The following is a 72,089-nucleotide window of genomic DNA, read 5'->3' as shown; positions in this document are numbered from 1 at the left end:
TCATTCCTTGCCATTCTGCTTAGTTTTCTGTCATCTAGCAGTGAGTTTATTATTCTTCATTTGTTGTCTGGTATATAAATCCTTTCTTTTGACAGTCCAGTTATTATGTAATTCTTCTTTACTCAAGTCCTGGAAGTACCTGAGAACATTGATTAGGACTTGGGAAAAACAACTCCTATAGATGAAGTCAAGTTCTGCAGTCTTACAAACAACTGACTTTGCTACACAGAGTCTGTCACAAAAAAAGATACCACTGCATTTACTCAGCCAGCCTAAAGAAGAAGGCAAACCTCAGGCTTCTATCAACCAGCCCAACCAGCGTTCTTGACAATCTATGATGTTTCTGCCCTTGCAAGCCAAAAGATTGTAGGTTTTTCTGAACAGCTGATGATCACAAGAAACAACTAGAAAACGTACAATTTCTGTGGAAATTGTGTGAAGTGGGCGGAGTAAGTGGGTGGAGTGGCTTGAGTAACTGTTGTGTGGTTGGAGTGGCCGGAGTAACCGTGGAAAGGTTGGACTGGGCAGAGTAACTTTATGGAGTGGGAAGAGTAACTGTGTGGGGTGTTTGGAGTGAGTAAAGATAGTAAACATTAGGGTCCATTCACACGTCTGTTGTTTCTTTCCTGATCTGTTCCGTTTTTTGCGGAACAGATCAGGACCAGATCTGGACCCATTCATTTCCAATGGGTCCTGAAAAAAAATCGGACAACACAATGTGTGCTGTCTGTTTCCGTTGTTCCGTTCCGCATGTTCGATTAAATATAAAACTTATCCTATTCATTTCCGCAAAAATCGGATCCTGGTACAATACAAAGTCAATGGTTCCACAAAAAACGGATGACATTCGTATGTCATTATGTATGTCATCCGCTTTATGCGGAATCCGTTCCTGGAAATTAAATCCTGCTCACAGAAATCACTTATTCACATTTTTTTTTAAAAGAAATCCAAACAACTTTATTTGCTTTGTAAAATTGATACATGTTTCTGTTTTTTGCGGATCCGCAAAAAACGGATGACATATGGATGACATACGGAAACATTTTCAGGAACAACGGATCCGCAAAAAACGGACCGAAATTCGGGATATAGAAAATATAGAAAAATACTGACGTGTAACACTAACCAATTGATTGATCACATTTTAAAAGTGCACATGGCAAGCTTAATAGAGTGAGAAATGCATTTCAACTTTTATTTATTTATATAGCACATTTAATTGCAATGTTGTTGCCCAAAATGCTTCACAGTTACATTAAAACACACATTTATAAAAGCATTAGCAGCCGATTTGTGTAGGTGGGCTTGAAAATGAGGGAGTGGTGGCAGTTTAGAAATCATGTCCTGATTTTTCAGCTCACACTCTAGCTTTTGTCACTCTGCTGGCTGCTCACACAAATGGGTTCCAATGGCAACTCACTCTACAGCAAGGGCAGAGAATCGTTAATTTCTAACGATAATTTGTTTTCCCTTAGTCCTAACAGCAGCACAGATGGGGTTAACTGCCCCTGTGGACTGGTAGGACCGGCGGAATTTTAATGAGCCCAAGAACCAATAAACGATCTTCAGCTCCCTGAAAGGGAGGAGATCACCCCCCAGCCCACCGTGTCTTTAACAAGTATGATGTAAGTTAGGGAGGGATATTTGTGTGCTGCTGTTAGGACTAAGGGAAAACAAATTATCGTTAGAAATTAACGATTCCCTTACGTCCTACCAGCAGCACAGATGGGGAGATAGCAAGATAAAACCCCTAGGGAGGGTCCTCATGCCTGGCAGAAGTAAGAACTGTCTGCCCGAAAGCCGAAAACTCTGCCATCCTAGCATCTATCCTATAATGGGAGATGAAGGTTGACTCAGAGCTCCAGGAGGCCGCCTTACAGATCAACTCTAAGGGGAGAAGGCTTCTTTCCGCAACCGAGGTGGAGACCGCCCTAGTAGAATGGGCTCTCACAAACTCGGGAGGATCTAAGGTTTGGGAGACCGAACAGGGGGTGGGTCTTTCGGGTGGTGCGACTGAAGCGGCCACATCCATGGGAGTCTGAGAGGGTCCTGGTAACCTCTCATTCAATAAGCGCACCACTCCCTTAATGGAATAATCCACATATGTCTTCGTCCACTGAAACATCTCCTGCATCGTGGGATCCGTGGACGCCGTGCGACAACTCTCACACCTAGAATAGGGACAGCCGTCGTCTAAGGGCGTGTTACAATCAAAGCACGCCAAATGCTTCCTCTTGGTCCCGGATTTTCGCTGATCCGGATCCTTGGGGGAAGCCATAGTCTGTAGTTGGAAACAAAAAAGACAGGTCATAACACCAACAAAAAAATTGGAGGTGGAGAAACGAGACCTTAAGGGGGCCCTCCAGCACTAGAGAAATATAGAGCCGCAGAAGGAACACACAAACCCACGGTCAAGTAATATATAAGGATATTACAAGGCACAGGGAACTCTGGAGCTAGCTTGTCAAAGCAATGCAACCAGAGCACTGAATGACAGGCTCTGGGCGCTTAAAAAGAAGAAGCCCCGCCCCCTGGGCGGGTCCCAAATCGTAAATATCCTAAGATATAAGAGGGCTAACAAAACCAGCTCAGCATGCTCTGGATAGCTGCCCCAGGTCATCCTGGATCACAGGATATCTATCGGTAAATAATTCTTAAAAAAAGGGTGAGGATAGGACCTCAGCCGCGCTGCGGAAAAAACCGGAAGTGACGTAGCGCAGCTAGTGCGCGTCACTTCCGGAAGATGGCGGCGCCCATAGCGCCACGCGTGTGTGGCGATGGGGGAACGGGAGACCAGGAGAAAACTGAAAAGAAGAGGGGAGGGGGACACCCCGCTCCCCGAGGTCCCCAGGTATAGCAAATCGCCGCGATCCGCCTGAAAATAAAGGCAAAAGAGAGAGCCATGTAAAAAACCGGGGCGATCCTTTACATTAGAAAGAAAAAAAGGATCCCCTAACTCTCAGCTCCAAAGGGGAGCGATACGCCAGTCCAACCTGTCCAAAGGACAGAAAAAAACACGGTGGGCTGGGGGGTGATCTCCTCCCTTTCAGGGAGCTGAAGATCGTTTATTGGTTCTTGGGCTCATTAAAATTCCGCCGGTCCTACCAGTCCACAGGGGCAGTTAACCCCATCTGTGCTGCTGGTAGGACGTAAGGGAAGAGCGGTTATAAACAAACTGCTCCAACTTGCTCACTTCACTGGCGGTTGCCATGTTCAAACGGTTGTAGTTTAAAAATTATAAATCCTACAGCGAAGAGCTTTATATTGTGAGAATCACAAGACCTAGACCTACATTTTTATGCATAGTCACAGTTTAGAAATTGCCCTTCAAATTTGAGGTGGCTAGAGTGGAGTTTCAATGAATGTCAATAGGCGGCGTGAGTTGCAAACAAATGGTCATATTGTGAAAACTATCAGGACTATGGCTTAGCCGTGGACATTTTTTGTGGCAGCAGGGATATATGAACGTGTTGATATAAGAGTTGTGTAGGTGGGCTTGAAAATGAGGGAGTGGTGGCAGTTTAGAAATCATGTCCTGATTTTTCAGCCCCCACTCTAGTTTTGAACATTCCACCATTGATTCCTATGGGACCAATTTCACCACAAAAACGCCGATATTTCGTGAACCATTCAGCAAAACGTTCCACAAAGTAATAGCACACCAATCGGAAACAGTCCGCACGTTTCGGTATATTACTGTCTATGTAGTGTAAAAACTGTGGGAGGAGTTAGGGTGGTAAATTTGGCTATAATAATAAGAATATATATATGAGATAACAGTAAGTGGTCTTGCTATGCAAGAACACTTAACTATTGGGATGGCATGCTGAGATCTTCCTTCTATTGTACTTTGAAAGCTGGTGCAGAACTCAGGTCTCAGTGCCCTATTATAGTACTAGTTAAAATACCCCCAACCAAAGTAAGCTCCATAATCATGTGTGTTTCATAATACAAGGCCGACATGACTGTGTGTCACTGGTCACAAAATTGTAATGGAGAAAGGTAATAAACCCTTCTGTGTGTGTTGGACCATGTGGCCAGACCTGAAGGATTTTGTATTTTGGTCAGTGCAATGTGTGAGACAGTGACAGGTCTCACACAGGGTAGAGGCAAGGAAGGGGTGGATAGTGCGGTCAACACCCCTATTCCACCACAGGTGAGACCAGCTAGAAGTAATCAGGCTAGCATAAAGCACCTCCTAGGGTGTCAGCAAGGGGGGGGGGGGGAGTGTATTGCCTGTGGACAGAGGCCTGGAGGCTCTGTGTGGTTTTAGCCAGGAGGGCTGAGAGACCACTATTCCCCAAGAGACACTGGACTGGAGACAGTGGGCGTACTGTGCTCTGTACAGTCAGGAGGCCTTGGGACATTGGCTGAGAAAGTCGCATGTGTTCTCAGGGTGTGAACAGGGACTTAGGTGAGTCAGGAATATTATGTTTAGTTAGAGCCTGGACGGGCGAGTGTTTATTATTTTTTATCATTTTGCTTGTGCTGGTGTATCACAATAAATGAACTGTTTTGACCTGAAACCTGGTGTCCTGAAGCCATACCTGTGAGGATGATCCCATGAAAGAAAGCTACCCCTCACAAATGTGATAGATTTGACACCTAAAAGAGATTTCCAAGATTTTTATACTGATGATGATAACCTATCCTCAGGATAGGTTATCAGTATCTGATCAGCTGTTTGAGAAGGCATCAGCGATCATTGGTCATGTGGCCTAAGCGCCGGCCTTCTCCCTGATCACCAAGCACAGCACCGTAAATTGTACAGTGGCTGTGCTTGGTATCGCAGCTCAACCCCATTCACTTCTGTGGGGCTAGGAAAACCTGCTAGAAGGCTGCAGTGCTCACAGGAGTGCCACTGCCTTCTTAAATAGCTGATGGCCTATGCTGAGGATAGGTCATCAATAAGCTTGAGCTAATCGAGCGTTGGATTATGTATCCAAAGTAGATTCGTTAGAAAATGTTGTTACTAATGCTGTTTCCGTACAGCATTAAAATGAATGGTCTCCATGTAGCCAAACTTCGTCTCGGCCCAAGTTGTACGAGACTTTTGTGAATGACTACGGTATTCCTATCTGCGTATTTAAAGTCATTTTAAAATAGGAATCTGAAGTGAGTTTTGGTACTGGCTGGTACCTCGGCCAAATATATGAATTTACCAAAGTTTTTTAAATCTATGATCCGAAGCTCGATTCGCTTAAGCCTAATCATCAGAATAAAGATCTCAGAAAACGCCTTTAAGCTTTGTTGTTTGTACAAGTGGGCAAATGTACCTCTGTTTATCCCAACCAAACATCTCTAATCCCATAAAGGGCTATAAATTAAGGAACATGTTCTAATTCATGGTACGTGCCCCCTTATTAATCTACTGTCCTGTTACATATCAAGGATTTGGATAATGAACCAGAAGGGTGGCTCTGAAACCCAAGCCAAGGGCTCACAGTATAAAACTAAAAAAAAAATAAAATTTGAGGGCAATCAACACTGCCACTGCTTCTCCTACCCTCAGAGACACAGAAGGGATTCAGCTTGCATTAGGTCTTCTGTGAGTTTCTACCTTTTTTTTTATAACTGTTTTGCTGTTCATATATCATTTTATCTTGTCTCTTTTTATACCATATTTTGTAACCACTGTGCAGTTTTGTATTAAAGCTTTAGACTTGATTTATTAGTGCTGTACCCTTTATGCTCTAATAATTCATAGCCTTTCTGAAAGTGTGTGTTAGTGTATACTGTACTTGTCTGCTAATGGATAGGCATCTCATCAGCTGTAAAGGCAAGAGTTGGCACCGTGTATTTGGGGTGGACGGACTGTGAGATGTAATTTATGCAACATTTGCAGAATAACTGGAAGGTGAGGGCAGGATTGAGTGAGTGGAGATAGTTTAACCCCTTGCAGTCATGCCAACATCACGTGCTAGGACGGGGCATACAAGACAATCCTAGTTTATAAAGGCTTCCTAGGATGTGAACTTTGGGAACAAAGTAAAACCACCTTGTATTATTTAGCAGTGTATGGTGTGTGTTAATGTGAACAGTGCTGGAAGGTGTGTTGTCCCACTTCAGGTACCTCAGATGGGTGAGACAGATAAAATCCAGAGAGTGGCAGTAGTCTCAGCAAAGCATAGTTTGCGGAGACATTTTTGTATACATTTTCTAGGCTGAATTTTACTTGGACTGGTGGCTAGGCTTGGTAGAGGGAGTTGCCAGTCCACACCCTTCCAGTATGGGTTTTCCTTTCTACCTGAGGTGATCGCAGGTGAGGCCTGCTGTAATCAGGCTGGCAAAAAGCGCCTGAGAGTAGGTCAGTCTGAGGAGGGAGAAGTGTCTGTGATACTGGAGCAGAGGCTCTGTGTGTGGTCTCAGTCAGGAGGACTGAGGGGCCACAAGGCTATGCGAAGCCTGATCTCTCCCCTGTGTGGACTGATATTTAATGAGCGGAACCTGCTAAGGCTTGGCACCTAAAACCCTGACACTAAGCGGTACTTAGAGGTGAGTCAGGGAAATCTATGTGTTTAGGTAGAGCCCAGACGGGCAGGAGTTTATTTTGTACAACTGTTTATGTTTATGCGGATGTGCCGCAATAAAACACAGTTTTGGCCCTTAAATCCTGGTGTCTGTGAAGATGTCTGTGTGTGTGACCCCCCTGAAAGAGAGACGATCCCTTACAGGTGGTATTCGTTAGGAATTGAAATGCAATAATATGTGGCAACTGTATGTCAGTTTTAGGTAGTCTCTTTAAGGGAGTGTTATTATTAAAGGTGCATGTTATTTAGGCACTATATGGTGCAATTATATAGGTTGTATATGGCTGTATTGTCGTGGCACTATATAGGAGAACGACGGTAGCATTTGAGCTAAAATTCTTAGAACAATTGTCTTGAAATGGTACACCTAGGGCCCTACGCTCCTTGCTACCTATCATTTTCTATCAAACTGCCACTGGTCCAATACCCGAAGGGCCAGCCTGCCCCTGATTATCAGTAAGCAATGCTTTATCTGCCTCTGCGCTCTGGGTGGGCTTTCTAAAACTGTCATTTTCAACTTTCTGCAGTTATGCTGAAATTTGACTTGCAAGTATCAATACAGTTTTCCGATTTTTTATTTTTTTCCAAAGGCTCTATTTGCATTGAGCCAGTGTGGGTTCTGCTTCACTGTCGAACATGCCAGGATGACTCCGTTGTAAAAAGCCCATAATGCATTTACCTTTCGGTGTGGTAGTCAGAGCTTACTAATGCATATTGGGGAAAAATTACCTTCATTCCTTTTTAAGCAGAAGAGGTAAATTTTGAGAAAGTAATTTTTGCTAAAAGATGCTGTGTCAGAGTACTGCCTTCTGTGCACAGTTTGCCATCCTCCCTCTTTTTCTTTGTGACAGCAGGGTCCCATCCTCATCACAGCACAAGTAACGGATACTGGAGGGAGGGAGTGCTTGGTCAGATAACAGGCAGCAGTATTTCACAACACTTTTTCTGCTATAGCAGCATGGAACACAGCAGTGTGCAGAAAACTGAACCAGCCTGATGTAGCGGCCAGTTATTTTATATAGGCAAAGTAATAAGCACAGAACACTATAAAACACAGTAACATCTGTTGCATTATTTATATTGTTTTTTATGTCATGAAGAACTAGTGCTACAACGTAAGTATAAAATCAAGCTTACTAACAGTCATTGTATTACTAATAATAGGAATAATAGGAAGTATTATGAAGGAATGAAGATTCAGAACGTGATTTCAGGGCTAGTTCTGTTTGCTACTCCTGAACTTCCGGACAGGGGGACATTGACTAAAAGCTTGATGGATGGCTTGTGTGTTCCCGAGGCTGCCAGTGATGCATTTGCACTAGCAGCTTTGGCGCTGAGAGCCTGCCAGTGACGTGCATGCCCTGAAGTTATGCTAGGTGGCCTGGATGAAAGCTGCTGAGCATGCTATCTATCTATCTATGTCTGTCTATCTGTCTTTCTGTCCATCCTAGTGATTGGCTGAATGGGCCTTTCTTGACATTTCTCTGGCATGTCAAGCCAGAACAGGAACTGAACAGCAGTGAGGGGATCAGTGGGGTGGGTAATGCACCTTTGTCATTTTTAACCCTTTATAACCAGTTTTTTTTAAATGATCTCCCAGGTAAGCACATTTAACCTATGTATCTCACAACTTTCTTTCTCTCTTTCTTTCTATCTGTCTATCTAATCTATCCAATCTATCCTTCCCTTCTAAACTGTACACTTAGCAGACATCAGATAGTGTTTCCAGGTATCCATATCAGCTTGCTGCTTGGACATGCAGAGAAGTGAAGCAGAAACTGTCTTGTGTTACAAGTTTGTGCCTGAATGAGAAGTAATGAGAAATAATGGGCAACAATCTCTCAGGGCACTCTAATATGATGAGGATCAATAGACAATGATGTGCAGTAATAGGCAGTGATCTCTGAGGGTCTTTTTTTATTTATAACCGCTTCTTGACGACTTTTCTACTATAGAAAATCAATGCTAGGTGGAATATGCTCTTTTAAGGTAGACCAATGGATACAATCATGTACAATGCATTATTAAGTGCCAATATTCAGGAATATTAGCTAGAAATATTATTTTCCTTCTATAATTTATATAAAATTGATTTCCTTGGTTTCAATTAAAATTTGAGATGTGAAAAATGCTTCCAGCTATATTATCTGATAGTCCTCACACATCTATCAGTTTCTGGTAATGAGGAATCAAAAGCCCCTTTGAGAGGTGTAAACTATTAATACAGGGACCTGGAAAAGGGGAGACAATTTGTAGCTAATTTCAGGGCAAATATCAAATAATTTTCATTGTACAGTCTAATAAATCATCTTGACTTGACTAGTAAGAACCCAAGTGCCTGGTCATATAGATTTCAAAGGGTTTTGTCTCAATAGCATTCTACTAAAATGACAATTGATGGAAGTAATAGGCACTATGATGATGCAAAACCTCTGTTTTAGACGGAATCTGCGATGGAAGCTCTGAGTGGAGCCTCTGATGTAGACGTGAACAAGCCTGAATTTAGACAATATACAAAGTAATTACAGGACAGAACCCTGCAAAGAGTCTTTTGGTGCCTCATGGTCAGATATCATTGGTTTCAAAGTAAATATTTGTATTGACTCTTGGGCAGAGAACTGACCTACATGCTTTGAGGGGTGAATAAAGGTGTTTTCTCACCTTAGACATTTATGGCATGTCTACAGCAAGCTTAATCTGTTTCTGTAAACTCTCTAAAATTGTCCATATTTTTTTGATGAGTACAGACCGAGCCTGCCCATTTCAGAGTGGCCGACTGACCATGTATCGTCTATGGCAGTGTAAAGACTCTCCTCCAATGTCGGGGGAAAGAAGGGATGGCAATGCTAGACTTTAACAGGTTGATAGTTTTGTTCTCAAGGGAGATAAGCCACCACCAGAAGTGTCTGACAGGAGCTTATTCCTCTCTCTCTCTATTGAGAACACATGCATGCTCAGTCAATCTAAATGTACATGTGCATGTGCGAGTTGGGAGGTATAGCTGGCCGTCAAACAATTGTTTGGCCCCAGCTTTTGCAGGTGTGTGACCACCATAATATTTTAATCTAGAGAGTCCATTACATGCATTCACTTTCCATTCAGTCTCTGCCTGGATGCAGCTGCCAGAATAGGGTTCTAGAGGCCCCTTTTTCTCATGATATGTGGGGGTTCCAGGGATAGGGAGATGCCGGACATACCATAAATATCTAAAGTTGGAAGTGGAAACCCATTTAACCTGGTGCATATTTAGGGGCAGGTGTTCATTCAATACATAATATATATTTTGTGTGTCAATTCTTCAAAGTTTTCAGGTTCTCGCTTGAAGTCTGTGAACAGGAATCTTCATGTGCTAAAAACAGAAGTGCTTGGTTACTTTTAGTACAGATAGCAGAGCTGTGTCTGGTAAAGAGCTATGCCCCTATGTGTCCATTACATGATCAGGATTGTTTTGCAGCTGCGATCTTAGCCACGACACTCATCACGAGATCAAAGATTGCTGTGTACCAATGCAGCCATTAAAGTGAATGGGGTTGCAGATTGACTGGTAAGTTACTACTTTAGAATTGCAAAAAATCCAGCAGTGTTGGATCTTTTGTGATTCTTGGGTTTCCCATTCAGTTCAATGGCTGCACTGCTACACAGTGATCTTCAGTCCCGCAATGGGTGTCACTGCCAAGACCGCTGTGTAGCCCCAGCCTAACCCAGTTTAGACTTTACTTCTTAGGCTAGGCTTGCATATATCAGGCATGTTTAGACAGTTAATTTATGGCTGAAATGGGCACAAGTAATTACAAAGATGTGCACTTGTCCTCCAATTTAACATTCATAGCTAGACAGATAAAGGTAGCATGCACCATTTTTCTGTCCAGCTGAGGGAGAAGTCCAGGATCACAACTGATGCCATGGGTTCATTTTTGTCACCAGCTTACTTCTGGGGTTTTTGTTTTAGGGAGGAGGGAATCATAACGAGAGGGTCAGACATCGGTGAAGGCAGCCTTTACATAATTCTAATATTAGGGAATACTATAGTCAACGTCCGGATTACCACCAGTGAACCCCAAAACTGCTACCAGCCTTCCAAGACCACTCAAGGTAGTATTAAACTAAATCTGCCTCTAGGTTCTTCACCAAGGCCTGCTGCGAGGAAGGTAGGACTTGGCAGCTAAGGACTTAGGATTAGTGATGAGCAGCATAGGCAATATTCATTTTTGCAATATTTCGCACATTTTTGGCCTAATATTTGCCATAAATTCGCAAATTCTAGAATTTCTGATCTCAAGTTATTATTTTCTTGCTTGCGAAAATTGCCAATGTAATATGCGCTTATTGCGCTCGCAATACAGGCATGGCTCATTTTTGCTACATTTTTCAAGCTGCTAGAAGTTTCCTGACTGGAGGAAATGGTTGGCAGCAACTTTCGTGACTGTAAGGAAGAACTCCTGATCACTGTAAGTAATTTTACATAACAGCACTGTTTTTTATTACATTTCGCATGCATGGCAGAACAATAGCTTTATATGCAGATAGAATGCTCCAATATATTCGCGATTGCGTAAATCGGCACTAATGATGCACATATTTTTTGGCGCAATACATGCAACTTCACATTTTATCAGGTCTGAGTAGATATTACTGATTGGTGCACTATGTCCCACACTAATCCCTATCACAGCACAGTAATCCCTATCACAGCACAGAAAAACAGACAGCAAATGGCTTTTTTTTTTCAAAGACGAAAGACAAAGACTCTAATCCCTATCACAGCATAGTAATTCCTATCACTATCTAACCTACACTGACTACCTCCCACTAACTATCTGTATTATATATATGAGCTAACTATCTAATGTAATTGAATAAGGATCCAGATGACTCAGCAAAGCACAGAGCACAGCAATGACACTGCTCTCTCTCTCTCTCTCTCTCTCTCTCTCTCTCTCAGAACTGCAAAAAACTGCAGAAAATGGCTTCTGGGGCATTTCCTATATAGTAAGGTGTAGGCAACAGGAGGATCAACACAATGAATGCCGTATATAAAATGTTAAATGCCAGAGTATATTAATAGGGGAGTAGATAGAAGCAGATACAGCAGCCACAAGGATAGTCCAGACCCCGCGCCATCTGCTGGAACTGTTTTAACCTAGCAGCATATAAATGTTACATATTGCCTTTAAATGACCATAGAATTCTTCTACATCAAGGGTGAAGATAAGCTTAGGGTCCATTCACACGTTCGAAAAATGGATCCGGATCCATTTATTTTTAATGGGGCCGGAAAGGATGCGTTCCGCAAAAAATAGAACGTGTCCTATTCTTGTCCACAGACATGGACAAGAAAAGGCATTTCTATTAAAGTGCCAGCCATGTGCGGTCCGCAAAATACTTGCAGACGTGTGAATGGACCCCTAATGTGAGATATGTCTCATCTAGATAGAAAAAAAGTTCTTGAGTTAATATTTTCCCATGAGTTGTTAATCTATGTGGGAGGTTAGTGACTGATCTTGTAACCTATTCTGACACTTCTCTGTGCGTGCATCTGGAGGCACATATCAGTCAATTCACAGCTTGTGATGCAATGCAGGAGTGAAAATCGCTTAAAATTGTAGATTTGATAAGCTGCAGCATTAAAGCCAATTTATCATCAAGCTGAAAATAGAATAGCAAAGGGCTGGGTTCAGATTTGTTGACTGTAATACCGCAGCTTCAGTCTAAATTAAGCTAGCTAGAGACCTTACCTTATGGACCTGTTTTAACTTTTTTTTTATGGACAGCTGATGACAGTGACAGCCCTGTTTCCTGTCTAACTTGCAGGCAACTGGTCAGTTTAAAAATGCTTTAAGTTACTATATCTACTCCTGGTCATTGCATTGTGAGCCAGGTGTGGGGTCTATTTATTATCGTCTTTTATATATAACACTTATAGTCGTGGCCAAAAGTTTTGAGAATTACATAAATATTGGAAATTGGAAAAGTTGCTGCTTAAGTTTTTATAATAGCAATTTGCATATACTCCTAGAATGTTATGAAGAGTGATCAGATGAATTGCATAGTCCTTCTTTGCCATGAAAATTAACTTAAAGGGAACCTGTCACCGGGATTTTGGGTATAGAGCTAAGGACATGGGTTGCTAGATCGTCGCTAGCACATCCGCAATACCCAGTCCCCATATCTCTGTGTGCTTTTATTGTTTATAAAAAACGATTTTATACATATGCAAATTAACCTGAGATGAGTCAGAGCTTGAAAATATGACTCTTCTCAGGTCACACAAGTAAGATATGACTCTTTTATGTTAATTTGCATATGTATCAATTTTTTTTTTTTTTCAACAAAAAAAGCACACAGAGCTATGGGGACTGGGTATTGCGGATGTGCTAGCGGCCATCTAGCAACCCATGTCCTCAGCTTTATACACAAAATACCGGTGACAGGTTCCCTTTAATCCCCCAAAAAACTTTCCACTGCATTTCATTGCTGTCATTAAAGGACCTGCTGAGATCATTTCAGTAATCGTCTTGTTAACTCAGGTGAGAATGTTGACGAGCACAAGGCTGGAGATCATTATGTCAGGCTGATTGGGTTAAAATGGCAGACTTGACCTGTTAAAAGGAGGGTGATGCTTGAAATAATTGTTCTTCCATTGTTAACCATGGTGACCTGCAAAGAAACACATGCAGCCATCATTGCGTTGCATAAAAATGGCTTCACAGGCAAGGATATTGTGGCTACTAAGATTGCACCTCAATCAACAATTTATAGGATCATCAAGAACTTCAAGGAAAGAGGTTCAATTCTTGTTAAGAAGGCTTCAGGGCGTCCAAGAAAGTACAGCAAGCGCCAGGATCATCTCCTAAAGAAGATTCAGCTGCGGGATCGGAGTGCCACCAGTGCATATCTTGCTCAGGAATGGCAGCAGGCAGGTGTGAGCGCATCTGCACGCACAGTGAGGCGAAGACTTTTGGAAGATGGCCTGGTGTCAAGAAGGGCAGCAAAGAAGCCACTTCTCTCCAAAAAAAACATCAGGGACAGATTGATCTTCTGCAGACAATATGGTGAATGGACTGCTGAGGACTGGGGCAAAGTCATATTCTCTGATGAAGCCTATTTCCGATTGTTTGGGGCATCAGGAAAAAGGCTTGTCCGGAGAAGAAAATGTGAGCGCTACCATCAGTCCTGTGTCATGCCAACAGTAAAGCATCCTCAGACCATTTATGTGTGGGGTTGCTTCTCATCCAAGGGAGTGGGCTCACTCACAATTTTGCCCAAAAACACAGCCATGAATAAAGAATGGTACCAAAACACCCTCCAACAGCAACTTCTTCCAACAATCCAACAACAGTTTGGTGAAGAACAATGCATTTTCCAGCACGATGGAGCACCACGCCATAAGGCAAAAGTGATAACTAAGTGGCTCGGGGACCAAAACGTTGACATTTTGGGTCCATGGCCTGGAAACTCCCCAGATCTTAATCCCATTGAGAACTTGTGGTCAATCCTCAAGGGTGGACAAACAAAAACGCACTAATTCTGACAAACTCCAAGAAGTGATTATGAAAGAATGGGTTGCTATCAGTCAGGAATTGGCCCAGAAGTTGATTGAGAGCATGCCCAGTCGAATTGCAGAGGTCCTGAAAAAGAAGGGCCAACACTGCAAATACTGACTCTTTGCATAAATGTCATGTAATTGTCGAAACGTATGAAGTGCGTGTAATTATATTTCACTACACCCCAGAAACAACTGAAACAAAGATCTAAAAGCAGTTTAGCAGCAAACTTTGTGAAAACTAATATTTGTGTCATTCTCAAAACTTTTGGCCACGACTGTACAATCTAAGACACATATTATGGCCAATTTCATAAGAAGCCAGTTAACCTGTCAGTATGTTTTTGAGGCACAGGAGAAAATCTGAATAACCATAGTAAAACCAATGGAAACAAACTCTATGCAGATATTTTCCTTGTTCTGATTTGAATCCAGGATTCCAGTTCTCTAACACAAGAGTACTAACCACAGAGCACACTTGTAGTTCAGTGGTGTACATGGAACGGGGAGGTAGTTCTGTACTGCGTTTAACTGTATAAGTGGTGGTAGCCAAAAAGTAACTTTTATAAAATTATTTAAAAAAGAACGGGTGGAAGTTTTCAATACATACACAAGACAAATACATTCACCTGGGTGGCACCCACTACACTGGGACATACGTAGCTGGCCTAACCCAGGACTCAATAAATTATCATCAGATAGGGCAGACTTGTGACCAGAACCCTAGGGAGGATGGACTTATTGTGGTATGTAAACCTCCATCCACCCCTAATGATCAAAAGTCTGGTCATCAGGTACCTTTAATTGTAGTGGTTGCGTGGCGTGTAAGGCCATTAAGAAAGGAAAGGAGGTGGTGAGTACGACCACGGGCAAGAGATCCGGTCCTTCATTAACTGCAGAACCTGTGATGTGGTGTATGTAGCAACATGTATTTGCAAGTTACAATATGTAGGGAAGACGAAGTGCAAATTTAGGTGCCGCATTGGTGAACATTTATGTGACATCGCTAATAAAGCTGATTCACCAATTGCTCAACACGTCTTGACGCAACACCCTGACACCACTGACTGCATTAAATTTCAAGGCATTGAGCATGTTAGAGCATCTGCACGAGGGGGAGATGTGGATAATCTCCTCCTTCGGAAGGAGGCTCAATGGACCTTTATGCTACAAACGGTTAAACCACATGGACTGAATGAGTTTATCTCATATACCAGCTTCATTTAATGACATGGAGTGGCTAGCCCAGAGTAGTCAGCGGTGCCGTTTAGGACAGAATATGGCCCATGTTTGCTAGATTACATATTTTTCTGTCATGGCACTGATCCATCTATATTTTAGACCGCTGTGTCTGTGACTTTGGTCAGGTGGATATTAACATTAAGCTGCTGGTTTGTATGCCCAAGCGTTATGCTTGGTAGTCATTCATACATGTCAGCTTGAGCGGTTTTTATATATTGGTCATCATTCATACCTGTCATTCTGAGCGGTTTCTATTGATCTATATATACATCCCTGAAGAGTGTGCCTAGCCAAATGTCTTTAGTGAGCATCAGGATACCTGGAAGCTTTTATAACCGCCTATTAATCACTTCACTAATACTATTTACCTTCCATGCCTCCGAGAACAGTGTACAGAGGCGGGACAGGGGCGCGTCTGCAGTCAGCGGCACCCCGATGCCATTGGTTCCCGCGAGATGATGTCCGGCATAGGGGGCGTGGTGTTCTCTTCTTCAGCGGCAGTGGAGGGCGGCCGCGCTACGGCTGTCCCAGTGCCACAGGCTACGTGCTGAGACGAAGAGCAGTGTAATGAACAGAAAGTGGGACTCGCATGGAGCGCCAGCGCCTCCTCTTCAAACAGCTGATCATCGGCGGTGCCGGGTGTCGGAACCCTGCAAATCAGATATTGATGACATATCCTGATTATAGGTCATCAATATTAACGGCTGGACAACCCCTTTAAACTATTCCATAATGAAAGCGCTCATTAGTATTCTCTTTATAAAACCCAATGCCATTCCCCTCCCCCCCACACACACTTTTTGGGGAAGAAAAGTGCGTGTTATGGAGCAGAAAATACGGTATATCAGTTCATAAAAAGTAAGATAATTATATCTCAGTTTTGTTTAGCAGTTTTTTATGGTTTTTAGTTTTGCTAATATTTTGGATACTCCTGTTGTCCTAATATGTTGATCTGAAAAAAGGAACGGGACACAGCAGCCAACGGATACAGAGCCATCTGTTACTAAAATGAAATGAATATAAAAGATGTTTACATGTTAAACAATTTAAGGGCATTTATATGCTATAATAATGGAATAGTCATCAGAAGAATTCACTGCGGATTTAGATTAGATCAGCCATATGTAAAAACAGAGAATATTTGGAAGTTTATTCTTGTTGCACCTTTATAATTCTATTAAATAGTCGATAAATATAAATTAAACCACATATTGAGAAAGAACATATTTCTGACTGTAGTTTCCTATGTCTCCCCCTGTACTTAGAAGTGAATTATTTAAAAAGAGGTTAGAAATGGTACACATATTAAGAATGGTCTGCCTGAAGATGATTGGCAATTTATGAACAGAATAGACAGTTACAATTGTTACATAGGGAAATAAGGGGATCCCTTTCTGTACCAAGGTCTATGAGACTAAACATTTAGGGGCACATTTATTAAGACCAGCATTTTAGACGCCGGTCTTAATAAAACCCCATAGCTGGCGGTGGATCCGCCAAAGTTATGAAGAGGCGCAGGCCTCTCCATAACTTCTGCGCATCCAGTGCCAGTTCTAAATGTAAGCCAGCTTCTGAGCATTTTCTATGCCTAAACCAGGAGTAGAAAATTATGAATAAGATGGGCCTGCCGGCCTGTCCCCTTCCCGCCCACAATTTTAGACCTGGTGTGAGCTGGGCGAAGTCACAGTTAGCGGTGCAACTAACCACCATCTGCGCCTGAAATGCTCCTGAAATAATTTAGGCATATTTCAGGATAGAAAATGACCCCCTTATTTCTCATTAAGAAAAAGGGGGGCAAAGAAATGATAGTAAGCGAATGACCTTTATGTGGCTATCAAATTTATCTCCCAAATGTAACTTTTTCAGTATATTAAATGCAAGTACAAAATAAGCCATTTAAAGGGAGTCTGTCACCTCCATATGGCCATATACAGCACTTACATTGCCCTATAGCACACCTATACATGAATGTTATGGTACCTTTGTCTTTGGACGTGCAGAAGCTGGAAAAAACGAACTTTGATTGATATGCAAATGAGCACTCGCAAGTGCCCAGGGGCGGCGTTCACTGTGCTGGTGCCCAGGCTGCCCTGCCTTTTTTCATTGTTCCCCCGCCCCAGCCTCTGCATATGTCCTCCCTCCTATTCCCTTGCGCCATCCTAAGGTCTGGCCGAGCTCCCGCGACTGTGCACTGCCTCGCGGGGCCGGAGCATGCGCACTGCGATGCCCACATTGTTGGCACGACATCGCTTTAACTACTGCGCATGCTCTGGCATATGGCGCAAAACCATTGGCAATGTGGCATTATACATTACCCAAATAGTCTTATACAACTTCCTAGCCAGTTGGCACCTACGTATTCACTTATTATACCAATCAGGGGTGGACTGGGAATAAGTGCTGCCAAACCTGTAAAACGGCTAGAACAGTTGTTTGCAGGCCCATCAGAGCTAGTAACATCACTGAACACACTGCTGGGCAGAAGCATCTGCCTAGCAGTGTGTTATAGTAAATAAAAAAGCCCTTGCCCTGCACGATCCAGCGGAAGGCAAAGAAGCGCATCGGAGCGTGAATGATGCTAACATCAGGGGGGCTGCCTGGGTGAAATTCTCATACCTCCCATCCGTCCCGGATCCGGCGGAAGAGTCCCGGTTTGCAGTGGCTGTCCTGCTGTCCTTCCCCTGTTGTCTCTCCACACCTCTTGTCTGTGCGGGGGGCAGGGCCGGTCATCAGTCAGCCTCAGCTCTGCCTCCTCCACAGACCAGAGCTGCTGCTGCTAGGAACAAGGTAAGTATGTGGTGTTTATTTTTTTTTTACTTTCTGTGAGGGGCACATAACTGGACATACTACTGGGCCACAGCTGGGCATATTTCTGGGGGCACATAACTGGACATACTACTGGGCCACAGCTGGGCATATTTCTGGGGGCACATAACTGGGCATATTACTGGGGGCACATAACTGGGCATATTACTGGGGGAAATAACTGGGCATATTAATGGGGGCACATAACAGGGCATATTACTGTGGGAACAGCTGGGTGTAATTCAGTGAGGGGGCACATAACTGGGCATATTACTGGGGGAACAGCTCGGCATAATTCTCATTATCATTTAATGTCAGCCATGTTCCCACCACAGCCATCTGCTGTCAGATAGCAGAGGTAGTGAACTCCACAGGAGAAACCTGCTTCAAAGTCCAGCCATATGGCAGAGAACCTCTAGCAGGCCACCGTTGTTTACAATTTCTCACCTCCATTCAGCCAGCCAGGAACCCAGCTAATGGAACAGGATAAAACTCTCTGCAGGGGTCCAGGCCATTCCCCAGTTCAATCAAAATTATCAGACTTTCTGGAACCGGCGATTCCTAAGGAATTATGAATCGCCCGTCCATCACAGGCATAAACCAGATGCATATTTGTGTCCCTGTGGCCACGATGACCAGGCCAGTGGTCATAGTTAGGTGGTGGGATGTCAGGGAGGGGAGACATACATATCTCCCCACAGAAACCACATAATGGTACCATGCTTGGACACTATTGGTAGCTGGACACAGGCGGACCCATTGGTCCCAAAACCACCTCCCTGTGACATTCTGGTCTGGAGCCATGAGCCCTAATTGTTTTTGTGGCTCATATGCTGCCAATCCAGAAGAGGGGGAGTGGACCCCTCCCAGAAGCCGGGAGGGGAGGGGCCGGATACAGGTTAAAAGGCTTGTGCCAGCAAGCGGGCGTGTCTGTCTCTGAAGGGAGGTCACATTGTGCAATGTGTTTAGAGGGACCTGCAACCAGCTGACATCACTGCTTCCCATGTGACTACAGCTAAGAACTCATCACAACCCAAAGAACTCCTATACCTGTTAAACTGACTTTTGTTCTGCTTAACTGTGTTTGTACCATGCCATCTGTATTTGTAACCTCAGACAGCTGTATATATTCTTTGTGTGTATATTGTTAATTCTAGTATATAGCTCTTAAGGCGTTTAAATATATAATTTAATCTTGTGCTGTCTTGTATCTCGATCACGAATCCCGACATCCATGTATCGGCCTAGTAACACGCTACTGTGGGTTGGATTCTTACCCTATATAATCCCGTTAGCGGACTAGGCTTATAACAAACAAGAAACTGGTGGTAGTATACCCGGGCTGAGAACGCGCTGTTTCACTGGGGAAGTGAAAAGGCTCTCTCAGCTTGTTGCCTCTTTATGCCCGTGTGGACAGGAGGAGTCTGGGAACACTGTACCAAGCTGACCCTACCTGCTCCTCAGGGACGGTGTAACGTCACGCCTTGGTAATCAGTGACCATACCGTATCTCGCTGGCTCTACGTAGTTGACGTCAGACAGGGTACGGTATTCGTCACAGGCACAATGTGGGCATAAATACTGTTCGTGGCATGAAGGGGGAATGATTACTATGTGGGGGCATTGCGTGCTGCACAATATGTCTCCCTTTGTTCACTTATAAAGTTGGGAGGTATGAATTCTGGGTATGTCCGGGTTCAGCTCTGAACCCGGACAACCCCTTTAAAGTGGCCCTATGTTGTAGACAGGTCCAAATTGACAAAAGGCAGGGCCAATGTAAGTAGGCAGGGCCAGCAATATTGTAGTGCAGGACTAAATACTGCCCCCGGCAGAACCATATAGACAGTGTAGCACAAAATACTGCCTCAGCATTGAACTCTATCACCGTCATGATGACAGCAATACAGTTGAATGCAGGAGGGCACTTTCTTCTGCCAGACTGGTGCATAAGTACCAGATGCTCCTAGCATTAAAGGGGTTTTCTGGTTGGTTAAAGTTATCCCCTATCCACAGGATAGGTGAAATATATTAGATTGGTGGGGGTCCTACCACTGGGACCCCCACCGATCACAAGAATGGGGACCCAGTACCCCTGCAGCCCCATGAAAAGAATGGAGTGGCTGGTCACACATGCGCGTGCCAGCTCCATTTATTTCTATGGGAGTTCCAGAGATCTCGGTGTTGAAGAATATAATAGGCCATGCAATGTTGTATATAATTTATATTTATTTGTAGTCGGGGCTACCTGTGAACGAATCGGGGAAGCATGCCTAATCCCGGACACTACACTGGCTGACTTGTGCCTGGAGCCATGTACGAGGGTAGGCCTAAAAGGGGGCATACACTGATGAGGTCAACAGAGAAAAGGGGTGGGAGGGTGGGGAACGAGAGAGACGCGTGCTAGGGTGAGGGAGTCGGTGAATAAATAGGGCAGACTCCACGCCCACAAATGCAGGCTGAACCTCAGCCTTCCTAATTTGCTGTATTTTTTATTTGTCTGATGTCTTTGGCCATCAATTTATTCTCCTGTAATGCTGTTTCTATATAGCATTGGTTATTATTTGTTTAAAGGTGCCCAAACACATGAGATAAAAGTCAGTCGAAATCTCAGAATTTGGCCGACTATTGTATAAAATTCAGTGCAACCATTCAAAATGGACAGTGGCAGACTTACATCTGCCATCAAACGTGATCTATCTGGTTTGACAATTACGCTTGAGGTTGGCCAAAAATACAAGTGTATGGCTTGATTATCCAATCATTTGCAATTTGCGCAAGCCCAGCATTTTTTCCCCTAAATTGGCGCCTGATCAGCCAGTCTACTCTATTATGCTCTGGGTGGGATCACGAATGCGAATGTTCCCATGGATGACCAACTCTACACTGACCCCCTGCCCTTCACTTCAGTGATGCTGCCTTGTTTTTTTTGAGACGTGATGCAATATGCTAATAAAGGGAATACATTCTGACTTCTCGTGGGCTTGTCTTATTCTATATACAGGTGTATTGGTTGTTGAGAGTTGCCAAATTATATCTACAGAATATGGTCTGTGCCTGTCACATGACCAGGACAGATTATTCTTTTTTTTTTAATCAGGTAATTTTTATTATTATTTATATCATCAAATGACTTTCAGATCAAATATCCAAGCATCAAAAAGACATCAGTTACAAAGGATAAACGTATAAAATATCACTCATGCATAGTGTACACAATGCATATCTTATGACTGTAAGACATCACAAGCGACAGTTTTCAAGAGTAACTAGGAATTGTACAATAGACCTAGTCCCATACCCTTCCTTTTTTTTATCAATAAACATCCCTATAAACTCCCTCCCCCCCCCCTTCCCTCCCAAACCTTCCAAGAGCAGGACATCGTTTCAATAGGAGCATTACTACCTCATAATTATTTTTCTCCTCTTCATATTGGCACCGTTCCAATGATTTTAATACATATTACAAGCAATGAATTCAAAGTAACCATACTTCTATACAGTTATGGCACTCAGCCCACGGTCTCATATCACCAGCTGTCACCAGCAAACATATACCATATATTCCACCAGCCAAAATCTGTTTCTCCCCACGATCACATTCATGAACGCACTGCTGAATTACACAGTTATTCTCACTGATCAGCTTTACCGGCTACTCAGTATACTCCTCGTTAATGCTAACCAAGGACTACAGCATCCCGAACTATCTATCCAGCTGCCCCAAATAGCCTCAAATTTGGTCAGGCATTTCCTTTTCTGATACACGCCCCTCTCAAGGCGAACTACCATATTCAATCTAGCAACATACTCCGAGACCTCTGGGGGTATCTCCTGTATCCATTTTGCTGCAATAGTCTTCCTCGCCTGATACAACATCCTTTCTATTCCAGTAACTACTGTAGATTACAAATTATCCTCTGGTAGTATTCCTAAAACACTAATTTTCGGATCCATCTTAAATTTAGTATTATATACCTTATTAACAAGATGTAGTATTGCTTTCCAGTAGGAGGTCAATGAAGGGCATGACCACAACATATGTAGGAGATCAGCTTCAGCGCTACCACATTTCGGGCAATCGGGACTGTCCCTGCATCCCACTTTATGTAGGAATACCTGAGTCCTATATACTCTATGCACTAGGTACAACTGAGAGAGACGTGCAGCCTCGCTAAGAGATAAAGTGGGAGTAAGCGCTACTACCTCTGACCATTGTTCATCTGTAAGCTCACCCAAATCTCTTTCCCATTGCTGCCTGCTTTTTAGCGGATGTCCTTTGAGAAAATCTTCCAGTAAGGCCTGATACATCACGGAGATTGCCCCTTTCACCGATCCAGCAGCCACCACTGTGTTCAGTGCATGATTAGATGTAAACACTATTGGAGCCACTTTAGCTTGAGCATCCAATGCATGTCTGGGCTGTAGGTATCTATACAACTGCGAGGAAGGAAGCCCAAACTCTGAGCATAGCTGTTGATATTGTTTTAATACCCCACCCGAGAAGATATGGCTCAAATTCCATATTCCCTTATCATTCCATCTAGAAAATCCAGTCAGACCTTCCAACTCTTGTAGTGCTGGGTTCCTCCAAATAGGCAAGATATTAACATATCCCTCTAGTCCTAAGATATGCCTGGCTTTACTCCAAACTTTCCTCATGAGCACTAATATTGGGATACGCCCTACATCTTCCTTTACCCTACCTTCAATGGCCGTCAACGGGGGGAGACCTATTTGACGCCCATTCCATCAATTGTCCACTCTTCACGCCTGGGCTACCCAACACTCCCCACCCTTTGAAATGCTGCAATTGGGCCGATAAAAAATAGAGCAGAGGGTTGGGCAGAGCAAGTCCCCCTGCATCTTTGTTCCTCTGTAGTGTTTCATATTTTATCCTCCCCCTATTACTTTTCCACAGAAAAAAGCGAAACAATCGTAGGATTTTGTGAAAATAGTGCACGGGAATCCAGATAGGAGAATTGTGCAGGACATAGAGCAATTGCGGCATAAGGATCATTTTTAACAAATTTCCCCTTCCTAACACTGACAAAGGCAATTTATGCCATATTGTGATCTTATTTTTAAATTTCTCCAACAAGGGTAAGAGGTTATTAGTAATATATTCTGCAGGGTTCATTGACACTGTTACCCCAAAATACTTAAAGGATTGCACCACCTTGAGTTCGGAGAAAGCAGCAGTGCGTGACGGTATCTGAGAGGATACTGGGAGAATCACTGACTTATCCCAGTTTACAAGTAATCCAGACTGGTCGCCAAACTGAGATACCACAGATATTATAGAATCCATATACTTCTCCAGATCATTCACATATATCAACGTATCATCCGCATATAACGATACTCGCTCCTCAGTAGAGCCCCTCAATAACCCTCCCACCGAAGAAGTAGAACGCAGGAGACAAGCTAAGGGTTCGATGGCTATCGCAAATAATAACAGAGACAGCGGACAGCCCTGTCTTGTCCCCCTCTCTAAAGCAATGGTTGACGATAAATGTCCATTGACTGTTATTCTAGCTCTAGGTTCACAGTATAAAAGTTTAACCCACTTCATAAAGTCGCTTCCAAAGCCCATCTTAGTCATGACCACCCACAAGTAATCCCATTCAACGCTATCAAAAGCCTTGGCAGCATCAAGAGAGACCACCGCAGCCCTGTTATCCAATGTGTCCCTACCCTCTAACTGGAGATTCAGGAATAGCCTCCTAAGATTTAAAGCTGTGGATTTACCAGGCATGAAGCCGGATTGGTCGTCATGAATAATGGTGTGAATAACTCGGTTTAGCCGATTAGCTAGAATTTTTGCCACAGATTATTCTTTAATTAATTTATGTAGTGCCAACATATACAGCAGTGCTGCACAGATACCCTATTTACTCACATTGGTCCCTGGCGCCATTGTGGTTCTCAATCTAAATTCCAAATTAAACGATCAGTATGTTTTTGGAATATGAAAGGAAAACAGAGTTCCTGGAGGCCACAGAGCCACCATGCTGCCCATCAGCAGATGTTTATCCACTGGGAATTAACAAGCTGCTACTGAATGACATGAAGCAAAGATCTTGAAAACTGCAAGAATATATCATGGAAAACAGTTTCACTCATTATTCAAAGAATAACCTTTACCATTACTGTCATGGCTCAAAGGGGTTGGCCACCTTTGTTTTTTTAGCAAACCAACCAAAGGAGCCAGTTGCTGGGTCCAGGCTCATTCACTCTACGGCTTTGGCTGCCTTGCTCCGATTCCCCGCTGTCAACATCTGTTTGACCCCACTGCAGCCAGTCGCTGGTCACAGTGATGACCTGTTCTCTTTGTGTCACATGAGCAATTGACATGACACAATGAGAGCAGGTCACCGCTGCAGCCACTTATGTCAAAGCAGGGGGCAGGAGCGACACAGGCAAGGCCGGCCAAAGGAGGCCAACCTTTTTAATGGTGGCATGACCACTAGGACATCCCATTGATATATACTGTAATTGGGTTCATCAGGTTTCTGGAAGGGTTACAATATTTTGACCACAAGAAGTGATTTTTTTATTTATAATTTTCACATTTAGGGTAAAGAATTTTGTAATATATTAATGATTACTGATGATACAGTATGTTTGTATGTCAGGCATGCATTGGACCCAATGTGGTTCAGGCTTTGTAAATATGCTTCAAAAATGTACAGTAATACTTGGATAGTGCCTTAATAATCAGTAGATTCCACTCTTACTGGAGGAGAGGAGAAAAGAGCTTCAATAGTGGATCCAACATGTGCAACATAAAAAAAAATATAAAAAAAATATGTTTTCACTGCTCACATCTATCACTATTTTTATCTAGACCGTATGGTTTACTTTCCTATACCGTTATCTGAGCAAACATGCACCTGAAACTGAAAGGTAATGACACGGAACTCATTTAGCACATTTGTCATATGACCAGAAGGCCTATAAAGGTACTGACATATCTGAAGGCACATAGGGCTAAGGTCACTTCCTGGCAAAGACGTATCAGTTGTCGACACATTCCAGACGAGTTATTAAAACCCCCCAGATGGTGTCTTCAGGCAGTAAAGAGTCCACAAGCCTAGTGGAAGCCATACAAGATGTAAGGTAATTCTTTTTTACTGAGTTTTCACTCTTATGAAGCATATAATGTATTCTTTGAGTGCCTATGTGCTGGTCAGTCAGGAGATCCTACATGGCTCGATGATTAGACGTTGTGAGCGGCATCAGGATTAATGTATTATATCATAAAGTGTCCACACAAAGGTGGCTACAAGGCTCTGTCTTTCTTTTTAATGGCCATCTAGGTCGATGACAAGCGGTACTTAATGAATCTGCAAGACATTGAGGGTTCAGGAGTAAAACACTGGAGGGTCCACATAGCCTTGGTGCCTGGCTGTAAAACGGATCAGAAAAGGCACAGTTAGAAGTTATAAGACTTCTTAAGTGAAATAATCAAATGATTCTTGTTGTTTCTTCTCCCAGCACACGGGCGGCTTTGTGCAGCAATTTAATCACAGTTTATGGCAGCTTGCAAACAAAATCCTAAAGGATTTCAGCTGCTTTAAACTTTTCTCATTATTTCCGTCTTTTAGGCTGAATTTTTTCAATATTTTCTACAACCCGCAAAAAAATTTATTTTCTGTTTGTTCTGTTGCCGTTTTAATACAAATTATTAGTATTTTTAATTCTAGCATTTAATCTGCCAATCCAAGTAAATACAGGAACCTGTTCAGAAGTATGTGGGTGTAGGGCTACACTGCAACATGTGTCGCGCGACACTGATGTCACACCGATGTCGCGCGCCAATTTTATAATGATAGTCTATGCGACATGATGCGACTGCAAGAGTCGCAGAAAAATCCATCTTGGATGGATTTTTTTGCTACTGTCGTGTCGCAGTCACAGCATGTCGCAGTGCGACACCATAGACTATCATTCTAAAAATTGTTGCGCGACGTTGCTGCGTCATATGTCATCGTGTAGTCCTAGCCTTAAGCTACCTGCAGATTACTCTCGTTTCAGCACAGAAAAGCCCCAGCGTAATACAGTGGAGTCTTGTGAGTATACTGCATTCACCCGGTGCGATAGGTGTTCAGAGCATACTACACCATAGTGCGTCTTGTTACTACATTTCGGGTTTCCATGCCATTGTTGAGAGTTACCGATTGTATGTGGTCCTTTTAACTGAAGATTTTTACGAATATAATAGAAAGAAAAGGAACAGAAAAGAATCTTCTCCTGCAGCGCAATCCCTCTTCTTATCACAGTGAAATACAAGCTTGAAATACTGCAATTATATTCTGGGTTTAAAAATAAACACCTATTTTTTGCAATACCCTACATCTGGGGCCTTTGCTGCATTTGTCACAGTAAAATACAAGCTTGAAATACTGCAATTATTTTCTGGGTTTAAAAAAACACAAATTTTTTGCAATACCCTACATCTTGGGCCTTTGCTTGAAATACTGCAATTATATTCTGGGTTTAAAAAAAACACCCATTTTTTGCAAGACCCTACATCTGAGGCCTTTGCTGCATTTGTCACAGTCAAATACAAGTGTTAGATACTGCTGTTATATTCTGGTTTTAAAAAAAACACCCATTTTGGGTAAGACCCTACATATGGGGCCTTTGCTGCATTTGCCACAGTCAACTACAACCAGTCAATACTGCAGTTACATTGTTGGTTGACAAATTAAAAAAAATTGTGACCGTGAAGTAATTGTATAAAATTCGCCTGGCACAATGTTTTCTCTTTATGACACCGGGACTGCCTTACTCTCAGTGAACTTAATTGTTGACTATTGGCGGTTACGTTGTCGTCTGATATAAACCATCTGTTTGTTTGGTGGGTGAACGCAAAGAATGAGGAGAGCGTCAAATAAGGGACGTGGCCCCGGTCGTGGTGCTGCTGGTGGAGCTCCTGTTGCAGGTAGAGGACGGAGTCGATCTGTGCCAGCTACACGTACAAGTGAAACACCTTCCTAAGGTGCGAGTAGGTGACAGGACCTTCAGCGTTATTTGGTAGGGCCGAATGCGGCTCTACGAATGATGAGGGCTGAACAAGTACAGGCGATAGTAGATTGGGTGGCTGACAGTGCCTCCAGTTCCTTCACATTGTCTACCACTCAGTCTCCTGTTGAAGGATCAGAGTTGGAATCTGCAGCCGATGTCCATCAGCCCTTCACCTCACCCCCTTGCAAATCAGACAAGCAGTCTGAGTCCCAAGTCATGCAGCAGTCTGTTATGCTTTTTGATGACTCTGCTGGCAGGGTTTCCGTGGACCATCCACATAGCCTTGCATCAGAAGTGGAAGAGATGCCCAACCACTTATGTTTCAGGATGAGGACATTGGAAGACCACCGCAGCACGTCTCTGATGACAAAACACAGGTGCCAACTGCTCTGGCTTTCTGCAGTATGCAGACCGACAAGGAGGGCAGGGGTAAAGAGTGGGTGGAAGATGATGAGATACTAGACCCCACATGGAATCAAGGTCATGCGAGTGACCTGTCTAGTTCGGAGGAAGAGCCGGTGGTCGCACAGAGGCACCAGCACAGCAAAAGAGGGAGCAGGGTGCAAAAGCATCTGTTACATTCTTGGGTGACATTTTACCATTTTTGCCGTGAATAAACCCTGCTCTGCATAGGTGACAGGGACGTAAATTTAAAAAAATCGTCTGTTACATTGTCAAGTGACGTTTTACCAATTTTGCCGTATACAAACCCCTGCTCTGCATAGGTGACAGGGACCTATTTTTTTTTTAATCGTCTGTTCAATTGGTGGGTGACATGAACCCAGTTTTGCCGTGAATAAACCCCTGCTCTGCATAGTTGACAAGGCCCGAAATTTTTAAAAATCATCTGTTCCATTGGTGGGTGATATTAACCAATTTTTGCAAATGAAAAACCCCTGCTCTGCATAGGTGACAGGGACTTAAATTTCTAAAATTTGTCTTTAATTGATGCCCGCTACCTCCTTTTATTCGATCCTTCCGCTTTAACAATTTGTCCGACATTTCAGCTCGATCACATTGCAGCCATTGACCTCCCTTGGATGTGGTGTCCCTTTCTCATGCTCCCTCTCCGGTGTGGAACCCTGATTCGCCGCTAACCGTGATCACCAGAAAAGAACATCGAAAGTTGATAGAGAAGATATCCAATTGAATCGTGGACGTCACGGGGACGTGCGTTCAGGCAGAAGTTATCTAGAGTGAACAAAGCAGCAGCATTGCCTCTCCTGTCTAACGTTTTCTAACCCAAAACACAGCAGTGACATTCCCTGTAATTTTTTATTAATCATTCCAATAACAGGGGTTCTTAAGAGTCCTGTATTGTTATTTATCGTCACTACCTCCCCGAGTCGGGAGTGGGTAATTGCCGCGCGCCCCCTCCTTTACTTGGAAGCTTCGGCTTCAATAATTTGGCCCACATTTCCGCTCAATCACATTTAATTTCATTCATTGACCTTAATTGGATGTGGTATCCCTTTCTCACGCTCCCTCTCCGGCGTGGAACCCTGATTCGCCGCTAACCGTGATCAACATGGTAGGCGCAGAAAATTGGGCACATGGCCTGAGCTTGCCCTTTACGCCTTGGAGGTGCTGCCCTGCCCTGCAGCCAGTGTATTGTCTGAACGTTTGTTTAGCACGACTGGAGGGGGTTATCAGGGGTTATATTTTCCAATGTTTTGGGGTGTACCCTAATTTGAAAAAAAAAACAAAACTGTGTTGGCTACCTCCTCCTCCACCTACACCGCCTCCTCAACCTCCTACTCATATGGATCTCCTCCTCCTAGATTAAGATTGTTATTTTTTTTAAGTATTTTATGTCATTTTAAGTAATTTCCTTATCCACATTTGTTTGCAGAGCACTTGCCATGCTCTTAACCACATTTTGATGCCATTTGCAGCCCTCTAGCCCTTTCCATGACTTTTTTAGAGCCATTTTAGTACTCCAAAGCTCGGGTCCCCATTGACTTCGATGGGGTTCGGGGTCAAGTTCGGGTGCCGAACTCGAACTTTTTTGTGAAATTTGGCCAAACCTGTCGAACCTGAACATCCAGGTGTCCGCTCAACTAAAAAAAAAAAAGAACTGGTCTGTTGCTCTGTGGTCCAAAGTCCGCTTTTCTGATGAAAGCAACTTTTACATCTCATTTGGAAACCAAGGACCCAGGGTCTGGAGGAAGAATGGAGAGGCACACAATACAAGATGCTTGAAGTCCAGTGTGAAGTTTCCACAGTCTGTGTTGATTTGGGCAGCCATGTCATCTCCTGGTGTTGGTCCACTGTGCTTCATTAAGTCCAGAGTCAATGCAGCCATCTACCAGGAGATTTTGGAGCACTTCATGCTTCCTTCCGCAGACGAGTTTTATGGAGATGGTGACTTCCTTTTCCAGCAGGACTTGGCACCTGTCCACACTGCCAAAAGTACCAAAACCTGGTTCAATGACCATGGGATTACTGTGCTTGATTGGCCAGAAAACTCATCTGACCTGAACCCCATAGAGAATCTATAGGGCATTGCCCAGAGAAAGATGAGAGACATGAGACCGAAAAAATGCAGAAGAGCTGAAGGCTGCTATTGAAGCATCCTGGTCTTCCATAACACCTCAGCAGTGCCATAGGCTGATAGCATCCATGCCATGCAGCATTGAGGTAGTAATTGATACAAAAGGGGCCCAAACCGAGTACTGAGTACATATGCATGATTATACTTTTCTGATGTCCTACATTTTTCTATTTAACATCCTTTTTTATTGATTTCATGTAATATTCAAATTTTCTGAGATTGTGAATTTGGGGTTTCATAAACTATAAGCCATAATCATCCAAATTATAACAAATAAAGGCTTGAAATATCTCGCTTTGCATATAATGAGTCTATCTCATATATTAGTTTCATTTTTTAAGTTGCATTACTGAAATAAATGAACTTTTGCACGATATTCTAATTTTTCGAGTTTCACCTGTAGATGCACACTCAGGCTATGCACACCTTCGGAGGCAATTTTTTTATGATTGCATTTCACTCATTTTTGGCCTAAAATCATATTTTCAATTGGCCTTTATTAAAAATATTGAGCCGTTCTGTCACAAATGTTTAAAGGGCTTCTGTCACCCCACTAAACTCATTTTTTTTTTGTGTACTTATAATCCCTATCCTGCGATATTGCCATACATTATGTTAGTAATAATTTTCGTTCAGTAGATTTAGCAAAAAATGTACTTTTAAGATATGCTAATTACCTGTCTACCAGCAAGTAGGGCGTCTACTTGCTGGTAGCAGCCGCAGAAAACCGCCCCCTCCTTCTGTTGATTGACAGGGCCAGCCGCGATCTCCTCCTCCAGCTGGCCCTATCAGCATTTCAAAAATCACGCGCCTGTGTGGATTCGGCGCAGGTGCTCTGAGATAAGGAGGCTCGCCTCCTCAGCACTCCCTCAGTGCGCCTGCGCCGATGACATCACCGAAAGAGAAGTCCAGTTTATTTTGTATGCAAATGAGACAGTAAGGTGCCCAGAGGGGCGTCACTCTTGCAGGAAAGAGCACAGACACGCCTCCTGCCACAATGTGTCCACCCTGAAAAGACGAACTTAAAACCCCGCCCCTAGGTCCTGCTAAGCCACTCCCCTGATCTGGTTAGGCCACGCCTCCTCCCACTCCTCAGCCGACAGAGATTGAAAAAAATGAAGTTAAAAATCAACTTCTGTCAGCTGCAGGAAGGGGGGAGGGAGGGTGACTTTCTCCCTGCAGCTCACACTCAGACAGCACAGTGCTGCTGTCTTAGAGTGAACTTTTCAAAAGCACACTCCCCTGATCCGGTTAGACCACGCCCCCTCACAGTCCTCAGCCGACAAGAATTGAAAAAATGAAGTTAAAAATCGACTTCTAGGTCCCACTAAGCCAGGCCCCGATCTGGTTGGGCCACGCCCCTACCACTTAGCCGACAAGGATTGAAAAAATGAAGTTAAAAATCAAAACTGGACCTCTAAAACTGGACCTCTGGCATCCTAGGGGCAGGCTGCTGTGGAGGTCACAGTTAAGGGGATGGTCCGCTATGGAGGTCACTGTTAAGGGGGTGGGCGACTGTAAAGGTCACTGTTATAGTGGATTGAATTGATATGTTTTAATGACACACACAACCATTAAAGGGATTCTGTCATGACATTTTAGGCCTATAACCTAAACATATGGCCAGGTCCGTCCAAATAGCATGAATCCGAAACTGTACTTATTAAATGTGCCTGTGGCTATATTAGCACATAAAAAAGGTTTTTATAACCTGTCATTCACCTACCTAAGGTGCCCAAGGGGACGTTGCTTCATACAGGGTGCCCAGCGCCGCCTTCCCACTAGAAATCGCCACCCTCCCTGTCTATAGTGCAGCCTTCCTCACCTCAGCCCCGCCTCCGCAATCGTCCGGTCCCTCAGGTTATGCCTAGTGCGCACACGCGGGATCTGGCACTGGGACCGGACTATTGAGGAGGCGGGGCTGAGGAGGAAGTGGCTGAGGTGAGGAAGGTGGCGCTGGGCACCAGACGGAGATGGCTGCAGCCGGGCACCCTGTATGAAGCGACGTCCCCTTGGGCACCTTAGGTAGGTGAATGACAGGTTATAAAACCTGTTTATGAGCTAATAGAGCCACAGGCACATTTAATAAGTACAGTTTCGGATTCAGGTTATTAGTACGGACCTGGCCATATGTTTAGGTTATAGGCCTAAAATGTCATGACAGAATCCCTTTAAATGAAATAGATTAAATATACCCGAGCGAAGCCGGGTCCTTCAGTTAGTTTTTAATAAAGACCAAAAATGATGTGAATGAGGCATTAAATAAGAGTTCATAAGTGGTCAGGAGTTCAGAGATAAGGGCCACGGATGGGGCGATGGGTTCAGTGTGATGCCGAGAGCAATAGTCTGTAGGTGCACTAAAACTAAAAGTGGTAGAAAAAAAAACTTTCTAATGAAGGCCAATTGTAAAAAAATATAGTTTTTAGCCAAAAACAAGTAAAATTCAATAATAAAAAAAATGTTCTCAAAGCTGTCCACAGCCTGTCACTTGCGCATCTCAATGGAGGAAATCCAGAGCGTAACCGAAGGGTTCGGAGCCACACCGCATGTTGTGTTCCACAGTTATTAAAACCTCATCCAGTTTTGGCGCAGATTTTCCGTACGCAGTCTTGTTATTGGTATTTGCCACATTTCCATGTGTGGCTGAATTCACACACAACAGATCTGTTGCTGAAATAACTGCAACCACTGATTTGAATAGGGCTAGAGCTTACTGCAGAAACAACCCCATTCTCACAGTAACTGCAGTAGGTGATGAGGGGAGACCCCCACATGTATCGCATGCCATGCCCCCCACACTCTGCTAATAACTTATACTGTGCCTCCTGAATCCCTTCCCGCCCAGTGATGGATTGCGACATCCCCCTCAGTTCCCAGACACGTCTGCTCTGTCCGCCTCTGCTCCCGTTTCAATAAAGTTGCGACTGTTTGACAGCTTTTCCCTCTTGCCGCGGGGGTTGCTGGGAGTTGTAGTCTTTGTCTCCCAGTCCTGCTCCTCCTCTCATGGCCGGTTCTGTGGGGTCGAACAGAGCAGCGGATAGGGTCGGTGACAGCGGCTGGAGAAGGCCGTCTACCAAGCGGCGGTGCGGCTCGGTGTGAGGTGAGGAGGGAGCCGGCTGCCCGGCGGAGGGGTAGGCCTGGCAGGGAGGGGGCGCTCAGGGAGAGGCCGCTGAGAAGGCTTTGTGATGCTCAGGAGGCCTGGGGAGAGAGTGGAGGAAGTAGTGAGAGTGCGGCCGGGGCTGCAGCAGTGTACACAGGCCTGGCACTGTGGCCCCTGGCCTCTCCCTCAGGCCACTTGTTGCTCTTCCACCTCCTGTGGCACACTTTTGCCCTCTGCCATGAAGTGGGCACACCAACTAAAGTGGCAGGGTTCTTGTAGACCTAAAGGGGTATTCTGGCCTCGGCGGCTGACACTTACTGTTTGTATAGAGAAAAGTTACGCCGCGTCCTAATACGCTTCCTGGGTGACTTTCTTATGGTCTTAAGATCACTGCTTGCAGTATTTGACTGGAATCCTGTAAAAAATTTTTACTAAAGGGTTTTTCTGGGAGTTTTATGCTATCTGATCGCGTTCGACCCCTGGGATCCCCACCGATCAGCTGTATGAGAACCAAGGGGGGCTCCTGTTAGCGCTGCGGCCTTCTCACAGCTTTCCTAGGCCAGTGAGGACCCATTCATGGATCACGTGGCCTAACCCAGCTTCCTAGAAGTGAACGGGGCTGAGCGCGATACCAAACAGCCGCTATACACTGCTCAGAGGAGGCCTTCTCAAAACAGCTGATCGGCATGGGTCCCAGGTGTCGGACCCCCACAGATCAGATACTGACGACTAAGCCAGAAGATAAAACACTAGTGATACACCGGCGCTTGCACTACAACTGAACTGACGCAGCGGTACCGCAACGGTATCGCCCCCATTGAAAATCAAGTGAATGATGTGTAATATGTATGTATTAGGTACTGCGCGACATGTACCCCCTTAAACCCCCCAAACCTTTCCCTATCCCGAACGGCACCTAAAAGAAGAAAATACAGAAAAAAGAGAAAGCAAGAAGAACGCAGAAGAACAGCCTCCACAGATGAACATCTAGGATAAGGTATTCTATTAATCTGGGAGTTACTGTATTATATACTGTGGGCCTCTATAGTGCCGAACAGGCAGGGAGAACAAAAGGGTACATGTCGCGCAGTACCTAATACATGCATAATCCAGAAGATAGGTCATCAGCTATAAAATCTTGGAAAACCCTTTTAATACTTGCCGACACTCTCCGAAGAACTGGCACATCTCCCAGGGGCCGCGCTGCCCTCATCAGCGCAGGAATCTGAACTCTGCCCTGTGGTATCTTTGGTGGGCACTATCGGTGTTGGCGTTCTGGCAGGTACTGGTCTTGCTGTATAAACCCATGATCACATGTGCGTCGGGGGCTCAGTTCACTGCCAAAGGGAGCGAACAAAAAAGTCCTGTATGCGAGACTAGTGATGAACCTGATTGGTTCACAACTCGTCCTCCTCGAGGGGCGAAGGGCCTGCCCACGAAACTCCCCCCTTCATTGACAGGGCCGGACAGCTCACCTGTGCCACCGCATGTAGCAGGAGCGCAAGCTGGGGCCAGAGGGGCTCATTTATTATCCTGAAATATGCCCTTAGTAGCCTTAATTCAGGCACAGATTGCGGCGCAAGCGTTAGTTGCACCACAATCTGCGACTTTTCCCTGCTCATGCCAGGTCTAAAAAAAAAGTGGGTCGAGAAGGGGAGGGCCTGGAAGGCCCACGTCATTCATCCTTTTCTCCGCCTGTTTCAGGTGTAGAAAATGGTCCTAAATGTAAGACCGCTAGGGAGCTGACCTACATGTAGACTGGCGCTGGATGCGCTGAAGTTGTGGAGAGGCCGGTGCCTCTTCATAATTCGGCAGATCCACCGCCAGCTGTAGGTGTTAAGAGCGGCGTCTAAAATGGCGGTCTTAATAAATGACTGAGTCTCTGTAGTTGCCACCTGAGCAGCACGGATGCCGACTGTGCATGTCCCGCTAACATCTGGCTACACTTAAAAGTGTGGCGGCACATTCTGCATCCGTCCTGGTCAGGTGGCAACGACAGAGACTCTACAATTGTGCGAATGACAGGCCTGGGGGGAAAAGGGATGTCTGGCCCTATCAGTCAAGGCGGAGGGGGGTTTTGAGCAGCAGGGACAGCCCCTCACTGTTCAGGGAGGCTGATTTTTGAACAAACTTGATTTGCTCATCACTCTTCTGCGAAAAAAAAAAAAAAGGGGGGGGGGGGGGGGCAAATGGAAACAGAATAGACCCCATTATAGTGAGTGTGGGGTCTGTTCGGCTCTGTTGGTTTCAGTTATGTGCCAAATCTGCCACTTCTGTTTTTTGGGTTGGGAGCAGAACAGTGGAAATAACTGGTAGTCATGTGAATGTGGCCTTATTGTGCCACTGGAGCTGGCATTTGTAGGGGCATTGTAGTTGGCACTATCTATATAAGGGGGGTTATAGGGTCTATATATTTATTTGTGGGGTCTGGATTGTGTTCTGTATTATTCTGGGGTCGGCTGAGGAAAGTGTTATGTGCTAGTTCTGACTTAGGATGGGAGCATGTCCAATATGAAAGGGAGGGGGCGCATGAGGGCAGCATTTCACACGGCATGCCACCGTTTTCCCTTTAATCAGGCCGGGGATGAGCGTTGTATGAACGGTCGTTCCTGATAATTGCCCTGTGTAAATGTGCCACCGATGATTGAATAATCGCTCATTCCTTTTGCGAAAGCCTCTTTCATGTGGCACATAATCATTGTTTACCCCTGTGAAAGGGGGGTATGCTGCCAGCAAACAGTGGAAGTGCCCCCCGCACAGAGGAGGTGGTTGCGGCATATAGATGCAGCCATCACCTCTGCTCACGATCAGGCAATTATCAGGATTGTTTGGTTTGTTCCTGACAATTGCCTGGGCGTCAGCCTGTGTGAAAGGACCTTAAAGGGCCATTCCAGTTATATCATGTTATCCCTGTTTACAGGGTAGGGGTTAAGTATTAGATGGGTGGGGTCCTATCGCTGGGACCTCCGTGGATCACGAGAACAGGGGGCCCTGTGTGCCCCCGGAAGTGGACGGAGCGTGCGGTCAGACATGAGTGCGGCCGCACCGTTAGTTTCTTTGGGGGTTACATCCAGCACAAGAAGTCTGCCCTGGTCATGTGACGATCAGAGGCGACTATTCAATTACTACAAGCGGAGATCTTGAAAATGATCCTATGTGAATAAGTAACAGAAGCTTCCAGAATGTTCCATTATACGACGAGGACGCATTTATTAGCTGAATACCCGGGGTCCGGTCTCAGGGCTCCCACACGTGTTCTCCGCGGACAGCACACCTATCCTTTGATATTAATGTGTTTCTTCACACGTCCCTGGCTTTCTTCTAATCGGTGTTAAGTAGAAAAACCCGAAGGCGGCGTCATCCAATCGCACTGCGCTATTGCAGAATTCTTAAAGGGAACCTGTCACCCTGAACATGATGTCGGAGCTGAGCAGACTGATGTATAGTTTGATGGGAAAAGATTCATCAAAACTTGTAATTTACCCATTTACATTCCTGCTCATTCTGGGCTTTGCTGTCCAGGAGGCGGAGCTATCAGTGACTGACAGCGATCTCTGTACACAGTCATAGACGGAAGGCTGTCAATCACTGATAGCTCCGCCTCCCTGATGTCACATTCTACACTGAGCAGGAACTTCAGTGAAGAAATTACAAGTTTTACAGAATCTTTTCCTATAAGACCATATATCGCTCTGCTCTGCTCCTCCTGCTCTATAACACGCTGCCTGCAGCTCAGACACCATGTTCAATGTAAGGGTCTCCTTTAATTAGACTAAGGGATTTTCATGAGAATGGATATTTCTAGATGTAGCTTGCAGATGTCCTTGGACCAGAACTCTGCCCTTAAGTGGATGCGTTTTCTGTTAGGCCCCTTTCACACGGGTGAGTTTTCCACGTGGGCGCAATGTGTAACTTAAAGCGCTTTGCGCTTGCGCAGAAATAACTGAACAGCGCAATTGCAGACAAAACTGATTGAAATTACGTGCGCAATTGCTTGAGGATGCAATGCGGTTTTCACGCAGCCCCATTCACTTCTATGGGGCCAGGACTGCGTGGAAAACGCAGAATATAGAACATGCTGCAATTTTCACGCAATGCACAAGTGATGCGTGAAAGAAAAACGCTCATGTACACAGACCCATTGAAATGAATGGGTCCAGATTCAGTGCGGGTGCAATGTGTTTACGTCACGCATTGCACCCGTGCAGGAAAATTTGCTCGTGAAAGGGGCCTTACAGTGAGCGTTGGAAAACCCCCTCCGAGCTCCACCCACTAAAAAGCTGACTATTTAAAGGGGCGCAAATGAATGGCTTCCATGTGCTGTCCATATTTTTTTTATTTTTTTTTATTATTTTTTTTGCAACCCTTTTGACTTGAATGAGAGGATCTAGTGTGAGAACCAGACCAAAGTAGTGCATGCTGTAATTTTCTCTTCATGGGTCTGTGAGGAAAATAAATGCTGAGAAAGGTTGGACTTGATGGACCTGTTGGTATGAATTTGCCCGCTGACGTGTATGTGCCAGCGCGGAGTCTGTGTGCTGCCCACTGGACCCAGCGCTTGTGTGAGGAGCCTCTAGTACAGTACCAATGAGATGTTACCCACATGTCGTGGAGGTTTTCCATTTGGACATTCACAAGCAATGCAGATTTTTAAACTTGAAGAACATGAATTCACTCTGAGGATTTTCACCTTGGATTTCAGCCCTCTCTGTCTTATACATTTAGGCCCCTTTCACACGAGCGAGAATTCTGCGCGGGTGCAATGCGTGATGTGAACGCACTGCACCCGCACTGAATCCGGACCCATTCATTTAAAGGGAACCTGTCACCGGGATTTTGGGTATAGAGCTGAGGACATGGGCTGCTAGATGGCCGCTAGCACATCCGCAATACCCAGTCCCCATAGCTCTGTGTGCTTTTATTGTGTAAAAAAAACTATTTAATACATATGCAAATGTTAAAACACAGATTTGATACATAGCTCATGTTCATTTGCATGAGTCCTGTATGTTAGATGAGTCGGGGACATGACTCATTTCGGGTTAATTTGCATATGTATTAAATAGTTTTTGTCAATAACAGCACACAGAGCTATGGGGACTGGGTATTGCGGATGTGCTAGCGGTCATCTAGCAGCCCATGTCCTCAGCTCTATACCCAAAATCCCGGTGACAGGTTCCCTTTTAAATGGGGCTGTGTACATGAGCAGTGGTTTTCACGTATCATTATATATCTCCCATCTCCCATCCTCCCATCTCCCTCTATGATTTTGTTTGTGAGCATTCAGTTTTTTATCACACGCGTGCAAAACGCTGAATCTCATTGCACCCGCAAAACTGAACGCGATCGGACTAAATGGCTTTGTTTGCGAAATCGTGCAGTTTTCACTGAACACATCCGGACATAACGCGCACGTCTGCAAGGGGCCTTAGAGGTTTCTGCAGATTTACCGTGGGATTTGTAGTGGGAAAATCCTCCTGGTGGGCAGGGAGAATGGGTTCTCGGGCCTGTTTCACATTTGCCTTAGGACTCATTCACACGGCCGTCGTTTGGCCGTGCCCGTACTGCGGGTCCGCAATATACAAGCGCCAGCCGTGTACACCTCGCATCACGGATGTGGACCCATTCACTTGAATTGGTCAGCAATCTGAAAGGTCGGCACGGACTGGATCCGTCAGGTCAGCCGCACGGATGGCGCCTGTGCATTGGAGACCCCAATGCGCTGAACGGCTATGTGAATGAGCCCTTAGAACAGGGTTTCTCAACTCGGGACCCACCTACCGGTCAGGAATATCCCACAGAATGAATACCTGTGGTAAGTCCTGAAGCACGGACACTAATGATATCACCTGCTCAATACTAAGGATATTCTGAAAACATGACTGGTAGGTGGGCCCCGAGGACCGGAGTTGAGAAACCCTGCCTTAGAGGAAGCAGCCTACCGGAGATGTCTGGATCCGTAATGGGGACTGGCGGAGATCCTGCTGCAACCTGGCAAACATGCCGAGAAGCGGCCGGATGAAAACTGCTGCACGCAATGGTGTGTCTGGCCAATTCTCAGCATATTTTATGGGTTGAGGGCGGATTGCCCCCCCCCCCCCCCCGTCCACTTTATAGCGAATGGGATCGGGCAGCGAAGCGGTTGCTATCGGCAATTCCGGCATGCAGAAAGATCTGGCAGCCTGTTCCCTGCTGAAAGTCAAAACGCTAGTGTGAAACCAGCCTAAAAGGCCCAACCTAAGCTGCTAACACAAGATACGGGTCAGTCGGACTCGGTGTATTGCCACCTTCACACCCCAGTGTAGTACAGGGAGACTCGCGTGAGAGGCCCGAATATCCGTTAGGATAGCAATCTGAACAAAACAAATGCGCTGTGTGCACTCAGTTGCATTACATGCAATGCTGGAAGTGATCTCCGTTTTCTGTCTGACACGTTTTGACGCAGCGCTCCATGTTCCTGAAGTATCTTTTGAATGAGTGTTCTTGTATTATGTGGCACCCACTTTAGTAAATGGGCCACTGAGTAATACTTTGTGGCACCCAGTCCTCCAGCGTGCCAGCCCCTTTAGATTCGGTGGCAGTAGATTCTTATTTTTCCCTGGCAGTGCCCAGCTTTGCTGTAACTCTGCCCGGGGAGGCCCAATTGTTATGCTCTTAGGCCAGTCTGATGGAAGGAGGACATTTCTGTTGCATTGGTTCCTTGTGCTTATCAATCAGTCGTCCAGTTTACATACGTTTACCTGCAGGCGTAAAGCCATGTTAATTGCATGCCTGGCGCTGGTTGTGAGATCCGTACCTGGCAACTGTTGTTAACACTCTGTGATTCATCCTCTCTAATCACCCGAAACAAGACATTGGACTGATCATTAAAATACCAGCAAGGTAGTAATGCTCTGGATTCCCTCCTGATCTGTATCCATGAGCTGAGGCTAATATACCGAGAGTATGTGGGCACCCCTCCTCATCAAGGTCGGGTGTTCCAGCCAGGTCCATGGTGCCTAAAGCCAAACACACAGCCATGGCGTCTCCACAGACTAACATTGTTAAAGAGCCCCATGACTTAACCCCGTACATGTACGGCGGGTGTCGGGTCTTTAAAGATGGCGCCCATCCAGGTCTTGAGCGGGCGCCATTGCCGTTGAATGTCTGCAGTTTTACACAGTTATCGCAGATCACATACTTTGAACTCCTCAGATGCCACGGTCGGTGGCAAATACAGCATGTGAGAGGTCTTTTCTCAGGGGCGCTATGGCTCCCCTGATCTGAAGCCGGTCATGTCGTGATCTGAAGCCGGTCATAGCGAAGTGCTGCAGGCAGGGCTTTATAGAAACATGGTGAATCTCCCATAGGCCACAATGTTAAGCAATTGCAGTCTATGGGAGAAGCAATCAGACGATCATATGTTAAAGTTCCCTGCAAAAAGTAGCTCTGTAGACTTAAATTTAATAGTTATGTGGATCAGACTATTGTGATGAAAAGAAAAAAGGGTTTCCAAAGGTGTCTCGGTCAGGAAGAGGTTAAGGCCCCCTTTCAGACGAGCGAGTGTCACTCTCCGGACTCCCAGCGAGGCACCCGGCCTGAACTTCTAGCACTGCTGTGGTCGCGTAGCATTATATTGATTAATGATGCTATGTACCCCTTACAGTTCTGGAATGTATTAGCTGACACTGACCTAATGCTGTCAGTGTTATCCAATACAGTCCAGAACTGTAAGGCCCCTTTCACACGAGCGAGTTTTCAGTGCGGGTGCAATGCGTGACTTGAACACATAGCACCCGCACTGAATCCTGACCTATTCATTTCAATGGGTCTGTGTACATTAGTTTGTTTTTTTTTTTTGTTTTTTTTTATGCATCAGTTTTGCGTTGCGTGAAAAACGCAGCATGTTCTATAGTCTGAGTTTTCGATGCAGCCCTGGCCCCATAGAAGTGAATGGGGCTTCAGTGAAAAACGCATTGCATCCGGAAGAAAGTGCGTTATTCACTGATGGTTGCTAGGAGATGTTGTTTGTAAACCTTCAGTTATTTTTTATATCACATGCGTGCAAAACGCAATGCACTGGCACGGAAAAAACTGAACGCAATCACAGACAAAACTGACTGAACTTGCTTGCAAAATGGTGCAAGTTTCACTGAACGCATCCGGAGACAATCCCTCACGCTCATGTTAAAGAGGCCTAAGGCCTCTTTCACACGCGCGTCCCGGATTTGCTCCAGTTGCGTCGCGTGTGCGTTGTGGGAAAACCGCACAAGTAGGCACGCAATTACAGTCAGTTTTTTTTCCACGCGAGTGCAATGCGTTTTGCACACGCGTGATAAAAAACTGAATGTGGTACCCAGACTTCTTCACTGAAGTTCCCGTTTGGGTTAGGTGTTCTATTAATTTTTATTATTTTCCCTTATAACATGGTTACTTACCTCATCCATTTGATCGCGCAGCCGGCATCGTCTTCTTTCAGGACCTGCAAAAGGACCTTTGACGTAATCGTGCTGCGCTGCGAGTCTGGAACGAGACACTCGCTCGTCAGAAAGGGGCATAAAGGTGGTTTCTGGGAACTAAATATTCCGACCTTTCATCGGGGTAGATAATCAGTATTTAGTGGGGTTCCGACTCCTGGCAACACCACCAATCAGCTTTTGCAAAAGGCTATGGGCTTGGATGGTTGCTTTGGCCTCTTCATACTATACCAGGCACAGCGCCGTACATTGTATAGTGCCTGCGCTTGGTATTGCATTTCAATCTCAATAAAGGGGTTGTCCGTGTTATTTTTTTTTTGTTCTTTCTATGTTTCTAACTGGGCAAATGTAACAGCTTTCCAATTAACACTGAGGGTCACATGACCTGTGATGTCAGCTTCTCTCCCTGCTCTGATTGTGCACAAGCCTGAGAGATCTGTACACCAGAGGTCACTGTGCTGGCCACGCCCCCCTGCACTGTCTGCTGCTGCTGTCTGCTCTCTCCCAGGAAGTGTTTACTGTGTAGCTGCAGGCAGTGAGGAGACAAATGCTGGGCACAGGAGCTGAAAAAGAAGTTCTGCAGAGCATTGCAGGTAGGGGAAGATCCAGTGTGTATTAGCAGTGTCATTATACAGCTGGGACTTGTAGTTCTACACATACAACATGCTGCTGATTCTCCCAGCAGGCAGACATGTCACTCAGGGCAGTACTTGTATCCAATCCCTTAGCAGTGTCATTACACAGCTGGAACTTGTAGTCCTACACATACAACATGCTGCTCAGTCTCCTAGCAGGCAGCCATGTCAGTCAGGGCAGCTCTTGTATTCACTCCCTCAGCAGTGTCATTGTACAGCTGGGACTTGTAGTCCTACACATACAACATGCTGCAGAGTCTCCCAGCAGGCAGACATGTCACTCAGGGCAGTACTTGTATCCACTCCCTTAGCAGAGCAGGGGGAGGGGCAGAGATTGTTTTTATTGCAAGTAAACAAAGGGCCAGAAGAGAACAAGGGAATGAGGAAATTGTGTTTTCTTTTTTTGCCTAAAACTTGCTTAGCCTAAGGCCTCATTCACACAGCCGTTGTTTTAGTCTGCATCCGAGCCGCAGCTTTGGCGGCTTGGATGCGGACCCATTCACTTTAATGGGGCTACAAAAGATGCAGACAGCACTCCGTGTGCTCGTCATGCGTGTTTTGCGGATCCGCAGTTTGCGGACCGCGATACACACACCGGTCGTGTACATGAGGCCTAAGGCTATTTTCACATTAGCGTTTTTTGCGGTTCTGTCACGAATCTGTAAAAAATGCTTCCGTTACAATAATACAACTGCATGTATCCGTCATGAATGGATCCGGTTGTATTATGTCTTATATAGCCATGACTGATCCGTCATGAACACCATTGAAAGTGGGGGACGGATCCGTTTTCTATTGTCAGAGAAAACAAATCTGTCTTCGTTGACTTACATTGTGTGTCAGGATCTGTCTTGCTCCGCTCCACATCACTGACTGAAAAACGTTGCAAGCAGCGTTTTGGTGTCCACCTCCAGAGCGGAATGGTGACTGAACGGAGGCAAACTGATGCGTTCTGAGCGGATCCTTTTGCATTAGGGTAAAACTGATCTGTTTTGGACCGCTTTTAAGAGCCCTGAACGGATCTCTCAAACCAAAACGCCAGTAGACTAAGCTGTTAAATGTGTCATATTCAGATAGTTTGTGAAATTTCCGATCTGTTAGATCTGCTCCGGTAAGTGCTAATGTAGTGACGTGAAATATATAAGGAGAGAAAGGGAAAAAAGGGTGGAGGCAGCGCCCCGTGTGTGATACCGTTATGTATAGTTATAGTGATTTTACGTAGATTGTGCTTGCCCTTTAGGGTTGAGCGGAGTCACAACGCCTATAGCTCTGCTGAAAGAAATCCTGTTCAACGTTCTGGAAAATAAATCTGCTGCTGCAGCCAGGTCCTTGCCCTTCACCGTGGGTTGCGCTTTCTGGGATGGGTAGATGCGTCAATGGAGTAGAAGATCGGACCCTTTTTTTTTTTTCGGCGCTGAAGCAGGTGGAATCAGAACCAGGATTATATTTATTGAACAAAGGAGTTTTATTCAAAGTCAATGCGTTTCAGGGGCGAACAGCCCCCTTCATCAGGACAATAAAGGCTTATACATGTACAGTGTATATTTAAAGGCTTTTATTTTCCTGATGAAGTGGGCTGTTCGCCTCTGAAACGCATTGACTTTGAATAAAACTCTTTTCTTCATTAATAATATCCTGGTTCTGATTCCATCTGCTTCAGCGCCGGAAAAAAAAAAGGGTCCAATCTTCTACTCCATTGATGCATAGTCACGTGAAAAGCAGAGTTAACCCTGGTGGGCACAATGTGGCAGCTGCTACCTTAGGGGTGGGCGATATGGCCTAAAATCTATATTGCGATATAATTTTAAGCATGTGCGATATGCGATATATATTGCGATATATTGTTTTCTATATTGGGGGGGGGGGGTGTTTAAATTTTATTTATTTTTTACTTTTTATTTATTAACTATTGGCCTCCTTAAGGGCTAGAACCCTTGTCATATTCACCCTAATAGAGCTCTATAGAGGACTTTACACTCTCCCTGCTGCCCTGTGCATAGTGCACACAACAGCAGGGAGCTGACCATGGCGGCAGCCTCTGAACTGCCCCCCTTCCCCAGCCTCTGAACTGCCCCCCTTCCCCAGCCTCTGAACTGCCCCCCTTCCCCAGCCTCTGATCTGCCCCCCTTCCCCAGCCTCTGATCTGCCCCCTTCCCCAGCCTCTGATCTTCTCCCCAGCCTCTGATCTGCCCCCCTTCCCCAGCCTCTGATCTTCTCCCCAGCCTCTGATCTGCCCCCCTTCCCCAGCCTCTGATCTTTTCCCCAGCCTCTGATCTGCCCCCCTTCCCCAGCCTCTGATCTTTTCCCCAGCCTCTGATCTGCCCCCCTTCCCCAGCCTCTGATCTTTTCCCCAGCCTCTGATCTTTTCCCCAGCCTCTGATCTTTTCCCCAGCCTCTGATCTTTTCCCCAGCCTCTGATCTTTTCCCCAGCCTCTGATCTTTTCCCCAGCCTCTGATCTTTTCCCCAGCCTCTGATCTTTTCCCCAGCCTCTGATCTTTTCCCCAGCCTCTGATCTTTTCCCCAGCCTCTGATCTTTTCCCCAGCCTCTGATCTTTTCCCCAGCCTCTGATCTTTTCCCCAGCCTCTGATCTTTTCCCCAGCCTCTGATCTTTTCCCCAGCCTCTGATCTTTTCCCCAGCCTCTGATCTTTTCCCCAGCCTCTGATCTTTTCCCCAGCCTCTGATCTTTTCCCCAGCCTCTGATCTTTTCCCCAGCCTCTGATCTTTTCCCCAGCCTCTGATCTTTTCCCCAGCCTCTGATCTTTTCCCCAGCCTCTGATCTTTTCCCCAGCCTCTGATCTTTTCCCCAGCCTCTGATCTTTTCCCCAGCCTCTGATCTTTTCCCCAGCCTCTGATCTTTTCCCCAGCCTCTGATCTTTTCCCCAGCCTCTGATCTTTTCCCCAGCCTCTGATCTTTTCCCCAGCCTCTGATCTTTTCCCCAGCCTCTGATCTTTTCCCCAGCCTCTGATCTTTTCCCCAGCCTCTGATCTTTTCCCCAGCCTCTGATCTGCCTCCCTTCCCCAGCCTCTGATCTGCCTCCCTTCCCCAGCCTCTGATCTGCCTCCCTTCCCCAGCCTCTGATCTGCCTCCCTTCCCCAGCCTCTGATCTGCCCCCTCTGGTAACGCAAACCCCCCCTCCCCAGTATTAATCATTGATGGCAGTGGCCACAGGGTCCCCCTCCTCCCCCCCCCATCATTGGTGGCAGTTTGCAGTTCCGATCGGAGCCCCAGCAGTGTAATGCTGGGGCTCCGATCGGTTACCATGGCAGCCAGGAGTCACGCTGCTGAAGTCCTGGCTGCCATGGTATGTTAGTGAGCAGAGAGCAGCGCATTATACTCACGTGCGCTGTGGCCGCCGGTCGCTCCTTCTTCTCATAGGTCTGTGCGGCGCATTGCTAATGCTGTAAGCATTAGCTATCCGCCGCACAGACAGAAGAAGGAGCGACCAGCAGCCACAGCGCACGTGAGTATAATGCGCTGCTCTCTGCTCACTAACATACCATGACAGCCAGGACTTCAGCAGCGTGACTCCTGGCTGCCATGGTAACCGATCGGAGCCCCAGCATTACACTGCTGGGGCTCCGATCGGAACTGCAAACTGCCACCAATGATGGGGGGGAGGAGGGGGACCCTGAGGGATATGGCCGGCACATTCATTGGTAGTGCAGTGGCCACAGTCCCTCCCCTCCTCCTCCTACTCTGTCCTCATTGGTGTTCAGCGGCAGCCGCGCACAGTGGGGAGGGAGAGACTCCCTCCTCCCCCCTCCTCCTCCCTCCACTGTGCCGGCCGGCTCAGAACATGGTGCGCGCGATCATATCGCGGTCCGGCGATATGGCGAAAATCCATATCGTGGCCCAAATTCATATCGCATATCGCCTATATCGCCTATACCGCCCACCCCTATGCTACCTTCTCAACTCTTGTCAGCCAAAGGCTGCACAAAATTGTAGGTTACCTTTAAATTTGTGCTGCCATTGGCCACCGTGGATGGGCAAGGTTGCAGCTGTCCCTCTGTGTCCACCACAATTCATGCAGAAAGCTGTAGACCATACAAGCTCAGAAGCATGTAAAACTCCTACCCTCTATCATTTACCTGGAGCTGCACCCGAGCTTCATGAAATGGGCTCTTACGGTTGAGCACACAAGCCTAGATCAGATCGCCATGCACAATGCCATCAGCTGAAATGATGTAACACATGCTGTCTGTGGACTCTGAAGTAGTTGGAACGTAGAGTCATGAATGATGGTCCACATTCTGGAGGCTGATGGACAGATCTGGGTATGTTGGATGCCTGGAGAGCACTGCCTCTGGGAATGAATAGTGCCTACCATAAGATGTGGATAACTGTATGGGGCTGTTTTTAAGGGTTTTGGCTAGCCCCCTTATTTCCAGGGAAAGGTAATGTTAGAGGGGTATTAGGAATTGTAGAGAAATGAGCAGGCCATGATAATCCCACTTTGGTTTGTGTATATTCCTGGTATTTTTCCCTGATAGGACTTTGTAATTTCTGCAGGGTAAGGCCTCATGCACATGACTGTATGTAATTTGCTGTCCTTTTAGTGCATGCTGCATTTTTTTGTGCACCCAATAGTAGAAATAGCTATTCTTAGCCTCAAAATGGCCAAGAATAGAACATGTTCTATAATTTGCAGGACCGACCCATGAATGCGGACAGCACACGGATGATATCTGTGTGCTGTCCGCATTTTTTGCGGTCACATAGAAATGAATGGGTCAGTGTCCAAACTACAAAAAATGCAGATCTGACTCTAATCAAAAGTAGTCGTGTGCATGTGGCCTTAAGCTGCCTTCACACATTCAACTCTTTGGCAGTGATTTCCATCAGGGATTGTGAGCTAAAATCAGGAGCCGGTCAAACCCAGGTTTTAAAGTCCAGTCGGCCTCTGTATTCTATTAGATCTCGGACAACCCCTTTCAGTATTTTGAAAGACTTCCTGGTGGCGGCCATATTGAAGGAGCAGGTATCCTTTGTATTACGGTTGGGCGATTAATTCAATTAATTTGCCCTTTGGCAATTATGTTGGCGGATTGAGCTGTGAATTTCACCCTTTTCAATGGAAGGATGAGATCTGCGCCAAATTGCAAAAATGCAAGTAACTAATGCGATTTGGGTGCGGATCTTCTGCATGTTTACTGGACCCGTGTGCAGGTAACTACATCTGCCCCTCTTCCTCTGGTGGTTAGGGGCTTCACTGCTGAGTGCAGCTGTAGGGTAATCCTGCTCCCCTGCCGAATGGTAGGATAAAATCCCTCCCAGACTGTAAGGATGGCGATGGGCTTTACTAGCGGGATTGTTTATGCAGTCTCATGCGCTTGTCCCTTACACATTGGAAATACTGTTTTACATTTAGAGCAGGCTGTTAAACTGCCATCATATTACAGCTTTACAAGCTTATGCCTCCCAAAGGGTATGCATTATTAGCAGTAAATCTAAATTATATCCCAGAATTGGCAAATAACGTTAATATGTTTTGTATAATAAGCATCTGAGAATGTTCAGATCTAAATATATATTTAAGACCAAGCTTCTAGATCCAGCAGTGCCCTGTTCTGCAGTGCTCTCTGTCTCGCCTGGAAGACCTGCCTTTTGTCAGTCTCCGAGACAGTCTCCTTTTCTTACAAGGGTTCCCGACAGTATGCGGATTATGGGATGTCCCGCTTCACCTTCCCCCCTCCCCCCCTTTTATTGTTAGTGACTATTTCTTAAAGAGGACCTTTCACCGCTCCTGACATGCCTGTTTTAATAGTGTTATGCATTCCCCATGTAATAACAATTCTGGAACATCTATTCTTATGGCTCTATGTTGTGCCATTCCTTTATTTCTACTAGAAGTTATGAATGAATTGCTAGCAGTCAGCAGTAAGGGTACAGATGGGTGGTAACAAGTTGGAGGGGGGGGGGGCTGCACATGCACAGACTCGCTCTATCCATTCTGAATGCTACGTGTTATGTGAAAAAGCCCTAACAGCCCTTACCTGGTGCCCTCTACAGGATGGGAGAGAACTAACTAATCAGTGCAGATCTGACCTCTGGTACCCCCATCAGTCACGAGAATGTGAGTCATGTGTTCCCGTCCTGATGTCTTGGCTATTTCTGGAAGTCCTATAGAGAATGAATAGAACGGCAGGGCATGTGCTTGGTCTGATGCTCCATCAGGATGGGAACATGGGACACTGGTATATCAGGGGGAGAAAAACAGAACTGGATCGCACATCCACAATGCTATGCTTTGATCTAATTAAACTCTCTTCTCAGCGCCATATTGAAGTATACAGCCCCCTATACTACATGCTGTACAAGAGTCATTGGTGTACATTTTGATCAAAAGGCATAAGCCCACTCGCCACGCCAAGGTCTCCTCTTTGAGTGGGACCTACTCTGACAAAAAGGCTCAGCACAATGCGGTGACAGTGGCGCTGCCCTAGTAGGCGGCGGGACCCATAGCACTGGGTCCCACCAGCACAGCGCCACAAAAACAAAGGCCATTTCACAGAAGTCTGCATATAAGTGGTCATTGACCTGTAGCTCCTGATGGCAATGGACATGTTGTGTTAGACAACTGTTCACATGGTGCAGTACTGCGTGGTGGCCTTTGTTTTTGTGGCGCTGTGCTGGTGGGTTGGTGGGACCCAGGGCCATGGGTGGCATTGTCAGACAGCAGGGTTGCTGTTTGACTCCTGGGTCCTGCCGCCTACTAGGGCAGTGCCGCTTTGTCACTGCATTGTGCTGCAACTTTTTGTCAGAGTAGGTCCCACTCAAAGAGGAGACCTTGGCGTGGTGAGTGGGCTTATGCCTTTTGAACAAAATGTACACTAATGCCTCTTGTATAGCATGTAGTATGGGGGGCTGTACACTTTAATATGGCGCTGAGAAGCAAGTTTAATTAGATCAAAGAATAGCATTGTGGATGTGTGATCCAGTTCTGTTTTTCTCCCGCTGATACATGGGACACTGGTCTCTGGATCTTTCAGGATAACTTTCATACTTGGCACAACCCTCTTAAGGGTACTTTCACACGATCGTAAGCCGTCTGTTCCCTTGCTGTGTACCGCAAATTGCGCTCCGCAATGTACAGGCACTAGCCGTGTGAATCCTGTATTGCGGCACGGATCTATTCACCTGAATGGGTCTGCAATATGCAGCAAAAGATATGTCTCCTCTTCTGCAGTGTGGAGCCACAAACAAAACGCCCACTGAAGCGCTTCCGATCTGTGCCTCCATTCCACACTGCTCTGTATCTTGAGGATTGCGGACCCATTCAAGTGAGTGGGTCCACATCCGTAATACGGGATTCCCACGGCCGCTGTCCATATTTTGCAGTCCGCAATATGGGCACGGACCACCTACCGTCATTTAAATGGACCGTAAGGCCTAAATGTCATATTGCATATATACTGCACCTGATGTCCTACAGATCTGCCCGGGAGAGGGGAATATGCCCAGAACAAGCCAATTACTATATGATATGTAATAAAACATTTGAAATTAACTTGATTTCTTCGATTTTACTTGTTCCAGGTGATGGTTACAGAAGCTAAATGACGCCATTTAAAAAAAGAGGCGAAGCAGTGATTAATGGCAGCGTTCTAGGGCCCGTCCACTGGAGGAGTCCAACAGCAAGAGAAACTGGTCACTTGCCATAATGAAGAAAATCAGTCTGAAGACATTTCGTAAATCTTTTAACTTGAACAAAAGCAAAGAAGAAAATGATTTTGTAATGGTACAGCAGCCTTCAATTGCCAATACCTTTGTGAAAGATGACTCTCTGTTTGGTAGCTGCTATGGCAAAGACTTGACAGGCTGTGAAATCAACAGTGAAGATGAGAAAGGCGGCAAAAATAGGTCAAAAAGTGAGAGCTTAATGGGGACTTTGAAAAGGCGCCTTTCAGCAAAGCAGAAGCAAAAAGGAAAGGGAAGCACATCGGTTAACTCTGCAGAAGAGGACACATTTTCTTCATCTTCTGCACCTATAACTTTTAAAGATGTGAGATCTCAAAGGCCTCTAAGGTCAACATCCCTTCGAACACACCATTACAGTCCAACTCCATGGCCCTTACGTCCAACAAACTCTGAAGAGACCTGTATAAAAATGGAAGTGAAAGTTAAAGCGTTGGTCCATTCCACCAGTCCCAGCCCTGTGCTTAACGGTGTTCGAAAGGACTTTCATGAGCTGCAGTCAGATAATGTTTATCAGGAACAAAGTAGTGCATTGAAAAGTACAGAGTCCCATAATGGAGATCTCCATCTGCATATTAACGATCACGTGCCTGTAGTTATAGGACTTATGCCTCAGGACTATATTCAGTATACTGTGCCTTTAGATGAGGGAATGTATCCTTTGGAAGGACCACGTACTTACTGTTTGGATAGCTCATCCCCGATGGAAATTTCTGCTGTACCTTCCCAAATAGGAAGTAACGGCTTCCACGAAGAGGAAAGTCACGTAGCTTCGGATGTAGTAGTGGCTTCGGACATCTTTGTGGACCAGACGGTGAATGGTCTACTGCATAGTACCAATAGAGTGATTTTTCAAAACTCCAGGGTAAGTCACAGTGACGTCCCACCACTCTCACCATTGCTACCTCCAATCCAGAGTAGTCAAATCCAAAGGAACTTTGCAGGACTTAATAGCACAGAAGCACACATGGCTGAAAGCATTCGTTGCCATTTGAATTTCGATCCCAACACTGCTCCTGGTGTGGCCCGAGTCTATGACTCTGTACAAAGCAGTGGACCTATGGTTGTCACCAGTCTTACCGAGGAGCTAAAAAAACTTGCAAAACAAGGTTGGTACTGGGGACCCATCACCCGCTGGGAAGCAGAAGAAAAATTGGCAAACGTGCCAGATGGCTCCTTTCTGGTCCGAGACAGTTCTGATGACCGTTACCTTTTAAGCCTAAGTTTTCGTTCCCATAGTAAAACTCTTCATACTAGAATTGAACATTCAAATGGTAGATTTAGCTTTTACGAACAACCAGACGTGGAAGGACATACCTCCATCGTTGACCTTATAGAACATTCCATCAGGGACTCTGAAAATGGAGCGTTTTGCTACTCCAGGTCTCGCGTTCCAGGATCAGCGACGTATCCAGTTAGACTGACGAATCCAGTGTCTCGATTTATGCAGGTGCGGTCTTTGCAGTACCTGTGCCGTTTTGTCATACGTCAGTACACCAGAATAGACCTGATTCAGAAACTGCCTTTGCCAAACAAAATGAAGGATTATTTACAGGAAAAGCACTACTGAACTTGTGGGAATTTTGCAATTTGCACTTTGGGATAAAAAAAACATGAAATACAGTTTACAAACTTTCATTGCTATGTGACTATTTTGCTGCCATACATTTTAGTTCTGAGAAATACGTGTAATGCATTATTCTCTTTATCATTTTTTTCTTAATAGTAAAACCATAAAACATCTGATGAGTGAAATCACCATCTTTTATCAACATCTAAAATCACAATGTGAACTATTAGATTCTCCTATTTTTTCCATGTTCTTAGCTGCTATCCACTGTGACTATTATGCATTGAAAGCACACATTTCATGTGTTCTTTACCACCGCTGACATTAAATTGAACCTGTAGATTTCAGCTTTTGTTACCTGTTTGTTTCTAAAGGAGGAAACCTTCATACTTTTATGACTAAAAAAGTATATATTCTACGCATAAGTATGGTTTAGTAGTCATTGGAAAATATCACAGGAAGGTTACATGTGGTTATTATTGGTATTTGTGGTGATCACTGCTAAAGCCCACTGTACACATCAGATGAATGTTGGCTGATGCCTAGTTCACACTTCAGTGATTTCAATCAGTGACTGAGCTAAAACCAGGCATGGAGGCTACATAGAGATGAGGTGTTCTATGTTTACAGCCACACCTGGTTTCATGGATGGAAATGTGAACTAGACCTGAACCCGTCCACTTTGAAGAGACCAGTTGGCCATCTAATTTGTAGGGCGTCTCTACTCTTCCCTGATGGTGGTAGTTGTGGAAAAGTAGGGGTATATATGTTGAATTTCAACATGCTCAATCCATTGTTTGGTAAATTAAAGGGATTTTTCCATGTTCAGGAGGAGACTGGAATCCACCTAAAATAAAGAAGGAATCTTCACTTACCTGGCAGATCCTGCACCAGTGCATCAGTTCTCCCGGCCAGGATCTGTTTACCTGTCTGCAGCAGTGACAGCATGTGACCACTGCAGCCATCCACTGGCCTCTTTGGTGCAGCACTAAGACCCGTTATTGGCTGCAGCGGTCACATGTGGTTGATGTAACGTCACCACTGCAGCCAAGTAAACAGATCCTGGTTAGGAGAACTCAAATGGCAGTGGTGGAACCTGCAGTTAAGTAATCATCACTTCTTTGTTGAAGGTAGATCTCCCCCCGCCCCCCCGTGTTGTCCGGATTCCTCCTGAAACTGGACAGCCCTTTTAAGTCATTGACTTATTCTCACTATTGAGAACACATGCACACTTGGCACACCGGGGGTGCAGGCGGAAGGAATAGCAATCTAAGGTATATGGCCAATGTAAATGTTTTTAATGTGTACATTATTGGATCTGAGCATTTTCTGACTCGCACAATCTTTCTCCAATTTCTGTTACTGTTACGATTTGTGTATGTAAACTGCAATCAGATGAGCACACAATGGTGCGGATATCTGATCCTGGTATAGCGCCGGACTTGGCAGAACTGAATCTGACATTCGCTGCTTTTCTTTAATCCGTAGCCTTAGCTGCAGTTGTATGGAAAACCACAGGTGACCTATTTTGATGTGTGCTTTGATATGTACATCAATCCATTTTACTGTCTAAACTTGGCCATACTCTGTACAACTTGACCTGGATCCAACAAGCAATTTCAACATATCAAAAAGCCAGGAAAGGTGAGCGCAAAATAATTTTTGGTTTGGAAAGATCATGCACCTACTCTGTATGACCACTTTGAAAAATAGGAAGTCGTTCATGGTAAGTATTCTGATTTAATGAAACAAATTTCCATAGTTCTGAATATATATCAGTGTAAAAACACAAAATGCAATCGCACACTGCAACCAGCACTCTGCCCTGCCTTTATGCTGGATGTTGAATAAGGCATTGGTGTACATTTTGGCCAAAGCGTAATAAGCCACTCACCACGTCAAGGTTGCCTTCATGAGTGGTCCCTAACACTAGTTCCTACCTTTTATGGGCCATGACAGCCACATAAAGTCCAGGGAGCGCAGGTACAGCATGCACGCCAAGCACACTCTGCTTTTAACCCCGTCCGGTGCCATTACAGCTTTCATCGGATCCAGGGATGCAAGTACTCACATGCATGCTGAGCCCACTTTATACTTCTCCTGGAGCCTAATGGCTACTGGTAGGTGCTGTATAAGCAGACTCAGTTTTATACTGACTTTAAAACCAGCCTCCAGGGGGCAGATTAACTGGACAGGTGTGCTTGACTGCTTGGAGATCGCCACGCCTCCAATACGTACTACAAAGAGAAAAATATGGAAAATTTCAGCCCGCACAACCCCTAGCAGGTGCAGATTGCTGTGGCGAAATAGAGATATAAATGTAAAAACACAAAATGCAATCGCACACTGCAACCAGCACTCTGCCCTGCCTTTATGCTGGATGTTGAATAAGGCATTGGTGTACATTTTGGCCAAAGCGTAATAAGCCACTCACCACGTCAAGGTCGCCTTCATGAGTGGTCCCTAACACTAGTTCCTACCTTTTATGGGCCATGACAGCCACATAAAGTCCAGGGAGCGCAGGTACAGCATGCACGCCAAGCACACTCTGCTTTTAACCCCGTCCGGTGCCATTACAGCTGCGCTCCCTGGACTTTATGTGGCTGTCATGGCCCATAAAAGGTAGGAACTAGTGTTAGGGACCACTCATGAAGGCGACCTTGACGTGGTGAGTGGCTTATTACGCTTTGGCCAAAATGTACACTAATGCCTTATTCAACATCCAGCATAAAGGCAGGGCAGAGTGCTGGTTGCAGTGTGCGATTGCATTTTGTGTTTTTACATTTATATCTCTATTTCGCCACAGCAATCTGCACCTGCTAGGGGTTGTGCGGGCTGAAATTTTCCATATTTTTCTCTTTGAATATATATCATTTTGGTAACTTGGTCATTATGACCCACAACAATATGCTTCCAAATCACTGTACTGTTCTTCGGATGTCTCAGCAAGTGCAGTTAATAAAGATAATAGATGTTGAATATGATAAAATGATTTTTGAGAAATCATTAGGCGTAGCTGAAGTCTCTGGAAAACCTCTGTCATAATCGCAGTACATCCCTGTAAGGGTCACACTAGTGTTTTCCTGTATGGAGTTCCGTCATAGGGGCTTGATACTGGAAAAAAAAAAGTTTTTCAGTTTTGTCCTAATGCATTCTGAATAGAAAGCATTCCGTTCAGTATGCATCAGGATGTCCTCTGTTATGTCCCTTTTATGGTACTTGGCCGGACAAAATGCTGCAGTATTTTCTCAGGTCAAAATTCTGGAACACATTTCCATTGAAATGTATTAATGCTGGATCCGATACCAAGTGTTCAGGAAATTGACGGATCTGGTTTTTCGGTCTGCGCATGTGCAGACCTTTTAAAGATGTGAAGAAAATAAATACCGGATCCGTTTTTCCAGATGACACCGGAGAGATGGCTCCTGTATTTCAATGCTTTTGTCAGACTGATCCAGATCCAGAAACAAAAAACAAATTGTCTATATAGCAAGTATATCATGGCTCACCCGTACCTGGTCTGTAGTCAAGGTGCTCTGTTTGGATGAAAAAACCAATGGTATCAGTTTGCATACGGATTTACAGATCCAGCAGGCAGTGTGAAAGTACTCAAAATACAGCCTTCACACTATCCATTCAGTAATTGGTTATGTGGACATCCAGCCGGTATTTTTTACTCCTTGAAAACCCTACTTAAACTTGGCCATACACATACAGTCTGGCCCTGATCTGACAAGCCATTCAACATACTTAGGGTTTTCTTAAAGGGGTATTTCCATTTGATCACCTCTGGGACCACTACAGATCTTGAGAATAAATGGGCCAGTGACTATGGCGCTAGACCCTTTCACTGTTTTGTCCTGCACAGGGGCCCCAGTAACCTCAAGTGGAGAAAAAACTTAGAGGAACACTGCCATAAACCCTAGCACTGCAGCCCCTTCATACTTGGGTATGTTGGGGGTCCCAGAGGTTGAGCTCCCACCAATTGTAAAGTCATGGCATGTCCTAGCCATTTGCCATCACTAGAACAGGAGTGGGGGAACCTTTTTTCTGCCGAGGGCCATTTGGATGTATGTAACAGTTTGTGGGCCATACAAAATTCTCAAATTAAAAATTTGACTGTTGTATTTGGTCAAACATATAATTGACTTAGGGGTAAGTTACAGAAATTGTACTTTAATTAAAAAAATATCTTGAGTGCTGTATTTTTGCAGCGCAAAATGGCACCTGCACAATGTAGCTAACATACACTCAGCTTTATATGTCCGCTAAAGGAATCCGCACCGTCGCATTCACAATCCGCTCTCTAGGACATACCGTTCCTGAGATATTCCCCAAAAAATGCATTCGCAAATAGAAGTTTGGTCACATGACCCTTATCAGCCAATAGAAGCTCGCAGGCTCTTCAGCCTCCACATACACTTTTACTGCAGGTTTCCATAACAACCCAGCCATTTTTCTTCACTGCTGTAGGTGAGCTTTAACCTCTTAAGGACACATGAAGTATCGGTACGGCATGTTGTCCTGGTACTTAAAGGGGTTCTGCACTTTCATTTAACTGATGATCTATCCTCTGGATAGATCATCGGCTTCTGATCGGCGGGGGGCCGACATCCGGGACCCCCGCCAATCAGCTGTTTGAGAAGGCAGCGACGCTCCAGCAGCGCCACAGCCTTCTCACTGTTTGCCGCCGGGCCGCCCGCCCCGTCACGACTTGTATCAACTAGAGTGGGCGCGGCTAAGCTCTGTTCACTTGAATGGAGCTTAGCCGCGCCCACTCTAGTTGATACAAGTCGTGACGTCAGTGGGCGGGCAGCCCGGCGGTAAACAGTGAGAAGGCCGCGGCGCTGCTGGAGCGCCGCTGCCTTCTCAAACAGCTGATCGGCGGGGGTCCCGGGTGTCGGACCCCCGCCGATCAGAAGCTGATGATCTATCCAGAGGATAGATCATCAGTTAAATGAAAGTGCAGAACCCCTTTAAGGACACATGACGTACCAGTACGTCATGTATAGTTCGGCGGTGATCAGAACCCGGTGCCTGCTCAAATCATTAAGCAGGCACCTTGACTAAATGCATCGGGGGGTCCTGTGGGCCCCCCCCTTCCCCCCATGTCGGTGATCGCAGCAAACCGCAGGTCAATTCAGACCTGCGGTTTGCTGCAGTTTTGGAAGTTTCTGATCCCCGCGGTCACAGACTTCAAATAAGCTTTATTTCAACACCCCCCTACCCTCTTTATCTGCTGGCGGGCGCAGCGGTGGGGACTGCGGCGGGGCGGTGCTTGGGGGGGGGGGGGGGCGGGCGGGCAGGCATGCGATCATCCGCCCACCCCCTCTCAGGATAGCCGAGCAGTTTGTTTTGTGTCAGCACATTGCTGACACTCTGCTTGAAACGCCTGACATCTGTGCTGGCACAGATGCCATGTGTTTAACCCCTTCCATGCAGCGGTCCGTAGGGACTGCTGTATGGAAAAGGTTAAGAGGGAGGGAGCTCCCTCCCTCTCCCATCGGGGGCTGCTGTGCCTTTTCAGCCCCTGATGGGAGAGGGAGGGGGCCCCCTCCCTCCCCATCACCCACTGCTCTGCTGTGGCAGCGAGTGATGGTTACCATGGCAAGCGGACACCTTCACAGGCGTCCGGCTGTCCATGGTGCTGATTAGACTTCTGCTATAGTGTACTGTATTATACAGACATCAGACCCACTGGATCTTCAAGAACCAAGTGCGTATGGGTCAAAAAACATTTAACACTGATTAAAAATGAAAAAAATAATTCCCTACACATGTTTGATATCACCGGGTCCGTGACGACCTGATCTATAAAACGGTCATGTTACTTTACCCGCATGGTGACCGCCATAATAAAATAAAATATGATGAAATTGACATTTTGCCCACCTTACTTCCCAAAAAGGTAATAAAAGTGATCAAAAAAGTCGAATGTACGGCAAAATAGTACCAATACTGTAAAAAAAAAATTATTGGGATCACCTTACATCACAAAAAGTGTAATAGCAAGCGATCAAAAAGTCTTACGCACCCCAAAATAGTGCCAATCAAACCGTCATCTCATCCCGCAAAAATCATACCCTACTCAAGATATTTGCCCAAAAACTGAAAAAACTATGGCTCTACACTAAAACATGAGTTTTTTGTTAGTTTTTTTTGTTTCAAAAATGAAATAATTGTGTAAAACTTACCTAATATGTATAAAAATTTTATATTTATGTATCGCCGCGTCCGTGACAACCTGCTCTTTGAAAATAACAAAAAATAAAAACGGTGCCAAAACAGCTATTTCTTGTTACCTTGCCTCACAAAAGTGTAATATAGAGCAACCAAAAATCATATGTACCCTAAACTAGTACCACCAATACTGCCACCATATCCCCTAGTTTCTAAAATGGGGTAACTTTTTGGGCGTTTCTACTCTAGGGGTGCATCAGGGGGGCTTCAAATGGGACATGGTGTAAATAAACCAGTCCAGCAAAATCTGCCTTCCAAAACCGCATGGCATTCCTTTCCTTCTGCGCCCTGCCGTGTGCCTGTACAGCTGTTTACGACCACATATGGGGTGTTTCTAACTACAGAATCGGGGCAATAAATATAGCATTTTGTTTGGCTGTTAACCCTTGCTTTGTTACTGAGGAAAAAAATGGATTCAAATGGAAAATTTGCAAAAAAATCTAAATTCTGAAATGTTATCACCATTTGCCATTAACTCTTGTGGAACACCTAAAGGGTTAACAACGTTTGTAAAATCTGTTCTGAATACCTTGAGGGTAGGGGTGGGCGATATGGCCTAAAATCTATATTGCAATATAATTTTAAGCATGTGCGATTATATATCGCAATATATTTTCTATATTGGGGGGGGGGGGGTGTAAAACTTACTTTTTATTTAATAACTATTAGCCTCCTTAAGGGCTAGAACCCTTGTCATATTCACCCTAATAGAGCTCTATTAGGGAGAATAGGACTTTACAGTCTTCCTGCTGCCCTGTGCTTTGTACACACAACAGCAGGGAGCTGACCATGGCAGCCAGCCTCTGATATAGCCCCCCCCCCCCCCCCAGCCTCTCTCTTATCAGCCCCCTCTGCTAACTCAAACCCACCCACCCTCCCCAGTATTGATCATTGGTGGCAGGGGCCCCCGCCCCCCCCCCCCCCCCACATCATTGGTGGCGGCAGCAGTTCTGATCGGAGTCCCAGAAGTGTAATGCTGGGGCTCCGATCGGTTACCATGGCAGCAGAACGCTACTTAAGTCCTAGCTGCCATGGTATGTCAGTGAGCAGCATTATACTCACGTGCGCGGAGGCCACCGGGCGCTCCTTCTGTCTGTGCTGCACATTGCTAATGCTTATAGCTCACATGCGCCGTGGCCGCCGGGCGCTTCTTCTTCTGTATGTGCGGCGCATTGCTAATGCTTATAGCTCACATGCGCCGTGGCCGCCGGGCGCTCCTTCTGTATGTGCGGCGCATTGCTAATGCTTATAGCTCACGTGCGCCGTGGCCGCCGGGCGCTCCTTCTGTATGTGCGGCGCATTGCTAATGCTTATAGCATTAGCAATGCGCCGCACAGACCTATGAGAAGGAGCGCCCGGCGGCCACGGCGCACTGGAGCTATAAGCATTAGCAATGCGCAGCACAGACAGAAGAAGGCGCGCCCGGCGGCCACCGCGCACGTGAGTATAATGCTGCTCACTGACATACCACGGTCGCTTTGTGGTCATATCGCAGTCCGGCAATATGCACAAAATCCATATTGTGGCACAAATTTATATCGCATATCGCCTATACCGCCCACCCCTACTTGAGGGGTGTAGTTTCTAGAATGGGGTCATTTTTGGGTGGTTTCTATTATGTAAGCCTCACAAAGTGACTTAAGACCTGAAATGGTCCCTAAAAAGTGGGTTTTTGAAAATTTCGGAAAAATTTCAAGATTTGCTTCTAAGCCTTGTAACATCCCCAAAAATAAAATATAATTCCCAAATTGATCCAAACATGAATTAGACATATGGGGAATGTAAAGTAATAACTTTTTTTGTAGTTATTATTATGTATTATAGAAGTAGAGAAATTGAAACTTGGAAATTTTGCAATTTTTTTTAAAAATTTGTTGCCAATTTTTTTTTTTTTTAACCGCCCCCGGACCGCCTAACGCAGATCCGCGGTCCGGAGGCGGCAGCTGCAGGCAGACTGACGCATATACGCGTCATCTCGCGAGACGCGAGATGACGCGCTTAGCCGGCCCGCGCATGTGAAATGCGGGCCAGCATTTCTTCAAGGGTGGTCGCGTCATCAGCTTGCCAGCCAATGATCGTGGCTGGCAAGCTGATTTTTTTTAAAAATCCAATCAAAAGCCAGATAACAGATCATATTAGTAAATATGATCTGTTATATGGCTGACCTGCTCCTCTGCTGGTCCTTTTGGTCGGTTGGATCCAGCAGAGGAGCAGGCTTCACAGTGAGTAGCACCAACACTACACTTTAGCCCCAGATCACCCCCCTGCACCCTAATTAACCCTTTGATCACCCCTGTCAATCACTAGTGAAAGGAAAAAAGTGATCAGTGTAAACTGTCACTTTTTATTTATTTTTTTCACTGGTATTGACCGTTAGGTTTTAGGATAGTTTAGGCCCCTTGGTTAGGTAGTTTAGGGATCAGTTAGCGCCCAGCCCACCGCAGTCCCTTATTCGCTGATTAGCGTATCGCTAATCAGCATTTGTACTTTTATAGTATCTGTAAGTGATCAAAACTGATTACAGTCAGATCTATAATTGTATTAGTGTCACTTTAGTTCGCCCTCCACCCAAAACGCAGTGTTTGCCCGATCAGGCCTGATTGGTCGCCCACACGTGCGTTCGCCCACACGTGCGTTCACCCGCCCCGCCGCAGTGACAAAAAATATTTTTTTTTGATCACTGCACATTCACTTTACACGCGCTGCGGCGATAAAAAAAACCAGTTTTGATATTTTTTATCAACCGCGGCGGCCTCCGGTACTTCGCTAGCCTCCCATTTGTAAGACAGGCTTGCTTTTTTTTTTTTCTTGGGTAGTCTCAGGGAGTACCCCTAAATTTAGTTGCCCAAATGTCAAACGGGGTATTCTTCTGAAGAGGCCTACAGGCTTCTGACCCAGTCGGATGAGTAATGGGAACCCTCATCTGACGATTCTAGCGGGTCAGAATATGAACCTGTAGAAAGCAGTGGCACTCTGACCCAAAGTTTGGCCGAGGAGGTTGAGGTTCCTGATAGCACCAGGCGTACCCGGCCCAGTGTCGCTAGACCACAGGTTGCGCAGGATCCGCTTCAAGGGCAGCAGAGTGGGGCTGGTGCTGTCGGATTACGTGGTGAGGCATACACCAGCAGCGCAGCCCTCCCTGGACCTACTACCAGCACTGCCATACAACCTGGTGAAGTGGCGAGCACCAGAAGGGCAGTTGAAGCTGGTACGGTGGCATGTGCATTAGTTACCCCGTCGCATCCACCGCAAAGACGGGCCCATAGACCCCCTAGAATCCCTGAGGTGCTGGCAAACCCTGATTGGCAGTCCCCAACTTCAGCCGCACCTGTAGTTCCCCCTTTCACCGCCCAGTCTGGAGTTTGGGTTGAGACAGCTCGGATCGGTTCGGCCCTGGGATTTTTTTAGCTGTTTTTGACTGCGGAGCTCTTAGACTTAGTTGTGGCAGAAACAAACCGGTATGCCACACAATTTATAACAGCCAACCCGGGAAGCTATTATGCCCAGCCTTTCCGGTGGAAACCAGTCCAAGTTTCCGAAATTAAAACTTTTCTGGGTCTTCTCCTCAACATGGGTCTAACCAAAAAGCATGAATTGCGGTCATATTGGTCCACGAACCCAATTCATCACATGCCCATGTTCTCTGCTGCTATGTCCAGGGCACGTTTTGAGGCCATCCTGCGTTTCCTGCACTTTAGCGACAACACCACCTCCCGTCCCAGAGGCCACCCAGCTTTTGACCGGCTCCACAAAATTCGGCCCCTCATAGACCATTTCAACCAGAAATTTGCAGATTTGTATACCCCAGAGCAAAACATCTGCGTAGACGAGTCCCTAATACATTTTACCGGGCGCCTTGGCTTCAAACAATACATCCCAAGCAAGCGCGCCCGGTATGGGGTCAAATTGTATAAGCTCTGTGAAAGTGCCACAGGCTATACCCACAAATTTCGTGTCTATGAGGGAAAAGATCAGACCCTGGAGCTGGTCGGTTGCCCTGACTACCTGGGGAGCAGTGGGAAGACAGTCTGGGACTTGGTGTCACCCTTATTCGGCAAGCGGTACCATCTTTATGTGGACAATTTCTACACAAGTGTGGCCCTCTTCAGGCATTTGTTTCTAGAACAGATTGGCTGCTGTGGCACCGCGTGAACTAGTCGCGCGGGCTTCCCCCAACGGCTCATTACCACCCATCTTGCAAGGGGGGAGAGGGCTGCCTTGTGTAACGAAGAACTGCTCGCGGTGAAATGGAGAGACAAGCGTGACGTTTACATGCTCTCCTCTATTCACGCAGACACGACAATACAAATTGAGCGAGCAACCCGTGTCATTTGAAAAGCCCCTCTCAGTCCACGACTATAACCTTTACATGGGAGGGGTGGACTTCAATGACCAGATGTTGTCTCCGTATTTAGTTTCCCGCAGAACCAGACGCTGGTATAAGAAGGTGTCTGTATATTTGATTCAATTGGCTCTGTATAATAGTTTTGTTCTCTACAGTAAGGCTGGGAGAACAGGATCCTTCCTCAAATTTCAAGAAGGGATCATCGAGAACCTCCTGTACCCAGGAGGTTCCGTGGCCCCATCCACCAGTGTAGTTAGCCGTCTACACGAGCGACATTTCCCCAATGTCGTTGCCGGTACCTCAACCCAACCGTCACCCGAAAAAGAGGTCGTGTCTGTAGCAGGAGTGGAATAAGGCGTGACACCCGCTATTTCTGTCCTGACTGCCCTGACCACCCTGCCCTATGCTTAGGGGAGTGTTTCCGGAAGTACCACACACAGGTACACCTAGCATAGGGATCACATCTCACCAGGACAGGCACACAGGGCTATTAGGGTCCATTCACACAAAGCTGCTGCAAATGTCTCCTTTCACCTAGGACAAAGTGCATAACGCACTTCGCCACATCTTTGGGCGATTTGCGCTTTGCACATTGTCCCATGGGGAAGGAGAGGTTTGTCCTATAAAGGTAAAAAATAAAATAATAATAAATCACCAGTAAGCAAAAAGGTTAATGTTCAGTTCAAAAAGTTCAAGTTTATATGTTCTGTTCCAAAGTTAATAAAATTATTGCGTTGCGGCCTGTTTTTTTTACCTTCCAGGTGGACCAACCGATCGACTAGCTGCAGCACTGATGTGCATTCTGACAGAAGCATTGCGCTGCTGTCAGATTGCACACAAGTCGGTGTATGCGGCGCTGCAAGACGAGATTTGTATATAAAAATAACTTTGTAAAAAAACACTTTGTATATAAAAATAAAAAAAAATAAAAAATCCCGGCAATTATTTATTCATCCACATCTCGATTGATGTGAATGGAGAAATCTGGTTTGCCAGGGCAAATGAGCTAAGTGGGTATGGATGTTGGGCGGAGCTCCTATGTCCTGGCAGACGCCTTTCCTCTTTTTTTTTTTTTTTTTTTTAATAAAGCCTTATTTTCAGCGACCAAAATAACACCTCTTAAATTAACATATAAAGAAGTATAGAACCGAACAACATGGGTATTGTTTATTATCAGTGTACTGTGACGTCACTGTGTGCCGCATCTCTTCAATGTTTATCAGTGTACTGTGATGTCACTGTATGTGTAATCCCTGCACTGTGATGTCACTGTTTATAATCCCTGTGCTGCAGCTGACAGAACTGAGATCCCTTCCCCAGGATGTTTGGTCCGGGCTCATCATTCATCTCAAAGTTCTTCTCTTGTAAACTTATTTTGTGACTAGATAAAACTGAAGCAGCGCTGGGTTTGAAGAGTAATGTCCCTCGTTGCCGTCTGTATCCGCCGTCACTGCGGGATCACTGCCCTTCTGCTGTACCGGAGGCTGTCTGGGGAATAATGGAGTCGCTGTTGTCCGTGTCTCCGGGGCCATCCTTGTGCTCTTTCTGCTGTGGATGTGCACTGAATCCAGGCTGGGATTTAGTTCCAGCTCTTGCCGGATCTACATCCCGTGCTGTGATGGGGAGGGGGTGGGGCTGCGGTCCTGTTTTGTCGGAGGGATATTTGAGTGTGTTAAGCCTCATGCACACGTCCGTGGAACACCAGCCTGGATTTCTTCTGAATGCAGGAGCGCACGGCGTCATTGGTTGCTATGACGCTGTGCGCTTCCTGCTGCCGCCGCAGTACAGTAATACGCTGGTATGATCTATACCAGTGTATTACTGTACTGCGGCAGCAGGAAGTGCACACCGTCATAGCAACCAATGACGCCATGCGCTCCTGCATTCAGAAGAAATCCAGGCTTGTATCACACGGTCTGTGTTCCACGGACGTGTGCATGAGGCTTTACGGTGATGAGACGGCTCCTCTCCGGCAAACGCTGGAAGAGTCTTCGTACAGGAAAACGGAAACTTGCGTAGTCACCTGTGCCGCTTCCAGAACATGAGGCGTGCGGTGGAGAGCGCCTAGCGGGCAGGCGAGTGCTGGCACGTACATGTTGTGTGTCACTCCGCGGCCAGCTGACACTGACAGCCAGCGGGGAGATATAAATAAAAATGTTGGAATCGCACTCACCAGATCTTGCGGTCAACCAAAATGCAGCAGCCCACCTGGAGTCCAAGATTCATCGGGGCTCCCTCATAATGAGTCCAAAAAAAGCAATGGAGGCAGCATGTCCGGTAAAAAAAAACCTTTAATGGGCACAGCCAAGTGAACTTAACGTGCAGAAGTTGTGACGTTTCGGCCGCTTCACAGCCTTTATCAAACATACTGTGCAATTTAAAAGTACCTGTTTAAATATGTTAAAACACACCCACTGCCAATGAGGTGGCCAATAACACAGGACAAGAGATGCTGATGTCATAAAGAATGCGCCCACAGGTGCTCCTACTAAGTGTCTCAATCCTATATGTTAGGTCCCTTATCCAACATACCTGCAGAGCACACATGTATCACGGTGTACCCAGGCTTCTGGTGCGCATGTCGGGAGAGAGGGAACAGCGTCACCGGCCGCTTCACTCCGAGTCAGCTGATCGCAGGCAGCTCCGCCCCATCATCTCGCGTCATCACAACACTCCCGGCATGCGCACCGTTGCCAGGGACGCCTAGGAGTCGATTCATCCCCACCGCTTACAAGCGATCGCTCCACCGCATCACGTCCACAGCGCCAGCGGACAACCCCTGGATCAGGCGGCACAATCATAGTGACTCACCTATCACTTGCGTCCTCTCGCGCAATGGGGGGACATCCGCACATGAGCAGGCAGCAACAGCGGGGAGAGGGAGTGATGTTACTCGGCTTAACCCATCATGTGCACCGCCTGTCACATTGTTGGCCTCACCGTCTTAACCCTCCAGTGCCTGCGCCCCGGCTGCTGGTGTGCTGGGTCTATTTTCAAGCAGGGGCAAATACCCAGGTGCCAGGACAAAATTCCTGATCGCCATGCCGACCTGGTGCCTGGGATTTGTCGAGCCCTGGTATATGTAACGACAGATCATGTGATACTTTGCACACAGGTGAACATCATTTTTACTAATTATGTGATTTCTGAAGGTAATTGGTTGGACCAGAGCTTTTTATGGGCTTCCTAACAAAGGGGGTGAATACACACGCACATGACAATTTTCTGTTTTTTAGTTCTAAACAATAGTGTTTTATTTGTACATTTTTCTCATTTTACTTCACCAACTTAGACTATTGTGTTCTGATCCGTCGCATAAAATTCAGATTAACAAAACATTGAATTTAAGGCTGTAATGTAACAAAATACGAAAAAAGTCAAGGGGGTGAATACTTTTGCAAGGCACTGTACCTTCTTCCACCAATTACTGATTGAGGGCTGCTATACACCTTCTTCCACAAAATACTGATTGAGGGGTGCTATATCCCTGTTTCCGTCAAATACTGATTTGAGGGGTGCCATATACCTTCTTCCACTAAATACTGATTGAGGGGTGCTATTGCTATATACCTTCTTCCACCAAATAGATTGAGGGCTGCAATACACCTGCTTCCACATAATGCTGATTGAGGGGTACCATATACCTGTTTCTGCCAAATACTGATTGAGGGGTGCCATATGAGTTCTTCTTCCACTAAATACTGATTGAGGGGTGCTATTGCTATATACAGTTGAGTTCAAAATAATAGCAGTGTGTTTAAAAAAAAAAGTGAATAAAGCTCAAAATCCTAATAGCTTCTATTTCCATACACACATATGCATTAGGAACACTACACATTCTATTCCAAATCAAAACATGAAGAATAATATATCTAATTTGTGTTGTTCCTCCCCAAAAATTTAAGAAAAGTTAATATTAGGCTGTTAAAAAAAAAAAGGAAAAAAAAGCAGTGTTTGTATTCTTCTTTGCAAACTCAAACATTCACTATATAAACTGAAAAATGTTTGAAGATTTTGCTTTCCCTTTGAATCACTTAACTAATATTTAGTTGTATAACCACTGTTTCTCAGAACTGCTGTACATCTGTGTTGCACGGAGTCAACTAACTTCTGGCACCTGTGAACAGGTATTCCAGCCCAGGATGATTGGACTACATTCCACAGTTCTTCTCTATTTCTTTGTTTTGCCTCAGAAACTGCATTTTTGATGTCATCCCAGAAGTTTTCTATTCGATTTAAGATCTGGGGATTGGGCTGACTACTTCATAAGGCCAATCTTGTTGGTCTGGAACCAAGATGTTGCACGTTTACTGGTGTATTTGGGGTAATTGTCTTGTTGGAACACCCATTTCAAGAGCATTTCCTCTTCAAGTATTCTGAATTATTCAAACTGATCCATGATCCCTGGTATGCGATAAATAGGCCCAATACCGTAGTATGAGAAACATCCCCATATCATGATGCCTGCGCCACTATGCTTTACTGTCTTCACCGTGTACTGTGGCTTGAATTCAGTGTTTGAAGGTCGTCTGACAAACCGTCTCCGGCCACTAGACCCAAAAAGAACAATCTTACTTTCATCAGTCCACAAAAGTCTCTTTAGGCCAGTCAATGTGCTATTTGGCAAATTGTAACCTCTTCAGCAGATGTCTTTTTTACAACAGTGGGACTTTGCGGGGGTTTCTTTCAAATAGTTTGGCTTCACATAGGCATCTTCTAATTGTAAAAGTACTCACAGGTAACTTTAGACCTTTGATCTTCCTGGAGCTGATTGTTGGCTGAGTCCTTGCCATTTTGGCTATTCTTCTATCCATTTGAATGGTATTGTTTCGCTTTCTTCCACGTCTTCGAGGTTTTGGTTGACATTTTAAAGCATTTGCGATCATTTTAGCTGAGCAGCCAATCATTTTCTGCACTTATTTATATGGTTTCCCCCCTCTCCAATCAACTTTTTAATCAAGGTATGCTGTTCTTCTGAACAATGTCTAGAACGACCAATATTCCTCTGAATTTCAGAGAGAAATGCACTGTAACCAGCATGAACAACATTTGCTGCCTTCCTTCCTTAAATAAGGGCAATAATTGCCACCTGTTTTTCAAAGAATGAATGACCTCACTGATTTGAATTCATCACAGCTATTATTTTGAACATGCCCCTTTCAATTCAATTACACAACAGCAGCATGCATGTCATGACTGTTGGATTTCTATTACTCTACTACACCTGCTAGTAAATTATTTGCCATGTAGAAATATCATTCTACCAAAAACAGTGATTGATCAGGTTAGTGATGTCTGACTGCTATTATTTTGAACACAACTGTACCTTCTTCCACCAAATAGTGATTGAGGGCTGCGATACACCTGCTTCCACAAAATACTGATTGAGGGGTGCCATATACCTGTTTTCGACAAATACTGATTGAGGGGTGCCATATACCTTCTTCCACAAAATACTGATTGAGGGGTGCTATTGCTATATACCTTTTTCCACCAAATTCTGATTGAGGGTTGCGATATACCTTCTTCCACAAATACCGCTTCTCTATGGACATAGGCAGAGGGTCATTTAAAAAATGACAGGCAATGGAGTAGGCTGACCGTTCTCCAGGGATGGTACGGGTCGGGCAGGTGCACTAGGCCGGAGCCTAAGTGGCAAGTTGGAGAAGGCGCGTGCGATAACTTCAAAGGGCGCACCAGAGTTCGTTTAGTGGCTCACTCAGCTTTCTGCTTCTGCACCATCCTCTGTATCTCCACCCTCCTCACTCTCTGCTATGTGCACCCCCAAAGACACCACCACCACCACCATAGCCCCTCCACTTGCGTCAGAGGAATTATTTTCCCATCCATCCCCAGACCTTACCGATGCACGGCCATTCTTGGCATTGGATAAGGAAGAGGAGGTAGCAACGACCGCCACCCAGCGGTCTGACGACAGTACCCAGATCAGCCCCAGGAGGGTGGTTCACGCTGTTGCTGCCTACGCCAAGATCTCTAATGTCAGTGGTGGTGAATGTGACAATGATGACATGTCAATGGACGTTACGTGGGTGCCCACAAGAGAGGAAGAGGAGGGGAGTTCAAAGGGAGAGACGGAGCAGCAGATAGGGAGGAGAAGCAGGCAGAACTTGCAGTGCACAGGAGGCAAAAAGAAGACTGCAAATGTATCTGGAGCGAGCCAGCCACCATGCATGGTCACTTTTACGTGTCACCTGCTGATAATAGTGTTGCCATCTGCAGCCTGTGCTGTCAACGCATAAGTCGCGGAAAGCCCAACACTCACCTAGGGATGACCACCTTAGAAGACACCTGGACTTCCATCACCGAGCCCAGTGGGATCAACGTCGTCAGAACCCACAAAGCCACACTCCCTGCGCTCCATGTCCTGCCTCTTCTCCTCTCTCCTCCCATTTTTCCTCCACTCCACCTTCTACCGTGTCATCATCGCGTTCATCTGGCACAAGGCAGGCTTCCGTGGCCCAAATGTTCGAGCGTAACAAATTGATGACGCCGGGTAATCCTCTTGCCCAACGGCTGACCGCTGACTTGTCGGAACTGCTAGCCCACCAACTACTGCCATATAAATTTGTGGACTAGGAGGACTTTAGAAAATTTGTGGCCATTGGGACACTGCAATGGAAGGTCCCTGGAAGGAAATATTTCTCCCAGAAGGGTATCCCTGAACTATATGGCCACGTTCAGTGGCAAGTTAACATATCTCTGGCACACAGTGTCGGTGCCAAGATAAATCTGACCACAGACACGTGGTCTAGCAAACACAGGCATGGAAGGTACATAACTTTTACTGCGCACTGGGTGAACCTTCTGACGGCCGTCAAGCATGTAACGCGAGGCACCAGTGTGGATTTGGTGTTACCGCCTTGGATTGCATGCAGGCCTGCCTCTTCTTTTCCCCCTCCTCCTACTCCATCCTTTGTCTCTTCCTCAGCTGACTCCTCCTTTTCCACCACTACCGCCTCTTCCGCTGCACCCCCCCAAGCTCCCTAGAACCTATCTGACGTGCCAGGTGAGACATTGCCATTCTGTGCTACGGCTGTTGTGGCTGGAAGCCAAGAGCCACTGCTTGCTTCCTGCACAGCTTTCTGCTCTGCGGTCACAGGCCGATTAGTAGCTAACCCCGCTCAATTTGACAGTTGGTAAAGTGGAGTGCGACAACGATGCCAATCTACTGAGCGCGCTGAAACAGGGCAATATGACACACTTGCCGAGCATTGCATGCGTTATGAGCATTTTTTGGGGCCTGTACTGGCCGACAGTTAAATTTTTTATCTCCAGCCACATAATCACACCCCTGTCTTACGCCTCTGCCTCTCATTATGGTGGCGTATGAACCGCATTCACTATAAGGAGCTTCTAATGTCACAGGGTCATGTGACTGTGCCCTCCACCCCATACTGTGCCCCTTTATAACCTGCATTGTGCCCTCTTATCACACCCTGTGCAGTGTCCCTAGCCATTCCTTGTACTGTGCCCTCTTATACCCTTTTATCCGGTCACAGTACAGAGGTGTTATCCAGTCAATGTATGGCAGTGGTATCCAATAACTGGATGGCCATAACTCTATCCCTTTCCCTGCCCATGCCATCCTTTTTTATACCTGGCATGAGCGGGTAAAATATGCAGATTGCGGTGCTAAGGACCTTTGCGCCACAATCTGTGTCAGAAATATGCCTAACATAGACGTATTTCTATATAATAAATGACCACCTAATTGTATTATTATTTGGGAGTAGGGCTAATATCTTTATATTATATAGAGTCTACTGTATTATACTGTGCCCTGTATTTCACAGTAGAAAATGATCCTTGGGAAACACAGTCCTCATTCCTGACCACCAGGACCAGGTAGCTGTCACAACCAGACAGCTGAGAAGCTCTGACAGAAGCCTTTCAGAACCTCCTCCTTGAGTTTTCTTTGTTTTTGGTTTTCAGTTCCTCATCTCGTTAGCCTCTCTCAGCTGTCATGTAGTTGGACTGATTGCATCCCTTTAAATTCCTCCCCATAATGCATTAGTGTGCGGTTTATACAGCTTCCTGGAGTGTGTGTGCATGCTGATCCTATTTCCCAGTCTTCTACAAGTTAAGTGTTGTACATTCATCTGTGATTTTCTGTTGCTGGATCCCAGGTGACCCTGACTCCCTACGTGTCTAGTGTAGGGAGCCGGTGGTCGTGTCCCTTCACTATTGTAGGGTGTTCAGGTGTTATATAGTCGAGGTACAAGGATATGCGATCATCCACCATTGGGATTATTGCATAGGCTGAGCAGTAAGGGAGAGAGCCAGGTCTGATGCAGTTTGTTCCTTAGTTTTGGATCCAGTGACTCATATATTAATTTTGCATTGTCTTGTTTCCTGTACACCTTCCGTGACATTATAAACCGCCAAAACCGTCTCAAGCATGGATCCGGTTTCACTTTTGACTGAACGCTTCCAGGGTCTATCATTGGAGGTAGCTGATCTCCGTAAGACTTTTTCTCAGCTTCAAGTGACCGGTTCAGCTTGCGTTCATGGAGTTTGTTCTGAGCCTAAGATCTCGCTCCTGGATACGTTCTCCGGGGGTAGTGAGAATTTTGTGCGTTTTAGAGAGGCTTGCAAACTCCATTTTCGCCTACTTCCCCATTCCTCTGGTGATGAGGAACGGAGGGTGGGGATCATTATATCACTGCTCAGGGGTAACGCTCAGTCTTGGGCCTTTTCGCTGCCGGAGGGGGCACGGCCTCTCCGTTCAGTGGATGAATTCTTTTTAGCCCTGGGTCAGATATATGATGATCCGGATAGTATTGCTCTGGCTGAGTCTAGACTACATCTATTATGCCAGGGTAAACAATCCGCAGAGATATACTGCTCAGAATTTCGGAGATGGGCAGCTGATACTGGTTGGAATGATGCTGCACTCCGAAGTCAATTTTGCCATGGTCTTTCAGAGGGATTGAAAGATGCATTTGCCTTTCATGAGAGGCCTATTTCCTTGGACTCTGCTATGTCTCAGGCCATTCGTATTGACAGGCGTCTTAGAGAGAGAGAGGAGAGATATCTCGTTCCTGTCATACTCAGTCCCAGGACAGTGCAGCGGTCTCATTCTGTGCGCAGGGGTCTCGGTCGCTGTCAGCCCCTTCTGAGCAGGGGTTGATTGCTTCTGACAATAGAAGATTCAGCCTGCATGGGAGGGTTTGTTTTTGTTGTGGAGGTATAAATCATTTGGCAAATGTTTGTCCCTCTAGGAGATTCAGGCAGTTTTCTGGGAGTAATAAAGAAACAAACAGGAAAAAATCTTTTAAAAATGTTCCGTCTGTTACTATTGGCAGGGTTGAGGCGGAAATTTAAGGTTTTCCGTTTGCTTGTAGTTCCTGTTTTGTCCTGCCTGCTAGCAAGAGCATTTTTTGTGAGATTTTTGTGGATAGTGGAGCAGCTGTCAATCTCATTGATAATCAATTTGCGATAACTCCCAAAGTGCGCACCTAGAAACGATGAAAGGATATTCCTGTTTTTGCTATTGATTCCGCTCCACTTTCTTAGAAATCATTAAAGGACATAGTTCACAATATCCGTTTAATTGTGAGTGATGCTCATGTTGAGGATGTGTCATGTTTCGTCCTTAGCGGTTTGCCCACTCCTCTAGTGTTGGGGCTACCATGGCTCACTAAACATAACCCCACCATTGATTGGCAAGCGAGGCAAATAAATGGTTGGAGTGACTTTTGCAGAGAGAATTGCCTCACGACATCTGTTTCTGAGGTTGCTACTAAGACTGTACCATCTTTTCTCTCAGAATTTTCGGATGTCTTCTCTGAGAGTGGAGTTCAGGATTTGCCCCCGCACAGGGAGTACGATTGCCCTATTAATCTCATCCCAGGCGCCAAGCTGCCTAAATCTCGTTTATACAATCTTTCCCAACCTGAGAGGATCGCTATGCGTGCTTATATCTCTGAGAGTCTGAGAAAAGGACACATACGACCCTCGAAGTCACCTGTTGCCGCTGGCTTTTTCTTTGTTAAGAAAAAAGATGGTTCTTTAAGACCTTGTCTGGATTTCAGGGAGCTGAACAGTATCACTATTCGTGACCCTTATCCGCTTCCTCTGATCCCGGACCTGTTTAACCAGGTTGTTGGGGCTAAAGTCTTTTCCAAATTAGATCTAAGAGGGGCATACAACCTGGGCAGGGTCAGAGAAGGAGACGAATGGAAGACGGCCTTCAATACCCCTGAGGGCCATTTTGAGAATTTGGTTATGCCTTTTGGTTTGATGAATGCACCAGCCGTTTTTCAACATTTCGTGAACAGCATTTTTTATCATTTGATGGGAAAATTTGTATTA

General features: G+C 45.6%; 1 protein-coding gene across 1 annotated transcript; it reads left to right on the top strand.

Annotated features, from left to right (window-relative positions):
- Positions 1-32,681: 32,681 nt before the first annotated feature.
- SOCS6 (suppressor of cytokine signaling 6) lies at positions 32,682-51,516 on the top strand. Its single transcript, XM_044293581.1, has 2 exons — positions 32,682-32,806; positions 49,441-51,516. The coding sequence occupies exon 2, from the start codon at positions 49,565-49,567 to the stop codon at positions 51,167-51,169; it is 1,605 nt and encodes a 534-aa protein (XP_044149516.1). The 5' UTR covers positions 32,682-32,806; positions 49,441-49,564; the 3' UTR covers positions 51,170-51,516.
- The last annotated feature ends 20,573 nt before the right edge of the window (positions 51,517-72,089 follow it).

Source organism: Bufo gargarizans, chromosome 5, assembly GCF_014858855.1.
Source record: "Bufo gargarizans isolate SCDJY-AF-19 chromosome 5, ASM1485885v1, whole genome shotgun sequence".
Classification (NCBI taxonomy): Eukaryota; Metazoa; Chordata; class Amphibia; order Anura; family Bufonidae; genus Bufo; species Bufo gargarizans.
Note: the sequence above shows the minus strand (reverse complement) of the source record. Positions and strands in the feature narration are given on the sequence as shown.

Excerpts from the sequence above, each read along its gene's own strand:
- SOCS6 (XM_044293581.1), top strand. The coding sequence starts at position 49,565 with ATGAAGAAAATCAGTCTGAAGACATTTCGTAAATCTTTTAACTTGAAC.